This window comes from Vigna umbellata, chromosome 4 (genome assembly GCF_029865625.1).
Source record: "Vigna umbellata cultivar VRB3 chromosome 4, Vumbellata_1.0, whole genome shotgun sequence".
Classification (NCBI taxonomy): domain Eukaryota; kingdom Viridiplantae; phylum Streptophyta; class Magnoliopsida; order Fabales; family Fabaceae; genus Vigna; species Vigna umbellata.
The window spans coordinates 45,468,935-45,541,023 of record NC_142168.1 but is presented as its reverse complement, the minus strand read 5'-3'; the positions used below and the strand labels follow the sequence as shown (position 1 = coordinate 45,541,023).

The following is a 72,089-nucleotide window of genomic DNA, read 5'->3' as shown; positions in this document are numbered from 1 at the left end:
TATGAATTGGCCTTACCACCTCAACTGTCGAACCTTCACCCCGTTTTCCACGTTTCCCAACTTCGGAAGTACATAGCGAACCCCTCTCACGTACTGGAGTTGGAAGACGTTAAACTTCGTCAAGACCGAACGCTGGAGTTACAACCAGTTCGTGTGGAAGACAGCCGCACCAAGTTATACAAGGGAAAAGACGTTCGGTTAGTGAAGATGGTGTGGGACGAAAAGACTGGCGACTCTACATGGGAAGTGGAGGATGCTATGAGGGACTTGTATCCTCACCTATTTCCGGGTAAGATTTAATTTTCGAGGACGAAAATTTTTGTAGTTAGGGGGAATGTCAGACCTTGGAAAATTAACCCAAACCCCACCTGTTAAATCTCATTTATTACACCCTAAACCCTGCTCAGGTGCATTAAAAACGCACTCCCAAACTCTGCACACTGACGCCAGGTGTCAAGAATGGAAGGTTCGAAAATCAGTAGTGGAAGACAGGTGTCCGTATGAGAGGGTGTGATCGTTTTAACTTGGGAAGAAAAAGGAATTCTGAAACCTTATTCCCACTCTCTCTCTGCATGCACCCTTCTTCCTCCTGAAGACTGATTTTCATTCTCTCCTCCTTCTCTCTAGAAAGTTTCCCTCTTCTCTCTACTGTAACTCAGTACTTTCTTCTCTGATCAACATTCAGAAACCGTAGGAGCATTCTCTGAGCCGTGAGCTTCAAGTTGGACCGAACAGTTTCAGAATCTGAAGCTGGTAAGTTTTTTTTCCCTTAGTTGTTCGTTCTTAGGTTTCCTGAAAAAACTAAGTTATGGCTGCATGCAAGTGTGTAGTCTAAGTACTTCGACTTTATTGTGGTTAGATTTGATTGGAAGAGTTAAGTGACCGTTAAGGGTAGAAAACGTTAGCTGGACGAGCCACAAATCTTGCGTATAGAACGTTTCAGTCACGAATCCGAGTAAGGGAAGCTTATTTGATTTAATTCATATGCTATGCTTTGTATGAACGTTCGTCTGAGTTGATTAAATGAATATGATGCATGCTGATTGACATGTATGATGATGTTTGAGATGTATGAATGCGAATATGAGTTATCACTATGAAGTATGAGTTATTAATGTGGAATTCTGTAAAGTATGTAAATTGATATTATAAGATATGAATTGATAGGTTAAAATGTGAGTTGAAAAGTAGATGAAAAATCTGAATATGACATTCTTACTATGATAATGTACGCTCGTCATCGAACGGTCCTCTACCGTTCGGTTTTCCAGTAAACTGTTTGAAATGGAATTCTTTCATGTGGAAAGAACTCTGGTCGAGAACGAGCGTCCTCCTATGAAGTACTAAGTTTGAGCGTTCGACTCAGCCTAGTGGTATCCGAGTATCTGAAATAAAACAATAATATTTATGCCCTCGTACTTTATAATAAGTAGCGCTCGGTCTTATACCTAGCGTTCGTAATAAGAAACGCTCGGTCTTATACTTAGCGTTCGAAATAGGTAGCGCTCGGTCTTACACCTAGCGTTCGTCCCAAGTAGTGCTCGGTCTTATACCAAGCGCTCGTATTATTGTATAGTAAACCTTGATAAAAATAGCGTTCGTTCAATTGTAATAATATATTTTTCCATGTTCGGTCATTTACTGGCATTGGGTTTCCATGGGTTAATTAATTGAAATATAGTCCTTAGTCCATTATTTTCTCTCTGCATTGGATATGGTCTAAGACCTTCTTACTCGACTTATTTCTTATGAATTGGTTTAACTCAAGAGAGTTAGTTCATTTAACTAACTCATGTGGTAATTACCGTTCGTCACAGATTTCTCTAGTTACTCAGTTCACTTCTTAAATTTAAAAGATATTCTCTTAGTCTTCTTTTGTGCCGAACGAGAGAATCGTTGATCTCACTGTTATCGTTCGTCCTCGTTCTTCATAGGGCGGAACGTTCGTTATTTCATGTCCTTGTAACTAATGATAAAAATAGTAATAAAAAAAGAATTATAAAGGGTGAACATTATATGGAAAGAATATACGATGATGGAATTTGAACGAGCGTTCCGGGGAGGAACGACTCATGTATTGAATATGGAATTTTGTAAAGTATGACTGTGGGCATGCTAATGCTGGCTGGTTCATCCTGATGTTCCGTGAGTACTCGTCCTCACGTAGACGGGGGTATGTCATGTGTGGGAACGGCAGGAGGTCCTAGTCCTTAGGGGTACTTTGGATAGGGCTAACCTCGGGTGGCAGCTGATGTGATTATTCCAGTTACTACATCACCCGGGTGCAAGAACGCCTGTAGCTACACAGATTCATACAGTCCGGACGGTCCGTCTAGTGATAGATTTCTTATGATTATATATGTTGAACTATATGCTTGGGTGTTGTTTGGAATGTTTATTTTATCTGTTGATGTATGAATTAAATTACATAAGCTTACCCTTCGTTTTTCCTTGTGTTGTCTCTTGTCTTTGTACGTCCGTCCTGTCATTGCGATGATCATCCGTGTGAATGTGAGCAGAATGCGAGGCATTGCTGGAAGACGTTATCGCTGAGGAGAATTTGGTAGACGTGGAGGTCAAGGCCGAGCCATAGAGCGTCCGGCTGTTTAGTTGATAGTTAGTTATTTTTATTTTTGGACGTTCGGTTATTGGTTTTGTAAAACCGTTCGTCTAGAACTCTCGCTTTATCTGTGTTAATATAGTTAATTCTGTACTTAACGCACGTTCGTTCTTATGAGCGCTGTTTTTATTGTAAAGACTGCACTGTTTTGATTATGAAATATAATTAATTCTAATTTATGGTTATTACTGTATTTTGGGATGTTACAGTCGTCCTGTCCTAGCTTGCTCTGTATTCGATCGGTGTTTGACCTTCAAGTCACTTTTTCTCTAAAGATACCTTTAATTACATTTTTCTTTTTTACATTTTGTTGATTGAAGTTAGCAATGGGATATTTTATTTTAGTGAAATGTGAAATATATCTACAATTGTATTAATTTTAATATTCTATTGAGGTCTTGTAGTTATATTTTCTAATTTCACATTATTTATTTTCCCTAATTCTTAATTTTTCTATTATTTGAAATTTTTTGTTTCTTTTGAAATAATTGAGTATCTCTCAACAATTTAACTAACTTAATATGTCGTTACTTTTCTTTGATCTTCAAGTTATTTTTTCTCTTATCATACTTTTAATTATATATTTTTTTGTGTAATTTGATTTAATGATATATCAAACCATTTCTATGGCATATAATTGATCAGTTTTAGAAACATTCAATATAGATTGAAGCTCAAAAAATAATAAATCTACGTTTAAATTCTAGTTATTATTACCTTTTAAATTTTCAAAAATAATTTTAACTTTATCAATTTTATTTCATTTGGTTTTTTTTTTTCATGTGTTGCCTTCATTAATTTTCAGATAAAACGAGTACTGGATATCAAGATTTACAAGAGTGAGCTTCACACTCTTCACAACAACTACTTTCTTGAAGGTATTTGGAACTTGTGTTAATTAATATTTGGAACCTACACTAATGCGTTTTATTTTAAAGTTTATTTAATTTAGTACCACTTTGATGACACAAATTGAATTAAAGGTACTAGTATTCAACATTAAATGGATTTTATCAATTCCAATCTATTACTAACATTTTTTTTTCTTTATCAGAAAGTTAGCATGAACTAAGAGTTGACTAAGCAAACACCATTTCTAAGTTAGCATTAGTTTAAAAGATATACACATTTTACGTAATATAAAATGAAATGTAAAAATAATATTACACTTTCGACTTTTTTTTTTTTGAAAAATATTTACATTCACTAGTGCAGAAAGGGTTTTAGACGTATGTTATTTTGGCCTTTTGACGTCCGACATGCACTCGACGTCTTTGTGGGTGACGTTAACCAAACGTATGTTGTGCAAGGTCGGACGTCTATATAGACTTCCGTTCCGACACAACAGACTGGTTCAACTTTCCTGTCAGCCTCTTGAACGTCCGTTCTAGAGGGGCCGGACGTCTACAAGCTGAAGTAATCAACTCTTCAACTCCCCCGTCAGTCTCTTGAACGTCCGTTCTGGAGGGGGCCGGGCGTCTACAAGCTGAAGCAATCAACTCTTCAACTCCCCCGTCAGTCTCTTGAACGTCCGATCTGGAAGGGGTCGGACGTCTAAAATATTATAGACGTCCGCCCCCTCCAGAACGGACATTCAAGAGACTGACGGGGGAGTTGAAGAGTTGATTGCTTCAGCCTTTTGAACGTCCGTTCTGGATGGGGCGGACGTCTATAGTATTGTAGACGTCCGGGCCCCTCCATAACGGACGTTCAGAAGGCTTAAGCAATCAACTCTTCAACTCCCCCCGTCAGCCTATTGAACGTCCGTTCCGGAGGGGGCCGGACGTCTACAATATTATAGACGTCTGTCCCCCTCCAGAACAGACGTTCAATAGGCTGAAGTAATCAACTCTTCAACCCCCCGTCAGCCTTTTGAACGTCCGTTAGAGGGGGTCGGACATCTATAATATTATAGACGTCCGGCCCCCTCCAGAACGGACGTCTCCACACTCAATTATTTATATTTATGCCACCGGTCAATTATTTACGTTGGGGTTTTGGTGGACCAACGTCTATTGGGTGACGCTAAAGGCCAATTCTGCACTAGTGATTACTTTAAATTAGTTTAACCGATTCTAATACTAGAAAAACTCTCACCAATGTCCCTAGAAAACTAACATAAATGAACAAAAGTCAATGCTAATATTTGATTAAGGTCTTCTTTAAGTCAGTCAAAAACCTACATTTGACAACCATAAGTTACACAATTATTTTTTCATTAACGTTCATAAGTACACAATGTTTTTTCTTTCATTAAATTTCATAGGTGCCAACCGTAAAATTTTATTTATTCATTATTGTGGCATCAATTTTTTTACCAATTTTTTTTACCAAGTTTCCGCTCTATAAATAGAGCATATCCAGCATTCCAAAAAAACACACCAAATTGAGCGTTCTCTTCTTTTCTCAAAAGGAAACTTTATTCCTCAAGCTATCTTCTTAGCTTTTCGTCCTTTCTTTTCTTATCCGCTTTATATCCTAGGTTTATTCTTTTACTCTCTTTAGAGTTCCTTGCTAGTTCTGAGATCCTTAGAAATTTCTAGGAAGTTCCTATTGTATCCTAGGGGACTTGAGCAATACACCGCGAATAAGTCCTTAAGGATAGTGATCTACACGCCTCAGAAAACTTTGTTCGTTATTTTTTAAACTTTTTTACAACACTAATTAGATGAGTCTCACAATACACATTACACGAATCTGAATATACATTGATTAAATGAGCCTAGTAATACACGTTATAGTCCATATATTGATTAGACAAGTCTAGCATTGCATATTAAACGAGTCTTTCGATGTATTGATTAGATGAGTCTAGCAGTACACATAAGATGAATCTTTCTATACACTGATTAGATGAATATAGCAAAAAAATTATAGGAGTCGAGACACATTTTCGAGACACAAATTAGACGAGTCTATTAATACACATTAGACAAATTTGTTAATTCAGTAATTAAATGAATCTTGCAACACATTAGATGAGTCTGTTCATACACTGATTAGATGAGTGTAGTGAACAACATTAGACGAGTCCAACAATAAACATTATATGAGTATTTTCATATATTAACTAAACGAGTATAACAAAAAGAATTATAGGAACTAGTACAGTCACGGGAAACAACACCGGTTATTTTTGCCCATAGACAGCGGTTCTTGAACCGAGGTATATACAGGCGAGGCAAAAAGTCTATTCTTTTTTGCCTCGGTTCACAACCGAGGCATAAAATGATAGGATTTTGCCTCGGTTCTAACCGAAGTAATACGGTATTTGTTATTATTATTTTTTTTCGGAACTTTATGCCTCGGTTCCTTCTGAACCGAGGCAGTATATCTAGAATTTTTCATCCATCAACCGTACACACATAACAGATAGCTATCAATTCAGTCCCTCCCAGAGCTGAGATAATAATCTCCCCTGTATAGTTCTTGGAGTAATAAAATTATATAAAATTTATCCACGTGTATTGAATTTTCATTAGTTTATGTTCCCAAGTTGAAAGACTTTTCAAGGGTCCATTAGCATATTCTCCGGTTTTACCAAGTTCCCTAGCACTTCCTTTTGATCTTTTAACTGTTAATTTTTTCTTCACCTTAGGAGGTTTAACACCAACTTCAATGTTGCTTGGGTTATTAATTTCCCTGCATGTCAACTTGTAGGTTACTTTTACTTGGATAAAGACAATTGGTGCACAGGAAGGAGAAAAGATAGGAAATGAAAAATGAGAGACAAAGTGAGTGACAAACACAATAAAAAGGAAAAAAGACAAATGCAGAACACTAAAAGATATTGTTGGAGTTTGTTTACCAAAGCCCACTCAGTTTACATTGTCATAACATCTAGATTGAGAAAGCTTGTCAAGGAGAAAGGGTTTGGTTATTTTTTTCACTTGCGGATAGTGATCAACTTGCAAAGGATTTTGACAAAGCCTGAAAATTCAGTAGCCAAAGATGAGATAGCATATATGAAACCTCGATGGAAATTTCCAATTACAAGCTAAAAGTTAATCAGGATCTTAGACATTAGAAGCTTCAATGGTTTAATTAACCAAAAGTAAGGATAAACCCTCCTAAGTCAATTTGCAACCAAACAACCTTCTCGAACTGATGAGGGGAGCTAAAGGCAGATCAAGTCCTCATACCATACGTGAAAATCAAGAGCATATAAACCACACATGGACATCATAGTGTTGAGGCTTTAAAAGAAGGTGAAAGAGAGAGGAACAAATGTGGTCTCCATAAACCACTTTTTAAATAAATTTTTGCTTAAAAAAATGGTCAGAACTTTAAATCTTTTTCTCTTTATTCCTACATAAACCACTTCTTGGGGCGCAGGTCCAAAGGAAGGTTCTTTTTTTCTTGTAAGCCTCCCTCAACGCTGCCTTTTGCTTCTGGGAAATCACCGTCAGCAGCTGTGCTATCGAAAGTCGAACCACTTTGCTGCATTCACACAACAAATGCATTTAAATTCATATCAATTTGAATTGAATTAGGAATTAGGGATTTGAATGAACTTAGTGACACGTAGGAGAGCGAGTTCTGCTTTAAGATCCTTCAATTGGTTCAGAAGCTCTGTTTTTGTTTTGTTCCTCAGCTCGTACACCTTGATTCTCGATTTTGCATTGCACAAAAGAAATTAGAATATAAGTTCATAAGAAAAATCGTAACCATATCGAATGAAATAGCATCGTAGAAGCGAAGACAACGATAATTTGAATCGTACCCATTGCTAATTCGAAGGTCATGTGGCACTGCGAAGAGGATCGAAAGAGAGAGAAACCCTACCTACTTGGTTACACTGTTTCTTTTTCTTATTAAACCCTAATCAGCAGGGGCGGTGCAGCAGGCAGTAAGGCCGGTGCAGTGCCGTCGATGAGTCGAACAGAGCGCCAATGTAAGAGAAATGGAGGCAGAGGCTTCCCACCAGGCGCGACAGAAACGAGGATGGCGACACCAATGCGCGAAAGAAATGGAGGAATGACGATGGCGGACAAAGCACGAGCAATGGAGGTACGAACAAAACCTCGCGCAAGCAAGCGAAAGCGAGAACAATGGTGAAGACGGGTTCTACGCAAGAGAGGAAGAAGAGTTCACTACAAAAAAGAAGGGCATTACCGAAGGCCAGAAGCCCTCGGAAACAGCCCGAAACCGTTAGTAAAAGGTAATTACAGACGGCTTATCGACGGCCAAAGAGCCCTCGGTAAATCCCTTGTCGCTAACATTTGCCGAGGGCTTCCGCCCTTCGGTAATTACCGAGGGCCAGAAGCCTTCGGTAATTACCGAGGGTCAAAAGCCTTCGGTAATTACCAAAGGGCGTTCTGAACCTTGTTCTGTCATGCACCACTGGACTTTGCATTTGGAAACATAAACCTGCACATGCCAACCTAGAATCGAAAATTGGAGCATCAAACAAATTTTTATCATCATTTTAAAGATATTTAAACATTGAAACAATTTGAAAACAGATTGTAATGTGAATTCACTGGTTCACTTCCATTTTAAAGCCAATTTTGATGGTTTAAGACATGATTCTACATATAGGCACAAAAATGATCATTTCAAAAGTGCACACAACTTTAAAATGGCAAAATAAACTTGCTCAAAGATTGTATATGCATAAACACAACAAGATTCAATAAATCATACTTACTATAGCCAAATATGTATGAAAATGTCACCAAAACTGCATCAAAATTTTGTTGTGTCTTAGGCCATTTAACAACTCCTAGCTAAGATTTTGTACCTAGATCTGGTGAATTAGGACTTCCTTTAGCTTTGTTTATGCTGTACAGTTTGATTCAAGTGTGTGTTTTCAATTCTAGTGCTAATTTTGGTTTAAAAATGCTGCATAATTTGCTATAACAGGTGTGATTTGAAGCATTTGGTTGTTTCTGTCCATTGTGAATGTTTGAACAAGTTTATTTTACCATTTCAAACCTGTGTGCACTGTTCATTTCGTCAAATTTGAGCCTACATGCAAAATCACTTCCTAAACCATCAATTTTGCTTAAATTTGGAAGTGAATTAGTGATTTTTGAGTGTAGTGTGATTCCTTGTTGTTTCAGTGTTTAAACACCTTTAAATTGATGATATAAAGTTGCTTGAATCATCACTTGAGCTTTAGAAACACTGCCACTCATTTTTGGGTTTGAAAGCACACTTTTAAAGCCATTTTTCTGGTGCACTTTTCATTTTTAGTGTTGTTTGATTTTGTACATTCTTTAAATTTCAATTCTGGGTTGGCAAGAGCTGGTTACATGTTTGAAAATGGAATTATATGATCAAAAAAGTATAATCCAATCATAAAAATCATTTGAAAACCAAGCAAACCAGTTTTGAACCCCAAAAACCGAAAATCACAAAATCTGCACTTCTTTGGAGACTTTCATCAAACAGTTGCATTTTTATCAAACACCTTATGCACTACTTTTGGCTCTTCATTTTTTATTTTTCTTGCGTGCTTAATCTGATCTAGTGCCTCTCCTAGGTTCCTTTTGTGTCCCTCTATTGATTCAAGGCTTAAAATCATTTGAAATCCACTTGTTTGGCCTCTAAATTGTGCTACAAAGTCTGTTACCTGAAATTAAAATCTGGTGTAGTGAAGATTTTTGTTGTGACTGGTTTAGTGTGTGGTAGGGTGTTGTGACGTTTTGGTGAGGCTTCCAAGGTCCAAAGTTCTTGCTCCAAGGGGGTAGCATACTAGGTAATGGAAGGGTTGCTGAATTGGACAAAGAAGTAGCTCTAAAAGTAGCAATTTGGCTTGATTTTCAGCAGCATTTCACCAACTTGGAACCACTTTTTTAGGTTCTAACAACTCAAACTTTGAGTTTTACCTAATTCTTTGCTTTTGACTAGTTTCGTAGGTTCATTTCACTACTTTAGACTTGTTAGGATGTTGACATTACTTAAAATGAGTCTATATTAGGTGAATTGACAATTTCTCACCTTATAAGTACACTTTTTATAATCTAAATACTCAAACTTTGAGTTTTAGGTTATTCTTTGCTTTTCACCACTTCAACAACTTTGTTTGGTGAATTGAAACTTGTTAAAACTCAAATTTAACTCAAAACCAAACTGCTACTCAAAATCACCTTTCTACTTCCCAAAATTGACTCAAAATTGGTGGTTTTGGAAGTGATTTTGTGCCTAAGCCATTCTGACACTTTGCTAATCATTTTAACAGTTTTAAGTCATCAAAATACACTTATTTGAACTCTAATTAGGCATAAAACAGAACTGCAACTCAGATTCACTTTGCAAGTTCCAAAAATGGCTCAAATATGATGGTTTGACATACTAAATTGCATATAGGCCATTCTAACTTCATATTAATTGTTCTAACAGCTTTAATACATCAATTTGTACTTGTTTAAACTTCCAAACATCACAGAATCAAAGCAGAACGAAATTTGACCTGTAATGACTCAATTAGGTACTTTTTACTACATTTTTTAAGGTTTTAAGTAGTGTCATTTTGAGTTTTAGGGAATTTTTTGCTTATGACCACTTTCCTACCATCATTTCACTACTTTAGACTTGTTAGGATGTTAACATTACTTAAAATTACTCTACTTTAGGTGAATTTGCAATTTGTCACCTTTTAAGTGAACTTTTTAGGTTGAAACTACTCAAACTTTGAGTTTTAAGTACTTGTTTGCTTTTGAGTAGTTTCCTACCTTCACTTGACTAATTTAGACTTATTAGGATATTAACATTAGTTAAAATTAGTCTAGGTGAATTGCAAATTTCTCACCTTTTTAGTAGACTTTTTTAGGTTCTAACTACTCAAAATTTCAGTTTTAGGTACTTGTTTACTTTTGAGTAGTTTCCTAGTGTCATTTCATTACTTTAGACTTGTTAGAATATTAACATTAGTTATTCTTAGTCTACTTTAGGCGAATTGCCACTTTCTCACCCTTTTAGTACACTTTTTTGGGTTCTAACTACTCAAAGTTTGAGTTTTAGGTAGTTTATTGCTTTTGAGTAGTTTCCTAGCTTCATTTCATAACTTTAGACTTGTTAGGATGTGTAGAATACACATTCTTAGGTTACTATAGGTGAATTCATAATTTCTCACCTATTTAGTACACTTTTTTAGGTTTTAAGTACCCAAATTTTGATATTTAGCTACTTCATACAATTTGACATCTTTCTTAGCTTCATTTAAGTTCTTTAAACTTGTTAGGCTAAGAACATTAACATTGTTAGGTTAGATTAGGTCAATTTCCAAATTGTCACCTATTTACAACAGTTTTTAGGTTTTAAGTACTTTAATTTTGAGATTTGTGTACTACTTTGAAATTGACATGTTTCTTAGTTTCATTTAAGTACTTTAAAGTTGTTAGGATATGAAGATTGTACATTCTTAGGTTACTTTAGGTGAATTCCCATTTTCTCACCTATTTAGTACACTTTTTAGGTTTTAAGTAGCCAAATTTTGATATTTAGCTACTTGATACAATTTGACATCTTTCTTAGCTTCATTTAACTACTTTACTCTTGTTAGGATAAGAACATTGCACATTCTTAGGTTACTTTAGTGCAATTTGCAACTTTTGACCTTTCTAGTGCATCTTTCCGGTTTTCATAAGCAGATTTTTATTTCTTTCCTTTCTTCAAGTTACCATAGTTTTCAATAGTCTTGTACCATTTAAAACATGTATAGATAGTTACATTACGATTTCATCCGTTAGTTTAGAGAATTTTTCATGAATTTGAGAGTTCTAGCATAGTTTTAGGTTCTCAATAGTCAATTTTTGAGTTTTCGTAGAGAGGTAGGTTTTAGGTTGTTTCTTAACTTGCTTTTAACATTTAAAACTTGTTTACAAAGCTGCAGTGCATTTTACTGCACTACAATTAGTGTAGTCCTCATTTCTATACTAGTTTGAGTGTACTTTTAGGCTTTCATTAGTGAGTTTTAGAATCTCTTAGAATTAGTGACTTTTGAAGTGTTCTTAGTTTTCTTTAGACATTTAAGACTTTATTAGGAAGTTTCTTTACAAGTTTCTTTCTGTTTTAGTTTAGTTCTTACTTTTACCTTGTTTAGCCTAGTTTTAGAGTGCTTTGGTAGGTTTTGAGTATTGAAATTTTGAGTTTCTTGAAGATTTTAATTTTTAAGTTGATTTATAGCTTTCTTTAGACATTCAAAATTTGTTTAAGGGTTAAATATGTTTTTGGTCCCTTAACTTTCAGCGAAAATTGGAATTAGTCCCTCTTCAAAACTTTGGACTAATTTAGTCCCCAAACTCTAAAAATGTGTGAATTTAGTCCTTTTAACCAAATTTTGTTAACTTTATTTAATGTTTCAAATGCGTTTCATGATAGCATTTGAGTTATTTACACCGTTTGACACATTTTTGCTTCAACGTTCACTGATAAATGCGTTTGAAACATCAAATAAAGTTAACAAAATTTGGTTAAAAGGACTAAATTCACACATTTTTAAAGTTTGGGGACTAAATTAGTCCAATGTTTTGAAGGGGGACTAATTCCAATTTTCGCTGAAAGTTAAGGGACCAAAAACATATTTAACCCTTTGTTTAAATGGATTTTACCTCTGTTTTTGAATGATTTTTATAGATTTGTTTTTGAATTGATCTTAATAGCAGTTAAGTATCTCAAAATAAGCTTTCATTCTCTTATTAAATAGTCCAAACAAATTAACAAATAGCTTTAACCCCATTACCCAAATATGATACATTCATGCATCGGTATTTAACATTCCTACATATTAACTTAGTCCCCAAAACCACATGCTCATGACCATATTACAAAAACTTCTCTGCATCTTTATTTCCTAAATATCCCTTGCAACTACAACATTTGCACTACTTGGTTACATTCAATCTTCTCAGCACAATAACTAAGAGTATAACTAAATTCAATAATCACCAGCCATCATACAATATTCTAAACTCAAAAGATACAAATTTTATTTTTAGTTTCGTCCAACTCAAACCAGATTTCATCCATTACGAAAATAATAATATGTTAAAAAATAACAAATTCAACAAAATTTAACAAACAAATAAAATAAATAAAAATATATTAAGAAAACATTTTATTTATCAACTAACAAAAAAATTAAATTTATTATACTAACCTAATAAAAAATAAACCTAATAAAATAAATATATACTAACCTAATAAAAAATTAACCTAATAAAATAAATATATACTAACCTAATAAAAAAAATTAAAAAACCTAGAAATCAGACCTAAACGCTATTCGAAATGCGGGGACAACTAACGCACATGGATGTGCGGTTAGTGTGAGCCGCCTGGGAAACCCTCTGCATATCGATATGCAGTTTCCCTACTTTCCGCACTTCCAACTGCGGAAGTCTGCGACCACTGGCGTTTAAGCAGCTGCTCTCCGGCGACTAACACCAACACCCAGCGAACTCAAAAAGCACATGCATATATTTGTATGACAGCAAATACCTACATTTTATCAAGATACTAACCTGGACGACAGAAAGCACCTGAGATTTGTGAGAAATCAAGCACGAAGGAGAAACGCAAACAGCTTGGCACAGGAGGGAGGAGAAAAGAGGAGCAGAGGAGACCGGAGAGAACAATGGGAGAGGAGGAGGGCGGAGGAGGGAGGAGTGATTTAGAAGGGGGTGTAGGGTTTGAGGGTGAGATGCGGCAGAGTTCAAGTTTCAAAATTAGTCAGCCTTTTAAAAATTCAAAATATTTTTTTTGGCTGTGCTGAGGGGTATACTTTGGAATTAAAATATATTTTGGAGGTGCAGGACGAAGGCAGTGAGGTGCAGGGAGAATGTCTCTTCTTGTCGCTGTCACCTTTTCACCGTGCTTTCCTTCCTCGTTAGGAGCTCCATCACTATCCCTATCTCTATCATTCTCAAACAATTCTCAGTATGGGTGGAGAAAAAAAAGTAAAAAAATAGTTAAATATTTGTTTTTCTCATAATTTTTAAAATATTTTTTAATTTTATAAATTTTATTTTATTAATATTTTTAAAATTAATGTGTGTTTTTGGTTGTTATCAATTTTTTTATGTGTAATTGTATAATATATTATGTAATTCTTTTACTTTTATTTAATCGATATTTAATATTTTGATTTAAAATTATACAATTATCATTTGTTTTGAAATACTAAATATATTTGTTTTGACATTAAATATTTAATAATTATGTTTTATTTTTTGATTTTTTATAAAAATTAATTAAGGTTTAAACTTTCAGATTGTTCTCATGTTTATAGGAAAATCTCAAATGGGTCCTCTTGTTGAAAACGGTCACAATTGAGTCCTAAATTTTGTAAAATCGTAACAATTAAGCACGTTCTGTTAAATGGTAAAAAACGAAATTTAAAATGTGATGATGTGGTGCGTAGTAAATATACTGAGATGGATCATTTTATTACGTGAATATAATTAAATTATAACATGGAAAAGAGTCTCTCCTAGTATAAACTATATAAAAGAGTAGTCTACATTATAATATAATTGGAGAGTTAAAGACTTGCACATAAAGAGTTAAGCTTACAGTCATCCAAAAATGACTATAAAATTTAAAACTTTATACACAATAGAGTATTTTAAAACTACACAAAATAAAATAGATAGCCTGGCTAGACTATACAGTTGAGTCATCACCCTCCAAGACCTACTCCAAAGGCACCTCATCTACCTCTGCTCACATCCAATGGATGATCATTACAAAAGAAAACACAACACAAACAATATACAAACACAAGCAGAAGGGTGAGATAGATATACAAAGATCATACTTATTACAGTAACACAACATACATGCTTAATTCAAATAAACTGGATCACACATCATAACATGTTATACTTTAAATTTGACTCGTCCGGACTTAGAATGATTGTCGAGCTATGGTGGGTCATGCACTCGTGGTGGCTTCTACTGCTTTGCAAAGCCATTGTCAATGGCCTCCAAGACTAAGACCTCCTGCTACTCCTCACGACATGGATCAATCCTCTCTACTTGAGAGTGAAAGACCATTGGAGTTTCAGGATAACCCCCAAGACTGAGCTCCTGCATTCAATCTAAACATACTTGATTCTCACCAAGAGAATTCACTTTGAATCACAACATAGGGCACCACCATGTATCCTCTCCTTGAGGATCATGAAATTACGTCCATCAACCATACTTTCACTTTAAACACCATTCATATCTCTTATATTCATATACTTTTAATTTAGCAATATACATCAATCATACTTTACATCTCTAACAACATTGCGCTAAATTCAAACCAAGATAAAAAAACTAAAGATTACATTAGACTCAGATGGTTCGCTCAACGCACCCTATCCGCAAGGCGAGAAAGGAGTTGCTCGCACAGCGACACCTTTCGCTATGCGAATTAACTCGTAGAGGTACCAGACCTCAAGCACCTCGCATAGCGCACACGGGTCGCTATGCGTGAGCCTAAACAGAGACCACACCCCCAAACACCTCGCTGTGCGCACAAATTTGCCATTCGAATTAATCTAGCAGTGATTCCAGACCACTACTAGTCGCACAGCGGCCATATTCGCTATGCGAATCAGCAGACAAAGAGAAACCCTCTTTAGTCACTCGCACAATGCATTAACTTGATGTGCGAATGCCTAAGCAGAGAGCACTTCGCTGTGAGGACTCGTTGTGCGAAACCATTCGCTTCAGCGAGTCTGCATAATCTGTAGAACCGAATTATGCAACTCACACCCCATTTAACTTTTCAAATCATTTTCCTCAACTTCTAACACCCCTAGATTGTGTTTTATACCTAATTAAACTTATCTAAGTGATTCTAAACCTTCGTAACATCAATCCATAGTGTTTAAAACTGAATTCATACTTTAAAACACCAAATTCAATAATTTAATGACCCAAACTCAATTTTATCACTTGGCACCAGTTTTTGACCAGTTTGATGACTCTAACAAGTCATAAATAACCAACCTAGACTACCCCAACAGACCACAAGAGCCTTTGACCCCTAACTCTCAAATTCACTACCTCATTTCCTCTAGAATAACCTAAAACACTACCAAATTCACTCAACATCAACATAACAGCTATCACAATAGATCACATTCATCTAACATACAAAATTACAGTTACACATCACATTTACATCAGTTCACAAGCATCAATTCACAGATTCACAGATGAGCATTCCAGTACATACCATTCCATACACTCAAACAACAGAAGTAATGCATACTTCAGTATATACACATAACATATAACTAGTTATAAAGAAGTATTCTAGCTCGCCTTACCTCAAAGATCACAGCCCAGCTCACCGGATCAACTCAACAACACCTTACACAACAAGGAAACTCAACAAAACCCTACAATCCATCAATTGGTGATAGAAACAACTCTTAGAGCTAGAATTGAACAGAGAATTGAAGAAGAACGTTACAAGACGCATGCAACCATTAGAAATTGCATGGTCTAAGTTCAAGAACAGCGGAGAAAAGCGAAGAACAACTTACTCGCTAAAATTCAGAAATTGATCGGTCAGTTGTGTAGTCCTCTACGCCGTGAACGTCTAGGCACCCCCTGCTCGTCAATCCGACAACCCAGTAGAGAGAAATTCTAGAGAGAATGTAGAGAAATAGTAGAGAGTAGAGTTTTAGAGAGATGAAGTGTTAAGATAATGAACCGAGCTTTAGGAATTTTTGTTATATCATAAAGTTATATTTTTAAAGAAAAATGCTCGTCTCATTATTTTAATACACTTATCTACTCTATTACTATATTTTCTAGGTTCTTACATTTTTAAATATTAAATATAATTTTTTATATTAAATATTTAATAATTATGTTTTATTTTTGTGATTTTTTATAAAAATTAATTAAGGTTTAAATCCTCGGATGATCCTCATGTTTATATAGGAGAATCTCAAATGGGTCCTCTGGTTGAAAACGGTCTCAATTGGGTACTAAATTTTGTAAAATCGTAACAATTAAGCACGTTCTGTTAAGTGGTAATTAACGACGTTAAAATGTGATGACGTGGTGCACAATAAATATGTTGAGATGGATCATTTTATTACGTGAATATAATTAAATTATGACATGAAAAATAGTCTCTCCCAGAATCCTAACACTCTACCCCTCCCTCACCGCCTTTCTTGCCGCGGTCACCTTTTCACCGTGCTTACCATCACTATCCATGCCTTTATCATTCTCAAACAATTCTAAGTATGGGTGGAGAAAAAAAAGTAAAAAAATAGTTAAATATTTGTTTTTCTCATAATTTTTAAAATATTTTTTAATTTTATAAATTTGATTTTATTAATATTTTTAAAATTAATGCGTGTTTTGGTTGTTATAAAAAAAATTTATGTGTAATTGTATAATATATTATGTAATTCTTTTACTTTTATTTAATTATTATTTGATATTGTGATTTAAAATTATGTAATTATCATTTTAAATACTTAGGAGGTTGGAAGACTTAGTAATAATATAAATGCTGTTAGTTAGAGATCTAATTAGGATGTTGGAAGAGTTTAAATTAAAGGATAAGACATTATAATTTGTATAGCTGTAATCATTCGCAATCTGTAATCAATAATACAAGAAAAAGTAGAAACAATAGCGATAACTCACACATAAACTGAAAAGAAATACAGTTTTTCACACCAAACGACAAAAGTAAAAGGAAAACAGCACACAAGGCTCTCACACAAAAGGAATGAGGCCATATCTATAGGAAGCATGCAACTTGGCACTGCTACGAATCAGACTGAGACGGTAGCTTGCCCAGGATGAAGAAAAGAGTTTAAGGGGTGGAATTGTGAATGTTGGGATTGAGGGCAATGGAGGAACGTTGAGCTATGGAATTGTTGTAATGTTAGAGATGTCGGTAGGAGGTGGAAGCAAAGTGGTAGGCTCAGATGGGATAGTGGGCAGTGATGTAACATTATTTAGAGTAAGGTCTGGAGTTAAAGGCAATGTTGGCAATGCTGCACTTGTCTGCATAAGATGGCGAACTGCTAGGCTCGTGCTCATCATGCCTGAGAAGGTCAGAGCAAGAAGAAAAACTGTGATGAATGATTTGTTGGAGGCCATAGTTGACTGATGAAGAAGAGATATTGCTATGTACGAAAATGGTATGTATTTTGTTTGAGATTGTATGAAAGGCTGAAGGATATATATAGGGCTTGCTATGGTTTCAGCTGAACTTTGTTTGGAGAAGAAAATAGAGCCTAAGGAATGTTTTTGTTTGTTCACCTTCCTCCTTATAATTTTATTATGTTGGACTTGATAACGTGGTTGAGTGATATTAAGTTATAGCTCCCAATATGTCAAACGTAGGATGACCAATCGTGGAGAATCAATAAACATTCTTGGAGAATCAATAAACAATCCTGGAGAATCAATAAACAATCCTGGAGAATCAATAAACAATCCTGGAGAATCAATAAACAATCCTGGAGAATCAATAGTTGAAGATTGAAGATGATCTTAGATGTATGTGTCTGGGCAGTTGGTTTTTTCTTGAAAAAAAGGAGACTTAATCCAAGAGGGGTGAAATTGCACCACTAAAAAAAGAGAATTTTAATTTCAAATACATTTTAATTTAATTTTTAAATACATACCCAATTAACTATAACTACAAAAGAGCCTTCCATAATTCAATAAAATATTGATTTCACTCAAACCGAAACCCAAAACAGTTTACATTCACAGGTTCATACATTTAAATATAATTAAATTATTACATCCATCTAGTTAATATTTTTAATTCATCACCATTATCTAATACTTAATATAATATACTAATAATCCCAACGAAGAAGTTTATTATACAAGCTATCTAATATATATATTCAATATTCCAAAAGAAAAGATTATGATAAGTTTATAATATTTATTATATTATAATATTTTATACCCACATGTAACGTACTAAATATAATATATATAACATAATATATCAATCGTGACCAACATACCATATATATATATATTAAAGAAGATTTATCAAATTAATACAATAAAATATTTCTGCAGCATTTTAATCAAAACAGTAAGGAATTCTTGCAACAATTTTAACCCAAACAACAAATAATTTTTCTGCAGCGTTGGAATCAAAACAGCAAACAATTTTCTACAGCATTTTCATGTTAAAACAGTAAAGTTTCAGGTGCAGTAACAATAATCAAAATAGTTCAATATAACAAGATTTTCTACTGCAGCAAAAACAACAAGCAGTTTATACACCCTTTTTCATCCAAACAGCAACTAGAAACAACAAAAAAAACAGCAACTTGACTGGTAGCGATTTTAAAACTGCACCATATTTACAATAAGTATAATGGATGGTCTGTTAGAAACAAAACTGCACCGCCTAGACAATTATTCTTTTTGCAACTCCCATGGCTGAACCACTAGACAATTTGAAAGCCACAATTGAAAATTTCCAGAACTGAAAATTTTCTCAAGTCGAAAATAAATTGAAAATTTTATTATAAGAACACTTATATCAAGCGTACCCAGAACTAAAGAGAAATTGTCAACATTAAAGTGTGAGAATTTCAAAGAAACATAATTTATTATAACTTCAAAGATAATTGTCCATAACTTAATTTAAAACATCAATTCTCCTAAACTTCTAAAACATCATTACAAAATTTCCATAGTAAATTCCCCTCTCGTCAATTAGCGACTCCAGAATCATATATATTCTATCTGAACTCTCCTATAACATATACGTTATATAATCATTGCTAGGTACACACAAACAAGCAAACATAAATATATGGGTGAGCTAATGTTTACAACATATACATAAACAGTATATCATATACAACTTCCAACAAAGCTAATAATCATCCCGCATAACCACGTAAGAACTTGCAATAAAACCCTGTTAATCCCAAGAATCCATGCAATCCCTTAGTGCAAGAGGAAGTTGGCCATTGAACCATAGCTCAGATTTTTGCAGGGTCTGGAGACACACCCCCTTCAGCTACAATGTACCCCAAATAGGCGATCTCTGATTGGAAAAAGGAACACTTTTGAGGTTGCAAATAGAACTGATTGCGTTCAAGTATCTATAATACCTGATGAAGATGTGACAAATGCTGGGCAAAATCAGTGCTGAAGACCAAGATATCCTCAAAAAATACAATAACGGCCTTGCGTAACAAGGGCCGGAAGATGTCGTTCATAGTACATTGGAATGTTGCTAGAGCGTTGCACAAGCCGAAGGGCATTACACAATACTCATAATGACCGTCGTGTGCTCGAAAAGCCGTTTTGTGGACATCAGTGGGTTGGAGTCGAATTTGATGGAACCTGGAGGTGAGATCTAATTTTGAAAAATAGTGTGTAGATCCCAGCTCATCCAACAACTCATCGATAGTGGGAAGTGGAAATCGGTCCTTGACGGTGATGACATTCAAGGCGCGATAATCCACGCACATCCGCCACGAGCCGCCCTTCTTTTTCAAGAGTAGAACTGGGGAAGATAACAGACTTGAACTTGTTGTATCCACCCTGATGCAAGCATTTTGGAAACCTTCTTTTCTATTTCCAATTTATGAGAATGAGGATACTTGTAAGGTCGGACATTGACAGGATGAGAGTTAGGGAAAATGGGAATGGCATGATAAGTTCCATGTGATGGGGGCAGAGATGTTGGCTCAGAAAATAAGGAGGAGAATGAAGTGAGTAATTGTTGTACCCTGGAATCAGAATGGGCAGGAAGAGAGCAGTGTGTAGAAGCTGGCCGAACGACTAAAGAGAAAAGTTGGGCTGTTGGATATAAACGAGCAACACATCTAAGCTGATGCAAGGAAATGAAAGTAGGTTGTGGCCCAGAATCTCCTCTGAGTTTTATGATAGATTGATTAAAAACAAATTTCACAGTGAGTGCTTGATAATCCATTAATATGGGCCCTAATTGCTTTAACAATTGGGCCCCAAGGACTACATCAGATCCCTCCATATCCAGCACATACAAATCGATGTGAAAGGAATGCACCTAAATTAACAACTCTACTATAGAACACAATGTAGTACATGCCAACTCTTCGCCACTCCCAACTAGTACTTTGAGAAATGTGGTTGGGGATTGGGCCAGGCCCAAACGAATTGCCACTTCCTTTTGAATGAAATTACGGGTGCTACCCCCATCTACCAACACACAGATCGGGTTCTGGCCAATATGACCTGTGAGACGGAGGGTTTCCGGGGCCCCGGCGCTAGCCAAAGCATGTAAACTAATTTGAGCCAGTAAGTCCAATAAATCCATGGGTTGTATCGGCTGTTCATCCATTCGCGGTTTAGGATTCAAACTCGTCGAATCTGAGGGTAACCCCCGCGAAATCATCCTCTTCAGCGATAAGAAGAAGGAATCGAGCTGGGCATCGATGAGATCGTGAGTATTTCTGATCACAATTAAAGCAAAGTCCCTTCTCACGACGCTCCACCATCTATGTCTCCGTTAATTGACGATAGCGAGTTTCTGGAGATGGAGAAGGCAAAATGGGAGGAAGAGGTTTCGGTGGTGGTTGTTGTATAAGAGTGGGAACAATGCGCGTAGGAGATGAAGATGGCCATGATGAGAGTGGTTTAACACGTTGAACCCTAGAAAGATCCCATAATTTATCAAAAAGGGTTTTAAGGCGCGTGTTGTCTACCATGGAAGAGAACGTGACGAGAGCACCAAATGTTATAAGATGAAATAGGGAAACCCTGAATTCGAGGTCAGGTACCTCCTAAGAAAATTAAGATAAGAGAATGAAATATATTTTTCTGCCCTTTCCAAAGCACAGTGCAACAATTAAAATAGTTACTCCAAAGATTTTCCTAGGACAAGTGGCACACAGGCCAAATAACACAATAACAAAAACCATAACTAACTTCTTCTAGAACATCCGACACCAACAGAAACAATTAAAATGGGATATATTAGTGATGAATGAAATTAGACCGCCCAGCTGGTCTTTTCTCCAATCTTTTGGGTCTAGCACCCTCATCCAAAGGACCTTGCATAACACTCAACTCGCGCCCTTACTCTCTCGGTCACTCTTAGATGCTAAAGCACTTGTTGTTTCGTGCTCTACCCTTACCCTTATGGCTCCTATTATAGGCGTTACATTTTCGAGCGAGGGTTGAGACACGAATTAATGAAGATGATTGTGCATTTGGAGATTAAGGAGTTCTCGACCTTAGTTGAGAAGGCAAAGACGGTAGTTTACTTCAAACATTTTCTGTTTATTTGATTTATTGAGTTGGATGTTACAACTTTGTAATAAATGCCTTTTATTTGGATGTAATGGACTGAGATTTATTTTCCCCGATCTAAAATTTATAGGAATGTTCTTTTAAGATTTTCTCTTAGAGCAAGATGACCTATTATTGACTTGTGACGTTAAAAAAAAGGGATGTTACATTAGACATGTATGTCCATATATTAATCAAACGAGTCTTGCAACACAAGTTAGACAAGTTTGTACATACATTGATTAGGTGAGTCTAACAATATACTTTAGATGAGTATGTTCATACACGTATTAGATGAGTCTATTGATACATATTAGACTTCTCTATCCATTCTCTGATTAGACGATACTTGCAATATACATTAGACAAGGTTGCTCATATACTAGCGAGTTTCGTAATATATATTAGACTAGTGTATCTATATACTAATTAGACAAGCCTAACAACACATATTCCACAGTCTAGCAATATATGTTAGACTAGTATATTTGTAGGTTTGTTTGTATTCAGCGAATTATACATATTTACGCATATTCTAAATAATTTTATAAAATCTATTTTATATTTTTTAACACGCTTTATCTTTTTCATTTTTACAAAGTTTACCATTTATACTTTTTTAACCTATAAATCATTTTTCATGTTGATTGGATTCAAAACTTAATTATAAATTTTAAAATATTTATTATTTTTTTTTCAACTTTTTTTAATAAGCACAAAAAAAATACAATTTGTGCCTAGGCATGGATTTAAAAGTAATTTTTATTAAAAATAAAGAAAGAAAAGAAAATCAAATAAATTACTTATTATATTAAGTATAATTTTATTTGGTTAACGACTAATGTTGTTTTATTGTAACTTCTAATATATTTATATTCAATAGAGTAAGATAAAAGTATCTATTAAAGTTATAAATATAGCAACAATTGTAAATCCCGCAAAATTGTTCTATATAAAAATAAATAAATAATAATTATATCTTCTCTTATACATTAACCACAATCATGTATAATATGTGTTATACAATGCAAGTTTCTAGAAAAGTATTATGTTTATAATATATTGGTCCGATCATATATATTTTCTCTCTCAATAATCTCGTCTTATGTAATCTGTTATAACATGTAAACTGAATTGTTGTGAATTGTTGTGGGTTAATAATAGAATTGTTTTTTTAAAACTTTTTTCCAAGATAATGTTATTTCGACATTTTATTACAGGTAGACATAAAAAAAAATTCATCTTTTATTATTTGAAACTTTGATGAGTGGAGAATGTACTAATCACTTAACACTGTCTACAGCATATGCACTCTGGAGGATTAAAATTACGGATACTAACTGCTTTTGCCCCATAAATCTTTGGACAATCCCTGAAACAACTCTGATCACAGAAGTCATACAACTTTACATCACAGATCTTTCCTCTGCCACCATCATTGGCACTTCATTTTCTGCAACAACCAAAAACTAAGTTTTTAAGAACACAATAATCGTTTTCATAATATTTTATGTTTATGTTATGAGATTAGGTCAGATATTGAACATAACAAAAACAGATGAAAAAAAAACCCTATTTGTACCAATTCCAATAGAAAGAAGTATAATCATGAAAAGTGAGAATATGATCTTCATAGTAATTCAATTTTTGAGAAATATTCTTTCCTTAAATGCAGGATTAATATGTGTTTCGATTACATAGGAATATGTGTTTCGATTACGTAGGATTGAGGGATGGTCGTTTTCAGATCTTGGAAAATTAACCCAAACCCCGCCTGTTAAATCTCATTTATTACATCCTAAACCCTGCTCAGGTGCATTAAAAACGCACTCCCAAACTCTGCACACTGGCGCCAGGTGTCAAGAATGGAAGTTTCGAAAATCAGTAGTGGAAGACAGGTGTCCGTATGAGAGGGTGTGATCGTTTTACCTTGGGAAGAAAAAGGAATTCTGAAACCTTATTCCCACTCTCTCTCTCTGCATGCACCCTTCTTCCTCCTGAAGACTGATTTTCATTCTCTCCTCCTTCTCTCTAGAAAGTTTCCCTCTTCTCTCTACTGTAACTCACTACTTTCTTCTCTGATCAACATTCATAAACCGTAGGAGCATTCTCTGAGCCGTGAGCTTCAAGTTGGACCGAACAGTTTCAGAATCTGAAGCTGGTAAGTTTTTTTTCCCTTAGTTGTTCGTTCTTAGGTTTCCTGAAAAAACTAAGTTATGGCTGCATGCAAGTGTGTAGTCTAAGTACTTCGACTTTATTGTGGTTAGATTTGATTGGAAGAGTTAAGTGACCGTTAAGGGTAGAAAACGTTAGCTGGACGAGCCACAAATCTTGCGTATAGAACGTTTCAGTCACGAATCCGAGTAAGGGAAGCTTATTTGATTTAATTCATATGCTATTCTTTGTATGAACGTTCGTTTGAGTTGATTAAATGAATATGATGCATGCTGATTGACATGTATGATGATGTTTGAGATGTATGAATGCGAATATGAGTTATCACTATGAAGTATGAGTTATTAATGTGGAATTCTGTAAAGTATGTAAATTGATATTATAAGATATGAATTGATAGGTTAAAATGTAAGTTGAAAAGTAGATGAAAAATCTGAATATGACATTCTTACTATGATAATGTACGCTCGTCATCGAACGGTCCTCTACCGTTCGGTTTTCTAGTAAACTGTTTGAAATGGAATTCTTTCATTTGGAAAGAACTCTGGTCGAGAACGAGCGTCCTCCTGTGAAGTACTAAGTTTGATCGTTCGGCTCAGCCTAGTGGTATCCGAGTATCTGAAATAAAACAATAATATTTATGCCCTCGTACTTTATAATAAGTAGCGCTCGGTCTTATACCTAGCGTTCGTAATAAGAAACGCTCGGTCTTATACTTAGCGTTCGAAATAGGTAGCGCTCGGTCTTACACCTAGCGTTCGTCCCAAGTAGTGCTGGGTCTTATACCAAGCGCTCGTATTATTGTATAGTAAACCTTGATAAAAATAGCGTTCGTTCAACTGTAATAATATATTTTTCCATGTTCGGTCATTTACTGGCATTGGGTTTCCATGGGTTAATTAATTGAAATATAGTCCTTAGTCCATTATTTTCTCTCTGCATTGGATATGGTCTAAGACCTTCTTACTCGACTTATTTCTTATGAATTGGTTTAACTCAAGAGAGTTAGTTCATTTAACTAACTCATGTGGTAATTACCGTTCGTCACAGATTTCTCTAGTTACTCAGTTCACTTCTTAAATTTAAAAGATATTCTCTTAGTCTTCTTTTGTGCCGAACGAGAGAATTGTTGATCTCACTGTTATCGTTCGTCCTCGTTCTTCAGAGGGCGGAACGTTCGTTATTTCATGTCCTTGTAACTAATGATAAAAATAGTAATAAAATAAAGAATTATAAAGGGTGAACATTATATGGAAAGAATATACGATGATGGAATTTGAACGAGCGTTCCGGGGAGGAACGACTCATGTATTGAATATGGAATTTTGTAAAGTATGACTGTGGGCATGGTAATGCTGGCTGGTTCATCCTGATGTTCCGTGAGTGCTCGTCCTCACGTAGAGGGGGGTATGTCATGTGTGGGAACGACAGGAGGTCCTAGTCCTTAGGGGTACTTTGGATAGGGCTAACCTCGGGTGGCAGCTGATGTGATTATTCCAGTTACTACATCACCTGGGTGCAAGAACGCCTGTAGCTACACAGATTCATACAGTCCGGACGGTCCGTCTAGTGATAGATTTCTTATGATTATATGTGTTGAACTATATGCTTGTGTGTTGTTTGGAATGTTTATTTTATCTGTTGATGTATGAATTAAATTACATAAGCTTACCCTTCGTTTTTCCTTGTGTTGTCTCTCGTCTTTGTACGTCCGTCCTGTCATTGCGATGATCATCCGTGTGGATGTGAGCAGAATGCGAGGCATTGCTGGAAGACGTTATCGCTGAGGAGAATTTGGTAGACGTGGAGGTCAAGGCCGAGCCATAGAGCGTCCGGCTGTTTAGTTGATAGTTAGTTATTTTTATTTTTGGACGTTCGGTTATTGGTTTTGTAAAACCGTTCGTCTAGAACTCTCGCTTTATCTGTGTTAATATAGTTAATTCTGTACTTAACGCACATTCGTTCTTATGAGCGCTGTTTTTATTGTAAAGACTGCACTGTTTTGATTATGAAATGTAATTAATTCAAATTTATGGTTATTACTGTATTTTGGGATGTTACATTAGTGGTATCAGAGCAGTTTTGTTCTTTTAAGGACACTGTAGGTTATGAGTGCACTATGTTTTTGCTGTGTGCTTAATGTGTGTTTAATGAGTTAATTTTTCAACTCTTTGAACATGACTAACGCTCGTTTTTCTCTGTTCCCAGAGAACAAATGGCACCTAGACTCCCTCCTCCACCACAGCCCAATGAAGCTGATGCGCCCAACAACACTAGGTTGTTTGAATCAGTAATTGATAGACTACAACAACAAAACACTACCCTAATGGAGCAGAATGCAGCTGCTCTACAGAGTTTGGAGGCCGCACGCGCCAACTTTGAAGCTACTCAAAGGCAGTTAATGGAGATCATTGCTGCTACCAGAGGCACACCAGGAGCGTCCTCTTCCAACGCTACTCATCAGGCTGAATGGAGCTTGGAGAGCTTCCTTCAACACCACCCAGCCAAGTTCAGTGGGAAGTGCCTCCCTGATGAGGCAGATTAGTGGCTGCGGGACATGGAGAGGATTTACAACGCCAAGAGATGTCCGGATGAGAACAGGTTGGCGTTCACTGAATACCTACTAACCGGAGAAGCGAGCCACTGGTGGGCGAGCATGAGAGCCATCTTGACGGACGCCCAAAGCCCCATCACATGGGAAGTATTCAGAAGCAAGTTTTATGAGGAATACTTTCCAGACAGCGTTCGTTTTGCCAAGGAGGTGGAGTTTCTGCAACTGGTTCAAGGTGGAACGTCCGTTTCTGAATATACGAACAAGTTCAAGCACTTGGTTCGTTTCAACACTATGGCTACCAGTAAGGAGTGGCAATGCAGAAAGTTTGAAAATGGGCTGAGGAGTGATTTGAAGGTGTTAATTTCCAGCCTGTGTATTCGCTCATTTCCGACAATGGTTGGGAGGGCCAAAGTATTGGAGAAGAATATGGCAGAAGCAGAACAACATAAGAAGCAACAACAGGTGGGTAGGGGACCGATCGTATCTAGAAACAATGCTAATCTGAGAAGGACCCCCTACACTCGTCCAAATCAACCACCAAATACAAGTGGATCTCAAGCGCTAGTCACTGCCGGACAGTTTGGGCAACAAGGAAACGTGACTTGTTTCTAGTGTGGAGGACCACATTATCGTTCGTCCTGTCCTCAGCTGATGGGAGGAAAATTCTGCGTTCGTTGTAGAAGAAATGGGCACTTGGAGAATGAGTGCAACATGGGTGGACGCGCTGTGATGAGACCCCCGAACACTGGGAGAAATCAACCAAGAGGAGGTGGACGAGCCCAAGCTGTTGGGCGTGTATATGCTCTGACTGGTGCGGAGGCAGCAAGCTCAGGTAATCTCATATTCGGTGATTGCTTGTTGTTTGGTAAACATTGCTATGTTTTGTATGATTCGGGGGCGACCCACTCCTTCATCTCGAAGGCGTGTGTTGAAAAACTGGACTTAGAAGTGAGAGAGATGCAGTTCGACCTGGTGGTGTCAACCCCAGCGGCTGGCGAGGTTAGGACGTCCACTATGTGCGTCAGATTGTCCCATAGAAGTGGAAGGGCGTAAGTTTAAAGTCAATCTCATCTGCTTACCTCTTCAAGGTTTGGAGGTGATTTTAGGAATGGATTGGCTGACTACCAATCGCATTCTCTTAGACTGTGGCGCTAAGAGATTGGTCTTTCCCGAAGAAGATGAAGAAGAATTTTCTGTGACGCTCGGTCAGTTGAAGGAAGACATCATGGAAGGTGCCAGTTGTTTCTTAATTATGACACATGAAGATTAGGAGTTTGGAAGTTCGATGCAAGAACGATCGTCCACTAGCAACAATAATGGACGATCGGTTGTGGATGAGTTTCCGGACGTATTTCCGGAAGAAATACCTGAACTACCTCCTGCTCGCGAGGTGGAGTTCACGATTGATTTGGTGACAACGGCGGCACCCATCTCAGTTCAACCTTACCGTATGTCACCTACGGAGTTAGCTGAGCTCAAGAAGCAGATTGAGGAGTTGATGGACAAGCAGTTCATCAGGCCGAGCGTATCACCATGGGGAGCGCCTGTTCTCTTAGTGAAGAAGAAAGATGGCAGCTCCAGACTTTGCATTGACTACAGGCAATTAAACAAGCTCACCATCAAGAATAAGTACCCATTGCCAAGGATAGATGATTTGTTGGATCAACTGCATGGGGCTACAGTGTTCTCTAAGATTGATTTGCGATCTGGATATCACCAAATTAGAGTTAAGGAGGAAGACATCCAGAAGACTGCTTTCAGATCTCGTTACGGACACTACGAGTATGTAGTGATGCCGTTCGGTGTGACTAACGCACCAGCAATCTTCATGGATTATATGAATCGGATATTCAGACCTTACTTGGACAAATTGGTGGTCGTTTTTATAGATGATATTCTCATCTACTCCAAGACCCAGGACGAACATGAAGAGCATTTGAGAATTGTACTTGGCGTACTGAGGGAGAAGGAGTTATACACAAAGTTATCAAAATGTGAGTTCTGGATGAAGGAAGTTCAGTTCTTGGGGCACGTGGTATCGGCTGGAGGTATCTCGGTAGATCCAACTAAGGTACGAGCGGTATTGGAATGGGAGAGCCCCCGTTCGGTCACTGAGGTTCGTAGTTTCGTGGGACTTGCGGGCTACTACAGACGTTTTATTGAAAGATTTGCTAAGATAGTGGCTCCGCTAACTCAGTTGACCAGGAAAGATCAACCGTTCGCCTGGACCGATCGTTGTGAAGAATGTTTTCAAGAGCTGAAGCACAAGTTGACGAGCGCTCCAGTTCTGATTATTCCAGACACGGCCAAACCGTTCGAGGTGTACTGCGACGCTTCTCACCAAGGTTTGGGTTGTGTGCTGATGCAAGAAAAGCGAGCGGTAGCGTACGCGTCTCGTCAGTTGAAGATTCACGAGAGGAACTATCCTACGCACGACCTAGAGTTGGCAGCGGTCGTCTTCGCACTGAAGATTTGGAGGCATTACTTGTACGGATCCACATTCCAAGTCTTCAGTGATCACAAGAGTCTCAAGTACCTTTTTTATCAAAAGGAGTTGAACATGAGGCAAAGGAGGTGGCTTGAGTTCTTGAAAGATTATGAGTTTGAACTGCTGTATCATCCCGGGAAGGCTAATGTGGTGGCAGACACTTTAAGCAGAAAAGAGTTTCGGGTCTCGGCAATGATGGTCAAAGAGCTGAGTTTGGTGAAAAGCTTTAGGGACCTAAGGTTGCAGTTTGACTTAGGACCGAACGTTATTAAATGTTGTAACCTTAGAATCTCCAGTAATGTGTTCGACCGAATCAAGATGAAGCAACGAGAGGACGAAGACCTGGTGAAGATTTTGAATACGCTCGGTTCAGATCAAGCTAAAGAATTCAATACTGGAACGGACGATCTATTACGTTATATGGGTAGAACGTGCGTTCCAAACGATGGAGATCTGAAGAGGATTATTTTGGAGGAAGGGCATCACAGTCGTCTTAGCATACACCCTGGTATGACTAAGATGTGTCAAGACCTCCGACAGTCTTTCTGGTGGCCTGGAATGAAGAATGATGTCGCTCGTTTTGTGGCGTCATGTCTGACTTGTCAACGAGCGAAGGCTGAACACTAGAGACCGGGCGGCTTACTTTAGCAATTAGAAATTCCTGAATGGAAGTGGGACAACGTTTCCATGGATTTCGTGACCCACCTACCACGCACGGGCGGAAATCATGACTCAATTTGGATGATCGTGGATCGGCTAACTAAGAACGCCCACTTCCTGGCAGTCAATTTGAAGATGTCGATGACCAACTTAGCTAAGTTGTATATCAAGGAGATCGTTCGTTTGCATGGAGTCCCTTCGAGCATCATTTCTGACCGAGACACGAGATTCACATCTCGGTTTTGGCAATCTTTGCAAGGTGAATTGGGAAGCAGACTGCAAATGAGTTCAGCTTATTACCCTCAGACGGACGACCAATCTGAGAGGACCATCCAGACGCTCGAAGATTTACTGAGGACGTGCGTCCTAGATCACTTAGGCTCTTGGGATGAAGTCTTGCCGCTAGTGGAATTCACTTACAATAACAGCTTTCAGTCTAGTATTGGAATGGCACCATTTGAAGCTCTCTATGGTAGGAAATGCCGAACGCCACTTTGTTGATTTCAAGAAGGAGAGAACGTGTTAACTGGACCCAAACTTATCCAGCAAACGACCGAGAAGGTGAAGTTAATACAAGAGAGGTTGAAGACGTCCCTAAGCAGGCAGAAGTCCTATGCAGATAAGAGAAGAAGACCTTTGGAGTTCGCTGCAGGAGATCATGTATTTCTTAGACTCAATCCGATCACTGGAGTAGGCAGAGCCGTTCGTCCAAAGAAGCTATCCCCCAAGTTTGTCGGGCCGTATCAAATTTTGAGAAAGATCGGACCAGTGGCGTATGAATTGGCCTTACCACCTCAACTGTCGAACCTTCACCCCGTCTTCCACGTTTCCCAACTTCGGAAGTACATAGCGAACCCCTCTCACGTACTGGAGTTGGAAGACGTTAAACTTCGTCAAGACCGAACGCTGGAGTTACAACCAGTTCGTGTGGAAGACAGCCGCACCAAGTTATACAAGGGAAAAGACGTTCGGTTAGTGAAGATGGTGTGGGACGAAAAGACTGGCGACTCTACATGGGAAGTGGAGGATGCTATGAGGGACTTGTATCCTCACCTATTTCCGGGTAAGATTTAATTTTCGAGGACGAAAATTTTTGTAGTTAGGGGGAATGTCAGACCTTGGAAATTAACCCAAACCCCACCTGTTAAATCTCATTTATTACACCCTAAACCCTGCTCAGGTGCATTAAAAACGCACTCCCAAACTCTGCACACTGACGCCAGGTGTCAAGAATGGAAGGTTCGAAAATCAGTAGTGGAAGACAGGTGTCCGTATGAGAGGGTGTGATCGTTTTAACTTGGGAAGAAAAAGGAATTCTGAAACCTTATTCCCACTCTCTCTCTGCATGCACCCTTCTTCCTCCTGAAGACTGATTTTCATTCTCTCCTCCTTCTCTCTAGAAAGTTTCCCTCTTCTCTCTACTGTAACTCAGTACTTTCTTCTCTGATCAACATTCAGAAACCGTAGGAGCATTCTCTGAGCCGTGAGCTTCAAGTTGGACCGAACAGTTTCAGAATCTGAAGCTGGTAAGTTTTTTTTCCCTTAGTTGTTCGTTCTTAGGTTTCCTGAAAAAACTAAGTTATGGCTGCATGCAAGTGTGTAGTCTAAGTACTTCGACTTTATTGTGGTTAGATTTGATTGGAAGAGTTAAGTGACCGTTAAGGGTAGAAAACGTTAGCTGGACGAGCCACAAATCTTGCGTATAGAACGTTTCAGTCACGAATCCGAGTAAGGGAAGCTTATTTGGTTTAATTCATATGCTATGCTTTGTATGAACGTTCGTCTGAGTTGATTAAATGAATATGATGCATGCTGATTGACATGTATGATGATGTTTGAGATGTATGAATGCGAATATGAGTTATCACTATGAAGTATGAGTTATTAATGTGGAATTCTGTAAAGTATGTAAATTGATATTATAAGATATGAATTGATAGGTTAAAATGTGAGTTGAAAAGTAGATGAAAAATCTGAATATGACATTCTTACTATGATAATGTACGCTCGTCATCGAACGGTCCTCTACCGTTCGATTTTCCAGTAAACTGTTTGAAATGGAATTCTTTCATGTGGAAAGAACTCTGGTCGAGAACGAGCGTCCTCCTATGAAGTACTAAGTTTGAGCGTTCGACTCAGCCTAGTGGTATCCGAGTATCTGAAATAAAACAATAATATTTATGCCCTCGTACTTTATAATAAGTAGCGCTCGGTCTTATACCTAGCGTTCGTAATAAGAAACGCTCGGTCTTATACTTAGCGTTCGAAATAGGTAGCGCTCGGTCTTACACCTAGCGTTCGTCCCAAGTAGTGCTCGGTCTTATACCAAGCGCTCGTATTATTGTATAGTAAACCTTGATAAAAATAGCGTTCGTTCAACTGTAATAATATATTTTTCCATGTTCGGTCATTTACTGGCATTGGGTTTCCATGGGTTAATTAATTGAAATATAGTCCTTAGTCCATTATTTTCTCTCTGCATTGGATATGGTCTAAGACCTTCTTACTCGACTTATTTCTTATGAATTGGTTTAACTCAAGAGAGTTAGTTCATTTAACTAACTCATGTGGTAATTACCGTTCGTCACAGATTTCTCTAGTTACTCAGTTCACTTCTTAAATTTAAAAGATATTCTCTTAGTCTTCTTTTGTGCCGAACGAGAGAATCGTTGATCTCACTGTTATCGTTCGTCCTCGTTCTTCATAGGGCGGAACGTTCGTTATTTCATGTCCTTGTAACTAATGATAAAAATAGTAATAAAAAAAGAATTATAAAGGGGGAACATTATATGGAAAGAATATACGATGATGGAATTTGAACGAGCGTTCCGGGGAGGAACGACTCATGTATTGAATATGGAATTTTGTAAAGTATGACTGTGGGCATGCTAATGCTGGCTGGTTCATCCTGATGTTCCGTGAGTACTCGTCCTCACGTAGACGGGGGTATGTCATGTGTGGGAACGGCAGGAGGTCCTAGTCCTTAGGGGTACTTTGGATAGGGCTAACCTCGGGTGGCAGCTGATGTGATTATTCCAGTTACTACATCACCCGGGTGCAAGAACGCCTGTAGCTACACAGATTCATACAGTCCGGACGGTCCGTCTAGTGATAGATTTCTTATGATTATATATGTTGAACTATATGCTTGGGTGTTGTTTGGAATGTTTATTTTATCTGTTGATGTATGAATTAAATTACATAAGCTTACCCTTCGTTTTTCCTTGTGTTGTCTCTTGTCTTTGTACGTCCGTCCTGTCATTGCGATGATCATCCGTGTGAATGTGAGCAGAATGCGAGGCATTGCTGGAAGACGTTATCGCTGAGGAGAATTTGGTAGACGTGGAGGTCAAGGCCGAGCCATAGAGCGTCCAGCTGTTTAGTTGATAGTTAGTTATTTTTATTTTTGGACGTTCGGTTATTGGTTTTGTAAAACCGTTCGTCTAGAACTCTCGCTTTATCTGTGTTAATATAGTTAATTCTGTACTTAACGCACGTTCGTTCTTATGAGCGCTGTTTTTATTGTAAAGACTGCACTGTTTTGATTATGAAATATAATTAATTCTAATTTATGGTTATTACTGTATTTTGGGATGTTACAGTCGTCCTGTCCTAGCTTGCTCTGTATTCGATCGGTGTTTGACCTTCAAGTCACTTTTTCTCTAAAGATACCTTTAATTACATTTTTCTTTTTTACATTTTGTTGATTGAAGTTAGCAATGGGATATTTTATTTTAGTGAAATGTGAAATATATCTACAATTGTATTAATTTTAATATTCTATTGAGGTCTTGTAGTTATATTTTCTAATTTCACATTATTTATTTTCCCTAATTCTTAATTTTTCTATTATTTGAAATTTTTTGTTTCTTTTGAAATAATTGAGTATCTCTCAACAATTTAACTAACTTAATATGTCGTTACTTTTCTTTGATCTTCAAGTTATTTTTTCTCTTATCATACTTTTAATTATATATTTTTTTGTGTAATTTGATTTAATGATATATCAAACCATTTCTATGGCATATAATTGATCAGTTTTAGAAACATTCAATATAGATTGAAGCTCAAAAAATAATAAATCTACGTTTAAATTCTAGTTATTATTACCTTTTAAATTTTCAAAAATAATTTTAACTTTATCAATTTTATTTCATTTGGTTTTTTTTTTTCATGTGTTGCCTTCATTAATTTTCAGATAAAACGAGTACTGGATATCAAGATTTACAAGAGTGAGCTTCACACTCTTCACAACAACTACTTTCTTGAAGGTATTTGGAACTTGTGTTAATTAATATTTGGAACCTACACTAATGCGTTTTATTTTAAACTTTATTTAATTTAGTACCACTTTGATGACACAAATTGAATTAAAGGTACTAGTATTCAACATTAAATGGATTTTATCAATTCCAATCTATTACTAACATTTTTTTTTCTTTATCAGAAAGTTAGCATGAACTAAGAGTTGACTAAGCAAACACCATTTCTAAGTTAGCATTAGTTTAAAAGATATACACATTTTACGTAATATAAAATGAAATGTAAAAATAATATTACACTTTCGACTTTTTTTTTTTTGAAAAATATTTACATTCACTAGTGCAGAAAGGGTTTTAGACGTATGTTATTTTGGCCTTTTGACGTCCGACATGCACTCGACGTCTTTGTGGGTGACGTTAACCAAACGTATGTTGTGCAAGGTCGGACGTCTATATAGACTTCCGTTCCGACACAACAGACTGGTTCAACTTTCCTGTCAGCCTCTTGAACGTCCGTTCTAGAGGGGCCGGACGTCTACAAGCTGAAGTAATCAACTCTTCAACTCCCCCGTCAGTCTCTTGAACGTCCGTTCTGGAGGGGGCCGGGCGTCTACAAGCTGAAGCAATCAACTCTTCAACTCCCCCGTCAGTCTCTTGAACGTCCGATCTGGAAGGGGTCGGACGTCTAAAATATTATAGACGTCCGCCCCCTCCAGAACGGACATTCAAGAGACTGACGGGGGAGTTGAAGAGTTGATTGCTTCAGCCTTTTGAACGTCCGTTCTGGATGGGGCGGACGTCTATAGTATTGTAGACGTCCGGGCCCCTCCATAACGGACGTTCAGAAGGCTTAAGCAATCAACTCTTCAACTCCCCCCGTCAGCCTATTGAACGTCCGTTCCGGAGGGGGCCGGACGTCTACAATATTATAGACGTCCGTCCCCCTCCAGAACAGACGTTCAATAGGCTGAAGTAATCAACTCTTCAACCCCCCGTCAGCCTTTTGAACGTCCGTTAGAGGGGGTCGGACGTCTATAATATTATAGACGTCCGGCCCCCTCCAGAACGGACGTCTCCACACTCAATTATTTATATTTATGCCACCGGTCAATTATTTACGTTGGGGTTTTGGTGGACCAACGTCTATTGGGTGACGCTAAAGGCCAATTCTGCACTAGTGATTACTTTAAATTAGTTTAACCGATTCTAATACTAGAAAAACTCTCACCAATGTCCCTAGAAAACTAACATAAATGAACAAAAGTCAATGCTAATATTTGATTAAGGTCTTCTTTAAGTCAGTCAAAAACCTACATTTGACAACCATAAGTTACACAATTATTTTTCATTAACGTTCATAAGTACACAATGTTTTTTCTTTCATTAAATTTCATAGGTGCCAACCGTAAAATTTTATTTATTCATTATTGTGGCATCAATTTTTTTACCAATTTTTTTTACCAAGTTTCCGCTCTATAAATAGAGCATATCCAGCATTCCAAAAAAACACACCAAATTGAGCGTTCTCTTCTTTTCTCAAAAGGAAACTTTATTCCTCAAGCTATCTTCTTAGCTTTTCGTCCTTTCTTTTCTTATCCGCTTTATATCCTAGGTTTATTCTTTTACTCTCTTTAGAGTTCCTTGCTAGTTCTGAGATCCTTAGAAATTTCTAGGAAGTTCCTATTGTATCCTAGGGGACTTGAGCAATACACCGCGAATAAGTCCTTAAGGATAGTGATCTACACGCCTCAGAAAANCACTTGTTATAATTGTGTCAAGTTTTCCTCTAAGTTAACTTATAGGATTTCATTAAATATTCAATGAAGTACAATTGAGTATTCTATGATGATTGTTATTGTTATTTGACTTATGATTTTGGTTGGTTATTATTGCCCATTGTTGTGTGATATGCATGGCTTTGTTGCGTGGTTGTGTGAGTATGATAATGTTTAAGTCTTGTGGGATTGAGTTTATGTTTGTGGTGCCCGGTGAAGCTCCTATAAGAGTGGTGGGAGTAACACTAGTACTTTTCCGATGAAGCTCTCCAGGAATATAGTGGTGGGGAGTGATTACTGGCTCGATGAAGCTCTCTAAGAATAGAGTGGTAGAAGATGTATACTTGTCCGGTGAAGCTCCAAGTGGGTGGTGGAAAGCGTATACTTGCCTAGTGAAGCTCTAAGAGAGTGGTGAGAAGTGTAAACTTGCCCGGTGAAGCTCTAAGAAAGTGGTGGGAATTGGTGTACTTTTTAGTGAAGCCTTCCAGAGAGTGGTGGGAAATGTCATTGTCTAACGATTTGGTAAAGTGTACCAGCCCGATGAAGCTCTTTAAGAGAATGGTAGGAGGTAACACTTGACCTTATGGGTATATGCGAGTAATCCGATAGTGATTCAATATATATAGTGAATGATATCAGACAGATTAGGTATGCATTATGGTTGACTAACTTTGACGAAATAATTGTAAGGTTATATGTTGATGACTTTGATTGTTGATATTGTGGTTGTTAATGATTTGTTTTAAGGTGATGTATGTGATGTCATGTGAAGATATGCGTAGGTGTATGAAGATATGTACTATTCAGAAATCTTATTCCATGTAGATGTTTAATACATATGTATGTTTATATGACTTGTTGTTAGTTCACCCTTGTATGTTGTGGTTGTGGTTTTCACCTGTAGTGATCGTTTTTATACGGGAGTAGATGATCATAGTGTTAGTTCGAACTTTGTATATCTCGATGAGTGGATTGAGAGAGTTCAGAAATTTATGATTGTTTAAATAAATTATTTTATTTTGTAATTAAATTAGAATTTTGGTTTATTTTTCTTGAATTGTAAAGACTTATCGATTTTGAATTTCCGCAATGATATTATGATTTTAAAAATTTTAAATTTTCACTCGTAAAAGTGCATCCCAATTTGGGGTGGTGTTATATTAATCATGTCATATCTTACGATAAGAACTCAACAATCCATCATTAAAATAGTCGAATAACATTGACAATATCCTTTTGTTTAAACGAAATCTGTTCAACTTATTTTACACATTAATCGTACTTAAAACCATAAGTTTATACCTTAAACATACTTTAACTCAAATCTTTAATTTTCCAACATAAAATTCTTTTAAAATCATCATTACTCTTAAACTCAATTTTCACCCATCACAATCCATTTGAATTAAACAATAACAAATTATCAATAAACTTTTTTATTCCAAAGTCAAACCAAAAAGTATCTTACAACTAACCGATACTTTAAATGCTCTTCAAGTTTAAAAAACTAAAAAAAAGAAAACTAAAATATACAACTATGCGTAACTATTTTCTCTAACCATAAGTATCCAATAGTTTATCCTAATGATTAAAGTGAATAACTAAATGCTAGAAAACATTTGTCAAAATTTCAGATCTAACTATTAACAACAAAGCATAAATCACAATTTTATTGAGAGCTTGAAATAGGAAAACAAAGTGGAGCCCAACGCCCTACACTTGCAATACTTATGCTCAACACCCACTCTATAGCACTTCACAATTTCGTGATAGTGTATCCACTGCCACACTGGCACCTAGTGAAAATGCATAAACCAAAAACACTCCAAAATGCATATCTTATAATTTAAAACCTATTCCATCATACTTTTGGTTATCTAAAACTTTATATAATCTCTCAACTTAAATCATACATCTAACAAATAAAACAACCCATCACACATAATTAAATGTACAAATATAATCAATCATAATCCTATACATACGAAAAAAAACAAGATTAGTTTTCTTTACAACACCAACGTAAGCACAAACAAGAAAAGAAACAAAATCACTTAGCTTCTCTTACTTAAATTATTACTTCAACTCTAACCCTTGATATTTCATTAGTCTGTTGTTGATCTTAATTATCTGTTATTGCTCTTAATTCTTAAAAGCTTACTATTTTTCCTTTTGCCCTATAGACTCCTCAATGATACCTAAACAATATATGATACTTCAAAACTTCATTATTAATAAAAACCCTATGTATAAATATAATCAACCATAACCCCATAATACGAAAATAAGCAAGATTAGTTCTCTTTAAAACACCAACATAAACACAAGCAAGAAATGAAACAAAAACACTACTTAAATTATTACTTAAACTCTAAGCCTTGATATTTCACTAGTTTGGTATTGCTCTTAATTCTTAAAAGCTTACTATTTTTTTCCTTTTGTCCTATTATAGTACTTCAAAACTTCATTACTAATAAAAACCCTAATGATCTTTGAGATAAAAGTTGAATCTAATCCCTTTCATATCTTACCCAATTACTTTAACCAAATAAACGGTAAAACTTGTTATTTTACTTATCTCAAAAATTATAATTTAAATTAACTCATCATTTTCAGTAACATCCCATTTTTATAGTATAATACTACAAAAAATGACACGTTACATAGATACTAAAAGAACCACTAGAAACAACAAACCTCGCTCAAAGAAGAAATCGACTTTTGTAGATTTACCAAACATCTTATCTTTTTCTTCCCCCATCTCTAGCTGGAACAACTAAAAAGGTGAATCTCTAAGCTCACACCATTATGTGATCATCGCAATAGAGAAACAACATACAAAGACAGAAACAGAAAAGCAAGGGTAAGCTAAATAGAAAACAATACATCATAAGTTTAAAGCATTTCATATAATAATCATGTCTAATTTAATCCAATCCAAACATCTTAACATGCAAAGACCTAAACCGACTGTCACGACCTAGAATGATTGTCGAGCTATGGCAGGTCATGCACTCGTGGTGGCCTCTACTGCTTTGCAAAGCTGATAACAGTTGAAAAACTATTATTTTTATACTTAAATTTGACATCAAAAACAACCTTTATGACTTAGAAACTAGCTTGGAATCATGCTTTTTCTTATGTTTTGGAAATAAGAGAGTTGGATGGGTTTTATGCTTGATTTCTCTTGTTTTTGTAGGTTTTAAGATGAATTGAATGGAAGAAGTGAAGTAGCCATAAGTTGGAGTCAGAAAAGGAAGAAAAAGTGCATAAAAGAAGAGCCGCAAGTACCGCGCAGTGGAAATTACCGCTGAGCGGCACTCTGAAGACCCGTAGTCACCGCTGAGGGGCAAAACTGCAACTGAGCGTCAAACTGAAGAATCGCGCTTAGTGCTGAGCGGAAATTACCTCTGAGCGGCATTTTAATAGGCCTTTGGCCACTTTTTTGTAATCTTTAAGAGTCTATATAAGGTTGTAGTCGACCTAGGGTGAGTATCTTTTGGCAGAACGAAGAAAAATCACACTTTCTTCACCCCTTGGAGGAGGATTTTGGATGCTCAAGCTCTACTCTTCAAATTCTAGGGTTCTATCTTTCATTCTTTCATTGTTTTTCATCTAGTTTCACCATGATTATGGTGAACTAAACCTTCATTGTTGTTAGGGAATCAATGTAATCCTTTGAAACTCTCATGTATTGAATTGGTTCTTTAATTCATATGCTTTCTTTCATTAATTGTTAGGGTTTTTCTTCTATACTCTATGCATGCTTTGTTTAACTCATTCAATTGCATGATCATTGATTTTATTGGTATGGACACATATAGATGAATCTAGACATGAAGAAATTCTCCCAATAGTAATATTGCCTAGACATAGGAATAAGATGATTGGTTGCCTTTAAGCTTCTGTGCGAATGTAATGCATGAATAATTGCTAGAGAGACAATACATTGTAAACTAGTGATTAGGAGTAGGCTTTCTTCACCAAGACATTGGGTTTAATGTAAATTAGAAAGTGACATTAACATTAATGAAGAAGATGAATTCTTGAATACATGAGAGTGGATAAGATGAATTGAAAACCCCCAACAACATCATCATCATATATTTCAATCACGTTTTGTTTCTTTTGATCCAATTGATCAATACATGCATTCATATTTACTTTTCGGCATTTGCATTCAAACTACAAGAATTCGTTTTACAAGTCTTATTTAATAAACAAATCACATAATTGTTTAGGTCATGAGTCCTTTGGGAAACGATACTTGGTCTTACCATTTATTATTACTTGATACAATTCGGTTACACTTGCTGAGGGTTAACAAAAGTCAGTGTCAATGGGTTTCACCCTACTACACTCACAAGGTTAGTCTGTTTCGGGCCTTGAGACATACTGGAAGCCCCCAAGACTAAGACCTCCTGCTACTCCTCACGACATGGATCAATCTTCTATACGTGAGAGTGAAAGACCATTGGAGTTTCAGGATAACCCCCAAGACTGAGCTTCTTGCAATCATTCTAAACTTACACAGGGCACCACCATGTAACCTCTCCGTGAGGATCATGGAATTACGTCCATCAACCATGCTTTGAAACCACATACTTTCATTTGTAACATAACTCAGTTCATGATCAATCATATAACTTAATACACATTCATACATGCTTCCTAATGGATCTCAAAAACTTCACTTAAATCAAACTAGCACCAAGGATTAAAGAGTAAACTAAAACCTGAACCATTCGCTCAGAACACCCTCTAGTATAGTGAAACCAAAGGTTTCTCGCACAACGACCTAATCTCGTCGTGCGAATAAACTTCTAGTAGTACCAGACCTCAACCCCTTCGCATAACGCCCCAAATCGCTATGTGAAAGTCTAGATAGTGGTCCAGACCCCCTAAACACTCGCTATGCGCCACCTTTCACTATTCAAATTAAACTGGCAGTGATCCCAAACCACCCCCAATCGCACAGCGCCTAGATTCGCTAAGCGAATCATTAGGCAGAGAGCAACTCTCTACAACCATTCGCACAACGCACAAACTCGCTGTGTGAATGCATATGTAGAAAGCATCTCGCAGCTATACAGCTTATAAGGACTCGTTGTCCGAAACCATTCGCTCAGCGAGTCTGCATAATCTGCAAAAAGAAATTCTGCAAAATTATACAACTTAGACACCATTTACCAATTCTAACTAATTTTCTCAACTTCTAACACTCCTAGATTGTATTATACACCTAATTAAACTTGACTAAGTGATTCTAAACCTTCATACTATCAATCTAAAGTGTTTAGGAATCAATTCCTACTCTATAACATCAAATTCATCAACTTAGGGACTCAAATCACAATCTACCACTTTGAACATGTTTTTGACCATTTTGGTGACTCAAACAAGTCACATTTGACCTACCCAAACTATCCCAACAAACCAATTAAGCCCTTAACTCTTAGTTCTCATTTTCACTACCTCAATTCCCCCAAGTTGACTTAAAACAAGATAATTCACTTAAATCTCTATCTAATCACTCTCATAACCGATTACTTGTATCTAGTATGATCAATTATAAATTATACATCATTCAATTCAGTTCATAACCACCATTGCACAATGTCACAATCAAGTAGTCAAATTTTCATGCAACTCAATACACTTAAAACCTAAAGTCAATTAAATCAGCACCAACACAAAGAATTCATCACACTTACATGTCAAACTACTAATTAAAGCAATAATCTAACTTCCCTTACCTCTGATCAATAGCGCAACTCACAAAAACCTCAACCGAAGCTTATGTTGTAAGGAAACTCTACAAAAATCAGCTCAAAACAAGAAATTGATCAATAGAGATTATTGTCCTTGTCGCAAGGATCACCTATGCACTTCTTGATCGTCGAACAGATGATCCAAGAGTGATAAATGTTAGAGAAATGGTAGAGAACTCTAAAAAAGTAGTTTATAGAGAGATGATACGTTTTAAACTAATGAAACTCGTTTATAACAAAACTATTTATAATAAAACCGTTTAATATTAAAATAATCGAGTCTCACTATGTTTAGACTACCACCACTTCTAAAATACCATTTTCTGGAATTTCACAATTATTATAAATTAAAATTTTCTAGGGACTCACAATATATATATATATATATATATATATATATATATATATATATATTAAAAATGATTTTTGTAATTTTTTTATAATTATTTTCTAACATCACTTGTTGTTTTTGATTTTTTATTAATATAAATTATATTATTATTTTATTCTTTAATTTATATAATTATTTTTAAAATTTAATTAATAACTTATAAGAATAAACTTATTAAATTATTTTTTTTATATCTTATTTTTTTTAATAATTATAAAAAACGATATTTTTTATTATCATAATAAATATATAACCTTAAAAATTAAAACAGGAAATAAATTTAAACTTGAAAATAAAAAAAATAAAGTCACGGTCTTTGTTTCCCAAGAGAAAAACAGAAAATAAAAATAATTTATAATCACCCTATCATTCATTTTTGATTTATCTTTTCTACGTCTCTTAATAAATTTTGACGATTAGTAGTAAAAACATAAAAAATATCCTGACTTTTTGTCTTGTGTCTGTGACCAACATGGTCTCTAATCATGCCCTTCCATCCCAATTCCAAATACACTAAAGTGGCTGTTGCTCTCTCTTTGCGCTTCACTTCGCTACAATGAAGAACCTCCAATCCGATTTATCCTCCGTCATTCGCCTCAACATCGGTAAACCCTCTTTTCCTTGGTCTCTTAACACAACGCCATTTTCTCACCTTCTGTTTTCCTTCATTTCTCTCTAACACGACGCTATTTTCTCACTCTGTCTCCCTTCATTGATTATATTCGCAGGAGGCAAGAAATTCTGCACCACCACCGACACTCTCACACAGCGCGAGCCCGATTCAATGCTTGCCGCCATGTTTAGTGGCCGCCACACTCTGTGCCAAGATTCTGACAAGGCAATTGCAATTTGTTGTTATTATTAAGTTAGAATGTGTTTAAGGTTCTTAATATTTGGTTAAGATTGGTTTTAGTCCATACGTATTAAAATTGATTGGTTTGGTGTCGAAATGCGGTGGGTTTTGTCCTTGGAGAAGTTCAAATGGAATACAGGATCAGTGATTGAATCTACCGTATTTCAACATGTAGTGATTTAAATCTATTTTGGCTATGATTTAAAGACCCAAGGCGTTTCACCTTGAGGGTGTCCGTTATCCGTGTAATCGATTATTATTACAACTGAATATTATCAGAACATGCTTTTTGTTTGGATGCTGAAATGTTATTTTAACATAAATAGTTTCGTTTGGATGCAACAAAAACATCATCTTTTATTTATGAAAAATAGTATTCATATGAACGAAGCTGAAAATATGAAAACTGTTAGAAAATAATCGTAAACTACTAACTTTTCCAATTCACAAAATCAACTTAATTGTTTTGGAAAAGCAGGGTTTTTACTAAATTACAGCTGAAGTTCCAAACATCCAGTTTATTCTATAAACACAATTATCCAGTTTATTTACGAATACAACTTTTTTTTTTTTTCATAAAATACATCTGAATTCAAGAAGAAAGGTTCCCCATACATACATGCTCTATCACTGTTAAAATTAAAATTCTTCATGTTTGTCTAATTCTGTATCTTATCTTAGTTATGGATTGAATTTGTAACTGGCGATGGATGCAGGGATATGTGTTTGTTGATAGGGATGGTAAACACTTTCGGCACATTCTCAATTGGTTAAGGGATGGTGTGGTGCCTACTCTTGAAGAATATCAGTACTCGGAATTGTTAAGGGAGGCTGAGTACTATCAGCTACTTGTAAGCACTATTATGTTTTATTGGAATGTGATTGCTATCAATTTTTGCTTTTGAAGTTGAAATTTATACCCTTTTAGGCGACTTGGTTTTGAATTACATTTGTGCTTTGAAATTGCAATATTCTGATTGTAATTGTGAATTTAAAACCATGCCAAGTTTTTGTTATAAAAGTGAGAGGGTTAAGGCATCACTGTACTGTTTGTTATCCCAATTATGTTGGCACCACAAAGAACATCATTTATATGTGGCACCACATAATATTAAAAAAAGAGGAAAATACAAAATAAGATAGTGGACAGACCTGCCTGATCCACTATTTTCTAACCTTATAAAAGGGTAAATCAAATCTATCCTTGAAAATCTCAGAACAAATGAAGCTAACAACATTACCCACAAAGTATAACCGTGAGGACTAGTTCCAAACTCAACAAGTTTATCAACACATTGATTACCTTCTTTAAAAATATTTGAAAGGTGAATATACATAATATTACTGTTTACAAAACGATTCATCAATATACTACAAATATTCCAAAACATAATAGAAGTAATGGACGAAGCCTGAATAAGAAGTTGAGAATCGCACTCAATCTAGAGGTATTCCAACCTCTGTAGATAGCAATTTCCATCTCAAGAATCATACCCATCACCTCTGCATATAAGGCACTATCAAGACCAAGATATTAAAAGAAATCACACACAATGGAAGTATGATGATCTCTAAAGGTACTCCCAAAACTAGATATACCTCGAGAACCTTTAGCTCCCCATTAGTATTGCATCCAAACCAATCTAGTTTCGCATTTTTTGTTTTTCTTAATCATACAGTAGAAAATGCTGGAATGATCTTTTCTTCTTAATCCTTGATTAGGTGTTCGTAAAAAAAATCCTCAATTAAGGTCAGATTAAAGCAAAGATTGCATTATTGAGAGCAGGGACTTTAAGACTAGTAGCTTTATGTATAAACCAAAATCTGTTTGATATAAAGTGTGCCACCTTGGCCACCAAATTGTTGTGTGAACTCAGTGTATTCCTATTCTATAAATGGGTTGGTCCAATCTTCAAGCTCATTAAGAGGTGGTCCATGTAAATAGATTCATGGGTGTGCTATCTTCAGTAGAGGCCCAACCTTCATTTATTCTTCTAGCTAATGGCTCTTGTGGTGGGTCCCTTGGTTGTGGATTTTCCATTGTATGATTTTGTACGAGATGCCGAAATAGAGAAATTGACTATAAAGGAAAAGTTGGCGGTCTAATTTGATATGAAGGAGTTAGGAGAACTTGAGTATTTTCTTGGAATATTGGTTGCTTATTCTGAAAAGGGGACTTTTATCTTCAAAAGTAAATATGTACTTGATCTTCTTAAAGAATCAACTAAGTTGGGATGTAAACAACATGTGGTACCAAAACACATTTGAATGATTGGGGAGTAAGTTTATTGGACTAGGTGTGAGGTTGTGTACACAACATGTGGTACCAAAAGCACGTAAAGGAAGACTATATAAAGGGGAATGAGGAAAAATGGTAGAGTGGGGTACGTGATCATTAAGAACAGATGATGGCATCCAATTAATGACATGACATGTCGTAAGGGTAGTATCCCCAAAAATGGTGAGGAAGATGACTACGTAGAAAAAGCTTTTGGGTAGTCTAATAAGATGTTTGATTTTTTCTTTCGCCACTCCAGTTTGTTAAGGACTACAGGACATGTTGTTTGATGAAAGTTATCATTGGATGTTATAAACTAACGAAATTGGTTAGACAAATATTCATGAGCATTGTCCCTACCAAAAACACATGGGTATACCAAATTGATTTTTTTTTTATTAGAAAATGTTTGTTATATACAAAACATTTTTGATCAATTCTTCATTAACCAAATCCAAGTGCATCTAGAATAATCATCAATATAGGTAACAAAATATTTAAAACCAAAACAGGTAGTAGTACAAGAAGGACCCCAAATATCATATTGAACAAAAGAAAAAGAAGGCAAAACTCATTTGTTAAGACTGAAGAAAAGATCAATAATTGAACATGTTTTAAACTTGACACCATCTTCTCCAATTTTGTTAGCCCGATATGTCCTAATTGTGCAGGAATCATCATTGGAGATATTGTTGATGTACATTCCAATGGTATTGGATGGAGATAGTATAGAATGACTCACATTTGAGGATAATATAACAATACTTTTATTGAGTGTGAGGATAATATCATGGGATTGGGTCAATGGGGTCATAGACAATAATTTGAAAGGGAAAAATTAGGGACGTAACAAAGGGTGAAACAGTAGGGGATAAGAGGGGTTGGGTACTACCAAAGCTGCAAGCTCGTTTTTGTGAACCACTAATAATAGTTCTTAAAGGCAAATTGACAACATTAGTAAAAAAGGAGAAAAGAAGAACGATCACTAGATATGTAATTAGTTGCATGAGTTAATAACCTAGGGAACAAGAAAGGGAGATTGAGAGAGACAAGTAGATGGATTACCAGTGTGTGTCATCGCAGCAATGCTACTTACGGATTAGAGTGTCACACACCATTTGATAAAGTCTTCAAATGTTGTTGGAGATGGATCATTTTGGTGATTCAGTAATTGATGCCTGGCAAATATTGTGTGGATGAGGGGGTTGCCCATGCAGCTTTCAACACCTACTAATTGTAGAGATGGCAATGTTCACATTTTGGACAATTTTTAGAATTACTGGTGCAATAGCATCTTTAATTATTACTCTTTCATGTAAAGGTAGTGTTTTCTCCTGCAGATGAAATTTGTGTATTGATGTTTATCTCTTAGGAAATTTAGAGGAGTGTAGATGATATCAAGGAGATAGTAAGATTCACTAGTGATCCCAAAATCTGATCATGGGTACAACATACTCATGGCAAACTGTATAGGCCCAAGTTCTAAAAGAACGTAATGTACTTCTCAAGTTCCTTCTTCACATTTGCAGATGGTGGAAGGAGCTCATTAAAATCATATAAACAACATGAAGCCACCCAAAATAAGTAGACATAGAACCCTCAATGTTTTGTAGCAACAAGTGTTAAGAGATTTTGACACACCGTAGAAATGTTATGGGTCATTGGTATATAGAGCACATGCCTACACGTCTCATGAAGATGGGAAATAGGTTGGAGTGAGTTATTAGACTCGTCCATCTTCTCAATACTAACATGGATAGAAAAGATGAGAGAATTTGTTTTAGAGGTTGATGTGGTATTGGAATACATTTTTTTTGGAATGTTTGAGGAGAAAAAGCAAATAAAAAAACTTAAGGAGAGGGCATTGGAACAGTGACAGCATACCTGGGAGGAAAGATTCACAAAATAAAAAATGCCCAAGAGATGGTGGGTCTATTGGCACCAACAATATTTTGAAAAGGGCTTTATATACCATGTTAAACTGTAGGGAAGACAGAAACATTAAGCTGAAACAATACATTTTTCAGATATTACGAATGCTTTAATTATATCGAGATAAAGGAATCAATATAATAAATTGAGAAAATTTATCATCATCTGATAACGAATCTATGATACAGAAATAAATAATAAAGTTCCTAATAATACATATACAATGTAGATATTCCCAATTGTGTGGGATCAACTCATTATTCTTATAATTATAGCAATATTTCTGATTATATAAGATCAACACTTATTTCTGTAATTGAAACAAATGAAACAATTCTTTATTTCCTTATATTCTTTAAGAGTGTGTGTGTGATTCTATATGTCAAACTTGAAATCTGTCATATTCAACACTTATTTCATTAATTGAAACAAATGAAATAATTCTTTATTTCCTTATATTGTTTAAGAGAGTGTGTGTGTTTCTATATGTCAAACTTGAAATCTGTCATATTCCTTCTGCCTAGATTACTCACAATTACTTTACGAAATGGAAAAGGAACTGAAACTTCAGACCTTTTTAAAACCCTATAACCTGTGATCACTTGGTAAACCTCAGGGGCTTATAGATGGAATACATGCTGTCCTCAATGAAAAGAAGGAAGTTGATGAGTTCCATACAGAGTTGACACGTACAGACATCATCAAGTGTATACAATCTGAGAAAGTAAGGTTTCGAGGGGTTAATCTTTCTGGACTTGACCTCTCTAAACTGGTAATTTCTTGGACCTAGAAATGTTTTTTAGCAGTATCTTAGTTTACTTATAAAGTAGTTGTTGTTTCTGGATAATATGTCTGGTATCTTGATACTATCTTTGTCATATTATTATGAATTTTCAGGATTTATCATATGTGGATTTCAGCTATGCTTGTCTTAAAAATGTGTTCTTTTCACGTACAAACCTTCAATGTGCAAAGTTTCGAGTAAGTATGGTTCTATCCAGAATCACAATACTTGGGTATTATTAATTTAGAAAGTAGATCCGGCCTATTTGGACATTGCATATTAGATCTGAAATAAAATCCCTTTTCATTGACTTCTAAAGTTTTCTTTGGTTTGCTTGAGGACAATAAAATCCCACTTTAAATGACTAAACCAATAATACCCATATTTAACTTCGCAATATAAATGATATAAATGATGTACAGTACAACATTGGGCAAAAAATTGTTTTGCTATCATTATCACCACAATATTTTTTTGATAACTTTTTAAAACTTGTGACACTACATGCTTATATTGTTTAGTTAGAAAAATGTATATTTTGGCTATATTATTAATTACTTCAGCATATAAATTTAATTTTAATTTAAAATATTAAATATAGTAAAACTAGGTATATGATTAATTTCCCTTGTGTCTAAAACATGCTTAGGGTAATATATTTATAATGAAAAATGATACAAGTATATATGGCAACCAAACATAAATATGGTAAATAGAAGATATTGTTAAAAACCAATATCAACAATATCTACCAATATCAAACAATGTCAAAAGTCATGTTTGCCTAATTAACATAAAATGCAAAATATCTAACAATAAATATTTCCTGTGTGTATTTAATTTCATAGGATGTTGATGCCGAGGCCTCCATTTTTCACAATGCAACTTTGCGTGAGTAAGTTACTCGGAAAACTCTACATTCAATTGTACACATACTTGCAGGCCTCTAAATTTCTTATTCTTGCCTAGGGAAGATGTGAATTTACTGGGGCAAACCTTCGTGGTGCTTTATTAGCTGGTGCATGCCTTCAGAGTGCAAATCTACAAGGTGTTGAAGTATTTTATTTTCATGTACTTTGTAGTATTTATCAATTCTCACATCTGAAACCAATACGAGTGTTACTACCAATACACACAACAACACAACCAAGCCTTTTTGCACTATGTGGAGTGGGCTACATTGATCAACCCATGGGGCTATATCAAAACATCACAATATCGTCAGAACCATATTATGTCCCCAACTTTCATTAATAACTGTCATGTCATAGAGTATCACTAATCTTATAGCTTTGTAGTAGAGTTTCCTTTCATGATTTTAATTTGCAATGACAAATTTTGATACTTCTTTTCTATTCATCAAGTTAACTTAAATCCTATACGAATTGATTCCAAGATACCCCACAGTGCAATTTGTGGTAATATGTAATTCCCTATTTTTTATACCTAGCATATTGTTGTTGATAGGTATTTAGACCTATAACAAAATAAGCTTTAGAAACTGTAGATCTTTATTCTAACAGTACACCAGGTTTCCTCCAATGTGGGAAAAACCAAGCACATACAACTTCTGGGTATTCGAGAGAACCAAACTCTGCACTCCTTCTATTCTTTTCAAAATTTACAAACCTGCCAAAAACCACCTCCTAAAGAGACTTTAATAATAGTCTAACACTACAAAACTTACACAGACAATTATAGTTATAACTGTCTATCCCTTTTATTTCTTCTAACATAAACGTTTCCCTTGAACCTATCAATATCCCTCCATGAAGTTCCACCTTGTCCTCAAGGTGAAAAGCAGTAAACTTTGTATTGATGGCAGGAGTAGCTTCCCAGTTGTTTTCAATGGGTAGGTGTTTTCAACTGTATTAACTACCTTCTTTTTTCCTTATTTTGTAAACTGTATCAAACCTATCAACACCCCCTCCACGAAGATGCACCTTATCCTCAAGGTGAAAGTCTGGAAATTCTTTATGAATATATACAACATATTCCCCTAACTCCTGAATTTCCTCTTCTGAAATAAGCAACATATGGAGCTGTTTATTTTTACAGGTATGATTAGGCCCAAACTTCTCATCACACCTGAAGCATAAGCCCTTTTTTATCTTGCAATTCTTTTTAGGACAATTTTCTAAACAGTGGCCATGCTTATTGAGTCCCATTAGGAGAACTATTAATGGTGCTCATACAACCATTGTTCTCTCCACTTTCTCTGTTAGAGTTGGTATAACCCACTGAATTTCTCCTATCATTTGAGTAACTGCGAGTAGGTGGCAATTGTCTGTAGGTGTTACTTTGAAGCTACATAGTGAGAGATTACCCCGTGGTGATGACTCTAACCTTTTCTTCCACCATTTGAGCCTTCATCATTAACTCAACAAGATTCTTTGGGTCGTATAGTTTGACCTCTGCGTTTATTTCTTCCTTCAGCCCATTCAAGAAGATGCCCACCATATAATCTTGTTGCATTCCTTTCATGAACCCCGCATATTGTTCAAGTTATTCTATATATTCCCCTACTTGTCTAGTTTGGCGTAGCCTAATCAATATTTCGAACGGGTTTTGCAACATTGTTGGCTGAAACCTTCGAACCACTGCATCTTTGAAGGCTTCCCATGTAGGATGCGAATTGCAGGTTTACCATTGAAACCAATTCAAAGCTTTCCCTTCCAAAGCAACCATCACAGCCTGCATTCTCTCCTCCTCACAGACTTCCTTCAAACGGAAATACTGCTCCAGCCTATTGGTCTAGCTATAAGCTTCGTCTCCTATAAACACAAGAATGTCCAACTTCCTCCATTTGGCAAAAACCCCAAAAGATCCTCCTCCTTCATGATGTCGGCTGTCGTCATGTCCTCCCCTGGCAACAAAATCTTGGGCCTCTCTATGCTGATCAAACGATGCCAATCGTTCAACCACCCCCTCAGTTCTTGAATCATCTCTTCTAACTGTTGGAACCATCGGTTATTCTCATGTTCTTGGTCTTGGACGATCTTCGCCAACCCATCCTATCTTGCCTCCATTCTTGTGTTGACCATAACCTTCAATGTGCCCCCACTTCACTAGGAAAGAGGTTTTGTATACAAATGATAGGTATTCAGACCTCTAACGAAATAAGCTTTAGAAACTGCAGATCTTTATTCTAACTGTACACCAAGTTTCCTCCAATGTGGGAAAAACCAAACACATACAACTTCTGGTTATTTGAGAGAACCAAACTCTTCACTCCTATTCTTTTTCAGAATTTACAAAAACAATGAAAAACTGCCAAAAACCACCTCCTAAAAAAACTTTTATAATAGTCTGACACAATAAAACCTACACATAGATAGTTAATTGTCTGTCCCTTTTATTTCTTCTTTTATTTCTTCTAACATAAATGTTTCCCTTGTAGCTATCAGTTTTCGTGTGTACAAGATGGCTAACTTTCTTATAAAAGCTGCAGTCTTTATATTCCACCTACTCCCACCAAAAGCCCTTTGTTTCCTGCAGTGCATTCTTATAAATTTTGCTTCATTGGGCTTCAATTGCCCCAGCTAAGCTTTTAGATCAGGCTTGTAGTGCTTGGTCTGACATTTCTCCAGCATTGCCAACACGTCTGTCTTCCTGATTACAGCTACACAAAGCTGTGCTTCCATAATCTGGAATGGGATTCGAACCCATTCCCTTTTAGACAGTAGCTGAAACTGGTTTAAACGATGCCCGCATTCTCATTGGCTCCCATGTGCATTGTGTTTCCACCAACAAGCTTGTTCAGACTTTGGCCCAGAATGGGTCTCTCCTCTAATGCCCAATAGTTGGCATCTTCACTGGCTTTCAATCATTTACAGAGTTCTTGTTTGTTGTTCTCTCCATTGTGCACCGCTGTTCTCTCCGTTGTGCACCGTTGTTCTCTTCGTTGTGCACCACTGCTCTCCGCCGTCGACCAGCGCTAGCCACCGTCTGCCGCCGGCCACAGTTGCACTTTCGTTCGATGACCAGTGGATTTGGACCGCCTCCTTGAGCGACGGCCAACCTCGCCAGAGTCAGGACCAAACTCTGCTCAACGCGCCTCCACGCGCCGCCTTTCTTTAGCTGGTCTCGGGTGCGTGTTTGTCACGAGCCGCCTTCTCGGCGTTGGCATCAAATCGCGCCGCTGCCGGTCGTCTCGCCGGAGCTTCCTCTCTCTGTTCTGACCCTCCATAGCAGCCATTGTTGTCATCTTCGTTGTCTTCACAATATCTCCGTCTTCTCGCCGCACGCTTCCACATTGCCAAACCTCCCTCTCGTTTTTGTGTTCTGGTTTGGTGCATCTAGTTACTGCATTATGGTTTCTGTCACCACCAATGGGTTCTTCTTCCCTTTATTGTGCGGCACTGATTGGTCCTTCTTATCGTCATCTCTACCGCTTGTGCCGCCGAATGCACTAACACCTGTGACCAAGACCCGTTTCCATCATCTTCTTTCGTCTCCATTATGAAGGGTTCTCTACCTCCACCAATGGGTTTGCCCACACGTTTCATGACCAGGACCTTTCCTCCCCCTATCACCAATGGGTTCAAACTTCGTTTCTGTTTCTCAAGCAACAATGCTTCGTTCCGCTGCTACCACAGTCGGCGCAGTCAGCCGTCGGCGCAGTCAGTCGCCGTCAGTTGTTGTAACCTTTGCAGTTTGTCGTTGCTGCCTCAATAAGCTACCGCATTTTCTTTGGTCAAGATTAAGAGTGCCTCGTGAAGTACACTAGCCGTCGTTCTCGCTGTTTGCCGTGGGGGGAAATATTTTTCAGCCCCTGCAGAGAACTTTCTTCTTGGGCTAGAGTTTAGCCCGTACTTCTTGTGATACATTGTTAAGTATCGTCATTTAGGAGTAGTCCAGCAGAAAACTTTGGATTTCCAACCTGTCTTTGGCCTTTTGATGCCATCATAAGTCCCAATCTTTGGTGTTTTTGGTTTCTGCCAATGGTTTGTTATAATAGCTCACTGAGAGTTGTTCTTTGAGACCGCCTGCTGAGTTGACTCTTCCGAAGTTATGGTATTCAGATTTGTCCCTCGTACGGATCAGTTCTCACCAGTTCTTCCACCTTCACGTTCTGCCGTTCAGTCGTGAGGAGGAGAAAGTTCCATCCGCTGCAGGGTAGTGTAGTCCCTGCAGGTCTGTTGCTGTTAGCCTCTGCAGGACAGTTGTTTCCTAAAGGCCTCCCTTATGTTCAGGGCAATTAAGTCCCTAAAGGTTTGTTGCTACTCAGGGCAGTGAAGTCCCTGAAAGTTTGTTGCTGTTTAGGGTGGTTAAGTCCCTACAGGGTTGTGACGGTTAGCCTTTGAAGGCCTCCCATATGTTACTCATGAAAATCAAGTTCTTGAAGCTTTGTTGCTGTTCGCCACTATTGATGGCAGTCTAGTCCCTGCAGTTTGTTGCGATTCACCACTACAGACCTTCATCCATTCTTACAGTTTGCTACTGCAAGTCATCATCCATTGTTAATGGAAATCTCTCTTGTTCATTGTTGTCAGTTTCATGGTACTAGTTCTCTCTTGTTCATTGCTGTCCAAGTTGAAGTTTCATGGTGCAAGTTCACGGTTGTCCATTGTTGTCCATTATTCTCCATATGATGCTGAGGAGTCTCTTGGGATACATTTGTTTGTGTGTGCAATTTGGTTTATTGACATTATCTCTGATTGAGTTTGTCTATTCCAAGCTTGGTTCATACAATCTTGTATGATCCAGCTTGAGGGGGAGTGTTGTAATTTGATATAATATCTTTAGAATCTTCCTAATTAGAGGAATAGATATATAATCTTTTATTTTATTTTACTTTCCTAGTTCCCTATTTCCCTTTTTAGGATAATTAGATTATTATAAATAGAGAGTATTAGAATGTATTTTTCATGATTGAGAATAATAAATCAGTCTTATTTTCAACTCTCTATTACTGGGAATACTCAAATTTTTGGGTATTTTGATGCTGATTGGATAGGTTCTCTTATGGACAAAAGCTCTCCAAAAACAAAATGTGTTTTCATTAGAGGAAATATTATTTCTAGGAAAAACAAGAAACAATCGTTGTGTGCTGTATCTAGGACTCTAAATATGGTCTTTCTTATTCTTTTCTCTTCCTTATCATTTGTTCTATCTAAACTACCAATGTCATTATAAATATGAGAACCAAAGGAAGGGGAATTAAGCTCGTCTTTTCCTTTTCATCTTGATTGTCGTCTTCTTTTCCTTTCTTTCCCTTTAAGTGTTATAAAAAATTTATGCCAGATATTTGGGTTTGAAAAGGCCTATCTACACCTAATTACTAATTACACTTCAAAAGAAATAAAACCTTACAAATTATTAGTCTATCAAATACAAAATAAGAAAGAAAGAGAAATATTTTGTTGATTTAGAACTTCTTGTCTTGACATACTTATTGTAAATCTTCTAGGTATGGCGTGTTCTAGCTCATTATCTTCATTTAATGCTCGCATCAAAGCCTGAATCAATCCTGCCAAAACTATTTTATAATCTTTGTTTAAGTTGTATCTTTAGTCAATATGGGACTAAGCTACCACTGTCCTTGAGGCTACAATCATGGAAGCATCAATTAAGGTGGGCTAGGTTGTTGCAATTAAAATAGTTTTCAATACTCTCCCTCACACCTATCCACCAAGAGAATAGCAAATGTAGGTGGCCAAAAATAAATCAAAGATAAACTCTGATATCTTTGTATAATTTAGGTTAAGAATCAAACAAAATCCCATAAAATCAACTTAGAAGGTAAGAACTGTCAAACTTTATAAACTCTACTTAAGTTATATCTCCAGTCGATGTGGAACTAAGCCACCACCTAAGGCTGCAATTATGGCATCCTCCAACAAGGCTTCCAATAAAGTGAGTTAGGTGTAACACAATTTAGGTGACTTTCCAACATATATTGCTTTATATTTTTTACGCTTCACCATATTTCAATTTGGATTACTTTATGCTCTTGGTTACACAAACGTAATCAGAATTGCAAAATGCATTTGCCTGCATTGATATATCAAACAATATACTTGGAACTGAAGTTTGTTTGAAACTTCTATTTTGCAGATGCTTGCTTAGTAGATTCTAGCTTATGTGGTGCAGATTTGCGTACAGCACATCTACAGGTTCACCAACTTTAATTTTTACTTGTCTAATCAATTATTAATTTGTTTGTCATCTAAATTCTTCTTTCTATAAAGCTTTTATATTTTGGGCCGATCATTGTAACTTGTAAGTTATACGTGAGGTTCATCTGAGTATATCTTTTTTTTAAAATAATAAACATATTCCTTGTGTGTTTTGTTTTGTTCTTTTATCTAGAAGAGGAACAACTTTGTTGAGATATATTGTGAAGTGACAAAAATAATCTGTGCCTAATACAACAGAGGAGCATGTATGTATATAAGTATCTCAAAGGCAAAGAAGATACAAAGAATGGGCCAAGGCATATATATATATATATATATATATATATATATATAGTTACATTTGATACTCCCCTCAAGCTAGTACATATAAATCATATGAACAAAACTTGTTACAAATATAGTAAATTTTAGGACCCACAATTATTTAGTGAAGATATATGCTAACTGATAATTAGAGTTAACAAATTGAGTGTTTTTTTTATCATCAAACAAATTGAGTGGTGATGTCTTCAAATGCAATCTTTCTCGGATAAAGTGACAGTCTACCTCAATATATTTAGTCCTTTGGTGAAATATTGGGTTTGATGAAATATCTAGGGTAGCTTGGTTATCATAGATAAGAGTTGTTTGTGTGAACCCCCGGAATCTCAATTCTTTAAGCAACTATTTGAGCCAAACAAGCTCACAAGTGGCAAATACCGTAACTTATATTTTGCTTGTGTTGGATCTTGCTACTACAGTCTTATTCTTTCTTTTCCAGGATATCTAATTGTCCCCAATAATGACACTATTTGGAAGGGATCTCCTCAGGAGAACAAGTCCAATTGACATCTAAATAACCCACGAGTATGATTATTGTGACCATATAACAAACCTTTTCTAGGGGCCTAATATACACTAGAATGTGAATAATTGCATTCCAATGTTTTGTACATGAAGAATTTAGAAACTCGTACAATGGAAATGTCCGGACAAGTAATTGTGAGATAGTTTAATTTTCCAACTAGTTTTCTATATTATTTAGGACCAGGAAGTGGCTCCCCTGGACTAGGTATAAGTTGGATCTATGGTAAGTCAATGAGCTTGGAATTCATTAGTCCAATTTCCTATGAAGCATCCAATGCATACTTCCTTTGAGAAAGGACAATTTTATTGTTAGACTGTGCTAGTTGAATACGTAAGAAATATGACTTTGCCAATGTCTTTTGTTTGAAATTGATGACACAAGTGTTGTTTTATCTGTAAGACACCATGTTAGAGAATGGAGGGTCTATGAGAGAAGAAAGGGAAAACAGAGGACTTAACTGCTAGTCAGTTAAGTTGGTTTGGGAAAGAGGCCTATATAAGGACCTCTTTGTTGTATCAGTTAGGTGGTTAGACATTTGTTGATTTGTTGACCGGTCATAGCACCTGGTGAAGGAGGTTAAGCTTCTGGACTATTCTGTATTCTTGTTTCTTTCTTGTGAATACACACCCATTATTCATCCCATACTATGTGGTGTTTGTTTCTGTGAGCGTAAGAGTGTGAGTGAGTTAGATTTCTTACCTGAATCTCTAACACCATGATGATCACTACATATAAGAACAATGTCATCAACATGCACTACTAAGTGGGTACATCCAATGGTTGTTTGACAATATAACACCGAATGATCAGCCTCACATTAATCATAACAAGTTGTTGGACCGTTTCACATAGTCTACCAAACCATGTGTTAGGACATTGCTTGATATCATATAAAGATTTTTGGATTCAGATGACTCCTCCTAGACAACAAAACCAAGAGGTTGCTTCATATAAATTTCTTCCAACAAATCGTCGTGAAGGAAGACATTCTTGACATTTGACTGATATATAGCCCAACCTGCCATGGCAAGGAATGATTGGACAGAAGCTGTCTTAGCAACGTAGAGAAGGTTTCACCTAGTCTAATTTGAATATATGAGTGTAACCTTTGACTATCAAGCGAGTTTTGATTTGATCAATAGTGCCATCAAAACCAACTTTGATAGAAAAGATTCACCATGAACCAACAACTAAATATTCTATTTTAATTCTTACTATTTCCTTTTTTCTTTTTTCACTTTGTTTATTTTCTATTTTCATTCCCTCTATTTCTCTCTTCAAAATCAGAAGGGCATTTATGAAAAAAATTTGTAGGGCATTTATGAAAACATTCATCGTATTTTGTAGAAACTATGGATTGGAATGAATCTGTAACTTTATATCCTAATATTGTCATGCATGCCCAAAAGTCAAAATGTATGAATTATTATTTATACTCACATAGACAATTGTATTCAGTGATGGCTAATTTAGATGAGGAATCTTTAGGATTTCTGAGTTTTGAAAAAAAAAAGGAAATTTTTATAAATCAAGTTAGTGATGGACTAAGCTTAATTGTGGTGAAATTTATTCTGTAAGTACTCTCTTTAGTTGTCAAGTTGGAGTGGCAAATGGTAGTTTTCGTTATAATATATTTTAAAACATGGATAATTTTGATTTTTAGAGATGGGTTGTATCTCGAATCTTGAGAAAAGTAGCCTTAATGTCGTGTCTTGATTAAAAGTATGTGATAATTATTAATGAATGTCTTTTTAACTTATCAGAATGCAGATCTTACCAATGCCAATCTAGAGGGAGCCGTTTTGGAAGGAGCTAACTTGAAGGTAAAATGCACTGGAACTGTATGAGCATGTATAATAGGGTCAAAGATGTTTTACATACCATAAAAAGAAAAGGTATAGGTAATTTATCCACTATTTTTTCAAAAACATGAGTGTAGCCTAACCAAAGCTAATCTAGAGGGTATGAGCCTATACTAATGATGGACTTGTCTAAGGTCCAAATAAATGCCTTTTAGTTTCTTATCAATACTAAAAAATCATCACGCAGACTGAGAATAATCCCCCTTTCATTTGGTTAAGCTCTCCATATATTCCCATTTTCTCTCACCCCCTTTTGGCCTCCACTTTATGATTTTTGTATAAGTTTCCTCACTCATGACACAACCACTGAAAACATGACTTACGGGCCTAACATAGACCCTTATGTTCAATAAAAGTACATTTTCTTTTTAAATTTAAATATCTCCACCACTTTATCGCTTAACATAAGACTTGAGAATGAAATACGAGAAAGAATGCCTAAAGGATTGATTCATATCCTAACTAATTCATGTATGTTGTAAGGGCTCCAATGTCAAAGATACAAAGAGAAAACCTGAAAACGCTACACCCAGGTGACAAATAAGTTAAAATATTCGAACAAAATAGAAAGAGGAATTTCGTTATCTAAGGCCGAAGATGATATACTATTAATGAGATAACTTAACCCACAAAACTTTGAGAAACCTCACCATGGATTAAAAGTGTGAATTGTAAGCAGATTATCTCCGTGCATAGTCATTTTGTTTCTGTTGGATTTTCTTGTATCCCTCTGATCAGGTATAAACATCAATACCAGTTTAGTTATTTCCTAAATTTGATACCTTGCTTCCTATAAATTTGTCAGTTTAATTTACTACTGATTTTCTTTTCATTTTCTCTTTTCAATTAAGTTTATGGCTGGGTGAAATAAAATTTTAATCTTATTTTGGCCTACTTTGAAATCAATTCCCTATTTTTCTTAGGGGGCAAAACTGAACAACGCCAACTTGAAGGGTGCAAACCTTCAACGAGCTTATCTTAGTCATCTTAATCTTCGATATACGGTATGTATTTTAGTTGTATTTTTCATAGTTCTTATGAGTTTCTTTACTAATTATGATATTATAGATTGGCTAATCAATATTTTCCATTAACTAATTCATGTGTTATGGCCTGGCATTGGTCGTTTGAAAATTTAATGTCAAGTCCAGTGATATGAATGGGAGTGGGGAATGTTTGTGGTATATTATGCTGTGCTGCTGTTGCCAATAATTGATGGATGTCTTTACAATGTAGACAATTGATTTTGAAAATGTAGTTGGAATGGAACTGAACTGAGCACAAGCATTCAGTTCAAGCTGGTTTGCTGCTATGTTATTCAAGTGTGTTCCACACTAACCATTCTTGTTGATCAGTGGACACATGGCTGAACCAGAGTTTATTTACTAAGTACAGGAAACTGAATCACAGATCACGAAAAAATTCTATATGATCTGTTGTTTCCAATATAAAACTAATAACTGAATCCAAAATGACAAACGTTAGGCAACGGAATAAATGCCATGCGAGATCAGATTTGAGGTTTTCAAATTCCCATTGTTTTAATGCTTCTTTTGTTGGCTCCCTGTATTTAGAATGGGTGGAAAATTATGGCGAGTATATTTTTCTGTTATGTGGGATAAACTAACACATTTCTTCGTTCCTTTTTATGTCACTCAGCACTTGGAAGGTGCGAGGCTTGATGGTGCCAATACTGTTGGAGTAATCAGATAATATTTGTGCCGGAAATTAAAAAAATTGGAATTTGTAATATGGCTATAAAATGTCAGTACTAGATGACTGAACTTGGGAATTTGAAAGTTATCTCGTGTATGAGAGCGTAAGTATAAGTGCTTCTGGTAAAGTGATATTTTAGTTGGGTCTGCTGATCTCCAACAATAACATGCGGCTGATATTGTGAGATAAAGTTGTTTATGTTGTTCTTGTTCATATTTTGTGTTGATTCTGGTTTTTTGGCTTTTCTTATGTACCAAGAATATTACTAATTTGTTATGTGAACTATGTTGTGTACAGCGCATGGCTGATAAGAAGTTCGTATTTATGAATCATGATTGTCTTGTATGACTGATAAGTTTCCTTTTTGGGTAATTTTTTCGATTGGATTACGTTATCAGAGATTATTGTATTTTACAATAAAATGAGAATACTTTTGCAGAGTAAAGGAGGAATAAATTTGAACTCAAATATATTGTTGATCTTTGAAATATACTTCTATATTGTCTTTGGTCTTTAAAAAACTGTTTTTAATTTGTTTTTCTTTTTGATATATCATTTTGAAAAATATTTTATAGCAACAAAAGGAAAATTATTTACATACTACATAGATTAGAACAAAACATGTTAGAGGAAAGGAATTTTCTAGAGATTAAATGTAGCATCGGATTATATTTTTGAAATAAATACATATTTAAATCATAGCATTATTGCTTACAATTTGTTTGTTAATTTTTATTCTTTTAAGTCTATCTTTCACAAATGAATTTGCTAAACTATTTAAAACTTTCTTTACCGTTCAAAATATTATATGTTACATTAAACCGATTGAATACTCTCAAACGATAGTCTCATCATATAAAATACTTCTCATATTATTAAATTATATATTATTATGTTCTCTAAATTTTTTCAGTTCTTTTTTCAAATTCATGAATGATCTGACAGGGAATGCATTGAATTTTTAAAGATATTAACTTTTTTTTTTCTCAAAATAAATAAAAGTTAACTTTTAATACTTCAAAGATTTAGTTGCAAAAAATGTTATTTGTAGTGTTCTTTTCATCTTTCATAACATGTGATATAAATTCACTTCGAATATAGGTAAGAGAGAAACATAGGCTAAATCCATAATGTTATGGGACACATACGGGTTATGAGTTTACCAATAGAAAAATACAAAAGAGAGGGTCTAAGTTGTTACATCTTAAACTTCCTTTGACGTATATAAATAAATCATATATTCTAAGTTAGTTACAAAAAATCAATTTTAGGTTTTCTGAATAATTTAATAAAAACCTATTTTTTTATCTCATAAACTATCAACTAAATTATAACAAATCTTAATTAAATTACTTTCTTAAAGTATAAATTCTAATTAAGAATTCAATATTAAAATGAGTTACCATTTTTTATAACTCCTAAAGTATATTTAATAAACTAAATTATAACAAATCTTAATTAAAATATTTTTTTAATTATAAATCTTAATTAAAAATCCAATATTCTTTCCTTAAATGCAATCCTCAACAGATTAATATGTGTTTCGATTACGTAGGGTCGATGGATGGTCGTCCTGTCCTAACTTGCTATGTATCCGATCGGTGTTTGACCTGCAGAAGACACTCTAACACTCAAGTCAGATTTGTTTTTCAAGAAGGTCTTAATGAATTGAATTATGTTCAAAAATATCTTTACCTCTATATCAAACTTATATTTATAGAATTTATGATAATCAAACCTATTAATTGATCATTATTGACCGTTAATGTACCAGCTAATCGTCCATTAATGATCGTTATACTATTCATTAGTCTTTAACTATCTTTAACTGCTGTCTGCCTCGATCAGTCGTACCCTATCGGTTGACAGTTCATTTAATCGTGTACACCATATTGTACACAGACCCCAAGTCCCGAACAACTGAGGAATTTTATTATTTTTCAATATTTTGACATATTTCGTATGTAACAAGTATTTATAAATCTTCAAGTCACTTTTTCTCTAAAGATACCTTTAATTACATTTTTCTTTTTTACATTTTGTTGATTGAAGTTAGCAATGAGATATTTTATTTTAGTGAAATGTGAAATATATCTACAATTGTATTAATTTTAATATTCTATTGAGGTCTTGTAGTTATATTTTCTAATTTCACATTATTTATTTTCCCTAATTCTTAATTTTTCTATTATTTGAAATTTTTTGTTTCTTTTGAAATAATTGAGTATCTCTCAACAATTTAACTAACTTAATATCTCGTTACTTTTCTTTGATCTTCAAGTTAATTTTTCTCTTATCATACTTTTAATTATATATTTTTTTGTGTAATTTGATTTAATGATATATCAAACCATTTCTATGGCGTATAATTGATCAGTTTTAGAAAGATTCAATATAGATTGAAGCTCAAAAAATAAAAAATCTACGTTTAAATCCTAGTTATTATTACCTTTTAAATTTTCAAAAATAATTTTAACTTTATCAATTTTATTTCATTTGGTTTTTTTTTTCATGTGTTGCCTTCATTAATTTTCAGATAAAACGAGTACTGGATATCAAGATTTACAAGAGTGAGCTTCACACTCTTCACAACAACTACTTTCTTGAAGGTATTTGGAACTTGTGTTAATTAATATTTGGAACCTACACTAATGCGTTTTATTTTAAACTTTATTTAATTTAGTACCACTTTGATGACACAAATTGAATTAAAGGTACTAGTATTCCACATTAAATGGACTTTATCAATTCCAATCTATTACTAACATTTTTTTTTTCTTTATCAGAAAGTTAGCATGCACTAAGAGTTGACTAAGCAAACACCATTTCTAAGTTAGCATTAGTTTAAAAGATATACACATTTTACGTAATATAAAATGAAATGTAAAAATAATATTACACTTTCCACTTTTTTCTTTTTGAAAAATATTTACATTACTTTAAAATTAGTTTAACCGATTCTAACACTAAAAAACTCTCACCAATATCCCTAGAAAACTAACACAAATGAACAAAAGTCAATACTAATATTTGATTAACGTCTTCCTTGCGTCAGTCAAAAACCTACATTTGACAACACAATGAATAAGTCCTTAAGGATAGTGATTTACATGCCTAAGGAAACTTTGTTATTTTTTAAACTTTTTTACAACACTAAATAGATGAGTCTCACAATACACATTACACGAATCTGAATATACATTGATTAAATGAGTCTAGCAATACACGTTATAGTCCATATATTGATTAGACAAGTCTAGCATTGCATATTAAACGAGTCTTTCAATGTATTGATTAGACGAGTCTAGCAGTACACATAAGATGAATCTTTCTATACACTGATTCGATGAATATAGCAAAAACATTATAGGAGTCGAGACACATTTTCAAGACACAAATTAGACGAGTCTATTAATACACATTAGACAAATTTGTTAATTCACTAATTAAATGAATCCTGCAACACATTAGATGAGTATGTTCATACACTGATTAGATGAATGTAGTGAACAACATTAGACGAGTCCAACAATAAACATTATATGAGTATTTTCATATATTAACTAAACGAGTATAACAAAAAGAATTATAGGAGTCATTGTATACATTGATTAGATGATTTTAAATACTTAAAACCCTAAAAAAAATGGCTCCTATTAAAATGAGCGAAAAGTTTTATATTATGTAGAAAGAAAAATTAAAATGTCTAAGTAAAAACTTACCAATATATTATCAAAATGGGTTTAAGGCAACTTATTGATCTCCTGTAATAATTATTTATTGGTCTCAAATATGTCTAATGTTTTCCCTCAAAGAATTTATTGGTAGGTACAAATTTTATGTTTTTATTCTTGTATTTCTTCTTGAATACTTCTATGATATTTCAGATTATATTAATTTAATCACTTATTTCATAAGTTTATGTCGTATCATTTTCTTTAGAAGAATTTTTCATAAATATCCTTAAGTTTCTCTACCTTATGACACATCTAATAAAAATATATTTTTAATTTAATGGTTGATTCTTCACAAATTGTTTTATATTTTAAAATAAAAATATGATTTCCCTTTTATTTATTTTAGTTATACACGTACTATTTACACGAACCGTTGGTATACCACTTACTCAATTTTTAATGTTTTATTTTTTGTTTTTCATTGAATAAGTTGGTAAGGAACAAAATGAAAACTTAAAATATGAAAAATGTTTAAATAATCTTGAACCCAAAGTAAAGAAGGAATGAAGAACTTACGCAAAGAGAAATAATAGTGAAAACAAACTTATTAATGCATAAAAATATATTGTTATTATATAAATACACTTAAATATTTGTTATTATTAAAAATTAATTTAAAAATATTGTTCTTATTAAAAATATATTTCAATATAATTTAGAGAAAAAAAGTAAACAAAATAGTTAAATATTTGTTTTTCTCATAATTTTTAAAATATTTTTTAATTTTATCAATTTTATTTTATTAATATTTTTAAAATTAATGCGTGTTTTTGGTTGTTATCAAATTTTTTTATGCGTAATTGTATAATATGTTATGTAATTCTTTTACTTTTATTTAATTGATATTTAATATTTTGATTTAAAATTATATAATTATCATTTGTTTTTAAATATTAAATATATTTTTATATTAAATATTTAATAATTATGTTTTATTTTGTGATTTTTTATAAACATTAATTAAGGTTTAAATTCTCGGATGATCCTCATGTTTATGTAGGAGAATCTTAAATGGGTCCTCTGGTTGAAAACGATCACAATTAGGTACTAAATTTTCACGTTTTGTTAAGTAGTAAGAAACGACGTTAAAATGTGATGACGTGGTGCAAAGTAAATTTGCAGTGAATCATTTTATTACGTGAATATAATTAAATTATGACATGGAAAAAAGTCTCTCCCAGAATCCTAACACTCTACCCCTCCCTCACCACCTTTCTTGACGGAGTGATTCTTCCTACACCTCACTACGTTCATCCTGCACCCCCAATTTTACTTCTTTACCCTTCATTTAACAAAAAGTCAAAACTTAATTAATCAATTAATGTTTCTTAACCACCATATAACTACGTCATAAGTGAGGGCATCCAAAAATGTTCGGCCCTCTGTCAAACTCCAACCCACCCTCGGGGGTATGTATTGTGAAGCACGTGGATCAAGTTCTGTGTACCTCTCAGACACTTGCCTCCTTCCCATTGTAGGAAAGTGCTCATATATCCAACTCTACAAAAAACATTACTTCAATTGTTTGATTCATTGTCAAACAATATTAAAATAAACTTAGAAGATGGTAATGTACCTGTAGAAGAGTGGAATATCCAGCTATCTGTCTGACCTCACTGAAGCTAGCATCTCCTAGCTGCTCATATGTATGTGTAAGTGCTGCTGCTCCCCAAGCATATCTCGAACAAGCATTCAAGTCTCGCAAGAGAAGGAGATACGATACTCGAATTAGAGTCGCACTCTTATTCGTAAAAATTGTGCATCCAAGCAGATGCAACAAGTATGCCCGAGCAGCACACTCCCAACGCTTCTGCTCGATGCATTCCTGGTAGACCTCGCGTAGCCAGCTGAGCCTAACTTTTGGACCACGTGACTGTTTCATCTCAGCTGAAGCTCTAGCGTGGTCCACGCCAAGCAACTCCGTGATATGAGATCGAGCCTCATCATACTCTAACTCCTCAACCTCACAAAATTGTCCCATGATGGGTAGGTGGAGCAAATTCATAACGTCAACTAATGTGACACTCATCTCACCTATCGGTAGGTGGAAAGTATTAGTCTTTAGGTGCCACCTCTCTGAAAGGGCAACGATCAATCCATGATCAGCATACTCGTATGACAGGTTCACTAAACAACCCAACCCCGACATGGAGATATAAGGCTCAATGGTCTCATGATACATTCCAAAATGCTTCAATTTTTTGCCATGGGTGACAACCTTTATCCCCCTTCGATCCTAAATAAAAGCATAATTATATAAAAAAATGTAACATTTATTAAACAATTAAAATTTAGGTTGATGACTAACCCGGCCTTGCCATATGGCAAATGCAACATGCTGGGTATAGTGGGTAAGTAAGGAGGTGTCATGTGGACCCTCCTGGGAATCCACCATCTTCACCTTCAGCTTCATCTTCATCTTCATCTTCATCTTCACCTTCACCTTCATGTTCTTCTTGACTAGAGTCATGCTGCTGCTGAATATCCTCCTCTTCAACGTAATCATCTTGACCATGTCCATGTTGTAATAACTCCTCCTGCTCCTCATAATCATGCTCATCAACGCGATATTCTTCTACTCGTCTTCTACGAACATATGTCGTAGGTTGTCTTCTTTCATCATGTGATGAAGATGATGGCTCACCACGAGAGCATGAAGCCTTACCATGATAAGATGATGCACCTCTAGTTTTAACCATATCTATTAACCAATTATATTATTAATATATTATATACAAAAAAGTAATTAATTATATAATAAAAATATTCAAACAAATAATAAGTAATCAAAGAATATAAAATTTGAAAAAAAATACATATATAATTAAATAATTACAAATAAATCCAAAATAATATTTAACAAAATTTACAGATGATAATTATTATTTAATTCAATAAAAAATTTAATAATTATTTCAATTTCATAAAAAATTAAAAAAAATTAAATACATAATAAATAATATATTACGAAAATAATAATATGTTAAAAAATAACAAATTCAACAAAATTTAACAAACAAATAAAATAAATAAAAATATATTAAGAAAATATTTTATTTATCAACTAACAAAAAAATTAAATTTATTATACTAACCTAATAAAAAATAAACCTAATAAAATAAATATATACTAACCTAATAAAAAATTAACCTAATAAAATAAATATATACTAACCTAATAAAAAATTAACCTAATAAAATAAATATATACTAACCTAATAAAAAAAATTAAAAAACCTATAAATCAAACCTAAACGCTATTCGAAATGCGGTGACAACTAACGCACATGGATGTGATGCGGTTTCCCTACTTTCCGCACTTCCAACTGCGGAAGTCTGCGACTACTGGCGTTTAAGCAGCTGCTCTCCGACGACCAACACCAACACCCAGCGAACTCAAAAAGCACATGCATATATTTGTATGACAGCAAATACCTACATTTTATCAAGATACTACTAACCTGGACGCCAGAAAACACTTGAGATTTGTGAGAAATCAAGCACGAAGGAGAAACGCAAACAACTTGGCACATGAGGGAGGAGAAAAGAGGGGCAAAGGAGACCGGAGAGAACAATGGGAGAGGAGGAGGGCGGAGGAGGGAGAAGTGATTTAGAAGGGGGTGTAGGGTGTGAGGGTGAGATGCGACAGAGTTCAAGTTTCAAAATTAGTCAGCCTTTTAAAAATTCAAAATATTCTTGTTGACTGTGCTGAGGGGTATACTTTGGAATTAAAATATATTTTGGAGGTGCAGGACGAAGGCAGTGAAGTGCAGGGAGAATGTCTCTTCTTGTCGCTGTCACCTTTTCACCGTGCTTTCCTTCCTCGTTAGGAGCTCTATCACTATCCCTATCTCTATCATTCTCAAACAATTCTCAGTATGGGTGGAGAAAAAAAAGTAAAAAAATAGTTAAATATTTGTTTTTCTCATAATTTTTAAAATATTTTTTAATTTTATAAATTTTATTTTATTAATACTTTTAAAATTAATGTGTGTTTTGGTTGTTATCAATTTTTTTATGTGTAATTGTATAATATATTATGTAATTCTTTTACTTTTATTTAATCAATATTTAATATTTTGATTTAAAATTATACAATTATCATTTGTTTTGAAATACTAAATATATTTGTTTTGACATTAAATATTTAATAATTATGTTTTATTTTTTGATTTTTTATAAAAATTAATTAAGGTTTCAACTTTCGGATGGTTCTCATGATTATAGGAAAATCTCAAATGGGTCCTCTTGTTGAAAACAGTCTCAATTGAGTCCTAAATTTTGTAAAATCGTAACAATTAAGCACGTTCTGTTAAATGGTAAAAAACGAAATTTAAAATGTGATGATGTGGTGCGTAGTAAATATGCTGAGGTGGATCATTTTATTACGTGAATATAATTAAATTATAACATGGAAAAGAGTCTTTCCTAGTATAAACTATATAAAAGAGTAGTCTACATTATAATATAATAGAACAGTTAAAGACTTGCACATAAAGAGTTAAGCTTACAGTCATCCAAAAATGACTATAAAATTTAAAACTTTATACACAATAGAGTATTTTAAAACTACACAAAATAAAATAGATAGCCTGGCTAGACTATACAGCTGAGTCATCACCCTCCAAGACCTACTCCAAAGGCACCTCATCTACCTCTGCTCACATCCAATGGATGATCATTACAAAAGAAAACACAACACAAACAATATACAACCACAAGCAGAAGGGTGAGCTAGATATACAAAGATCATACTTATTACAATAACACAACATACATGCTTAATTCAAATAAACTGGATCACACATCATAACATGTTATACTTTAAATTTGACTCGTCCGGACTTAGAATGATTGTCGAGCTATGGCGGGTCATGCACTCGTGGTGGCTTCTACTGCTTTGCAAAGCCATTGCCAATGGCCTCCAAGACTAAGACCTCCTGCTACTCCTCACGACATGGATCAATCCTCTCTACTTGAAAGTGAAAGACCATTGAAGTTTCAGGATAACCCCCAAGACTGAGCTCCTGCATTCAATCTAAACATACTTGATTCTCAACAAGAGAATTCACTTTGAATCACAACATAGGGCACCACCATGTATCCTCTCCTTGAGGATCATGAAATTACGTCCATCAACCATACTTTCACTTTAAACACCATTCATATCTCTTATATTCATATACTTTTAATTTAGCAATATACATCAATCATACTTTACATCTCTAACAACATTGCGCTAAATTCAAACCAAGATAAAAAACTAAAGATTACATTAGACTCAGATGGTTCGCTCAACGCACCCTATCCGCAAGGCGAGAAAGGAGTTGCTCGCACAGCGACACCTTTCGCTATGCGAATTAACTCGTAGAGGTACCAGACCTCAAGCACCTCGCATAGCGCACACGGGTCGCTATGCGTGAGCCTAAACAGAGACCACACCCCCAAACACCTCGCTGTGCGCACAAATTTGCCATTCGAATTAATCTAGCAGTGATTCCAGACCACTACTAGTCGCACAGCGGCCATATTCGCTATGCGAATCAACAGACAAAGAGAAACCCTCTTTAGTCACTCGCACAATGCATTAACTTGATGTGCGAATGACTAAGCAGAGAGCATTTCGCTGTGAGGACTCGTTGTGCGAAACCATTCGCTTCAGCGAGTCTGCATAATCTGTAGAACCGAATTATGCAACTCACACCCCATTTAACTTTTCAAATCATTTTCCTCAACTTCTAACACCCCTAGATTGTGTTTTATACCTAATTAAACTTATCTAAGTGATTCTAAACCTTCGTAACATCAATCCATAGTGTTTAAAACTCAATTCATACTTTAAAACACCAAATTCAATAATTTAATGACCCAAACTCAATTTTATCACTTGGCACCAGTTTTTGACCAGTTTGATGACTCTAACAAGTCACAAATAACCAACCTAGACTACCCCAACAGACCACAAGAGCCTTTGACCCCTAACTCTCAAATTCACTACCTCATTTCCTCTAGAATAACCTAAAACACTACCAAATTCACTCAACTTCAACATAACAGCTATCACAATAGATCACATTCATCTAACATACTAAGTTACAGTTACACATCACATTTACATCAGTTCACAAGCATCAATTCACAGATTCACAGATGAGCATTCCAGTACATACCATTCCATACACTCAAACAACAGAATTAATGCATACTTCAGTATATACACATAACATATAACTAGTTATAAAGAAGTATTCTAGCTCCCTTACCTCAAAGATCACAGCCCAGCTCACCGGATCAACTCAACAACACCTTACACAACAAGGAAACTCAACAAAACCCTACAATCCATCAATTGGTGATAGAAACAACTCTTAGAGATAGAATTGAACAGAGAATTGAAGAAGAACGTTACAAGACGCATGCAACCATTAGAAATTGCATGGTCTAAGTTCAAGAACAGCGGAGAAAAGCGAAGAACAACTTACTCGCTAAAATTCAGAAATTGATCGGTCAGTTGTGTAGTCCTCTACGCCGTGAACGTCTAGGCACCCCCTGCTCGTCAATCCGACAACCCAGTAGAGAGAAATTCTAGAGAGAATGTAGAGAAATAGTAGAGAGTAGAGTTTTAGAGAGATGAAGTGTTAAGATAATGAACCGAGCTTTAGGAATTTTTGTTATATCATAAAGTTATATTTTTAAAGAAAAATGCTCGTCTCATTATTTTAATACACTTATCTACTCTATTACTATATTTTCTAGGTTCTTACATTTTTAAATATTAAATATAATTTTTTATATTAAATATTTAATAATTATGTTTTATTTTTGTGATTTTTTATAAAAATTAATTAAGGTTTAAATCCTCGGATGATCCTCATGTTTATATAGGAGAATCTCAAATGGGTCCTCTGGTTGAAAACGGTCTCAATTGGGTACTAAATTTTGTAAAATCGTAACAATTAAGCACGTTCTGTTAAGTGGTAATTAACGACGTTAAAATGTGATGACGTGGTGCACAATAAATATGTTGAGATGGATCATTTTATTACGTGAATATAATTAAATTATGACATGAAAAATAGTCTCTCCCAGAATCCTAACACTCTACCCCTCCCTCACCGCCTTTCTTGCCGCGGTCACCTTTTCACCGTGCTTACCATCACTATCCATGCCTTTATCATTCTCAAACAATTCTAAGTATGGGTGGAGAAAAAAAAGTAAAAAAATAGTTAAATATTTGTTTTTCTCATAATTTTTAAAATATTTTTTAATTTTATAAATTTGATTTTATTAATATTTTTAAAATTAATGCGTGTTTTGGTTGTTATAAAAAAAATTTATGTGTAATTGTATAATATATTATGTAATTCTTTTACTTTTATTTAATTATTATTTGATATTGTGATTTAAAATTATGTAATTATCATTTTAAATACTTAGGAGGTTGGAAGACTTAGTAATAATATAAATGCTGTTAGTTAGAGATCTAATTAGGATGTTGGAAGAGTTTAAATTAAAGGATAAGACATTATAATTTGTATAGCTGTAATCATTCGCAATCTGTAATCAATAATACAAGAAAAAGTAGAAACAATAGCGATAACTCACACATAAACTGAAAAGAAATACAGTTTTTCACACCAAACGACAAAAGTAAAAGGAAAACAGCACACAAGGCTCTCACACAAAAGGAATGAGGCCATATCTATAGGAAGCATGCAACTTGGCACTGCTACGAATCAGACTGAGACGGTAGCTTGCCCAGGATGAAGAAAAGAGTTTAAGGGGTGGAATTGTGAATGTTGGGATTGAGGGCAATGGAGGAACGTTGAGCTATGGAATTGTTGTAATGTTAGAGATGTCGGTAGGAGGTGGAAGCAAAGTGGTAGGCTCAGATGGGATAGTGGGCAGTGATGTAACATTATTTAGAGTAAGGTCTGGAGTTAAAGGCAATGTTGGCAATGCTGCACTTGTCTGCATAAGATGGCGAACTGCTAGGCTCGTGCTCATCATGCCTGAGAAGGTCAGAGCAAGAAGAAAAACTGTGATGAATGATTTGTTGGAGGCCATAGTTGACTGATGAAGAAGAGATATTGCTATGTACGAAAATGGTATGTATTTTGTTTGAGATTGTATGAAAGGCTGAAGGATATATATAGGGCTTGCTATGGTTTCAGCTGAACTTTGTTTGGAGAAGAAAATAGAGCCTAAGGAATGTTTTTGTTTGTTCACCTTCCTCCTTATAATTTTATTATGTTGGACTTGATAACGTGGTTGAGTGATATTAAGTTATAGCTCCCAATATGTCAAACGTAGGATGACCAATCGTGGAGAATCAATAAACATTCTTGGAGAATCAATAAACAATCCTGGAGAATCAATAAACAATCCTGGAGAATCAATAAACAATCCTGGAGAATCAATAAACAATCCTGGAGAATCAATAGTTGAAGATTGAAGATGATCTTAGATGTATGTGTCTGGGCAGTTGGTTTTTTCTTGAAAAAAAGGAGACTTAATCCAAGAGGGGTGAAATTGCACCACTAAAAAAAGAGAATTTTAATTCAAATACATTTAATTTAATTTTAAATACATACCCAATTAACTATAACTACAAAAGAGCCTTCCATAATTCAATAAAATATTGATTTCACTCAAACCGAAACCCAAAACAGTTTACATTCACAGGTTCATACATTTAAATATAATTAAATTATTACATCCATCTAGTTAATATTTTTAATTCATCACCATTATCTAATACTTAATATAATATACTAATAATCCCAACGAAGAAGTTTATTATACAAGCTATCTAATATATATATTCAATATTCCAAAAGAAAAGATTATGATAAGTTTATAATATTTATTATATTATAATATTTTATACCCACATGTAACGTACTAAATATAATATATATAACATAATATATCAATCGTGACCAACATACCATATATATATATATTAAAGAAGATTTATCAAATTAATACAATAAAATA

At 35.2% G+C, this 72,089-nt stretch overlaps 1 protein-coding gene and 1 pseudogene across 1 annotated transcript; both read left to right on the top strand.

The window, feature by feature from the left end:
* The first annotated feature begins 26,252 nt into the window (after nt 1–26,252).
* LOC148200365 (uncharacterized) lies at nt 26,253–27,644 on the top strand (annotated as a pseudogene).
* Nucleotides 27,645–42,383: 14,739 nt separating this feature from the next.
* On the top strand, nt 42,384–59,697 carry LOC124839721 (FH protein interacting protein FIP2-like). Its single transcript, XM_088112339.1, has 11 exons — nt 42,384–42,543; nt 42,667–42,776; nt 43,508–43,642; nt 47,618–47,773; nt 47,899–47,982; nt 48,634–48,680; nt 48,760–48,833; nt 54,845–54,903; nt 57,538–57,597; nt 58,560–58,640; nt 59,296–59,697. Exons 1-11 carry the CDS (start codon nt 42,495–42,497, stop codon nt 59,347–59,349), a joined length of 909 nt encoding a protein of 302 aa, XP_087968465.1. The 5' UTR covers nt 42,384–42,494; the 3' UTR covers nt 59,350–59,697.
* Nucleotides 59,698–72,089: the final 12,392 nt, after the last annotated feature.

Bases quoted from the DNA above. Each gene is read 5' to 3' on its own strand.
- LOC124839721 (XM_088112339.1), top strand. From the start codon at position 42,495: ATGAAGAACCTCCAATCCGATTTATCCTCCGTCATTCGCCTCAACATC. The intron at 47,774-47,898 runs GTAATTTCTTGG...ATGAATTTTCAG, and splicing joins GACTTGACCTCTCTAAACTG to GATTTATCATATGTGGATTT. The intron at 48,834-54,844 runs GTGTTGAAGTAT...TCTATTTTGCAG, and splicing joins TCAGAGTGCAAATCTACAAG to ATGCTTGCTTAGTAGATTCT.